The 72,089-nt window shown below is 43.9% G+C and overlaps 1 protein-coding gene across 1 annotated transcript; it reads right to left on the bottom strand.

Annotated features, from left to right (window-relative positions):
- Positions 1-18,690: 18,690 nt before the first annotated feature.
- On the bottom strand, positions 18,691-58,531 carry UQCC2 (ubiquinol-cytochrome c reductase complex assembly factor 2). The gene is made up of 4 exons (XM_069238856.1): positions 58,350-58,531; positions 24,691-24,765; positions 19,719-19,788; positions 18,691-18,925 (listed from the first exon to the last, which is right to left on the bottom strand). The coding sequence occupies exons 1-4, from the start codon at positions 58,506-58,508 to the stop codon at positions 18,828-18,830; spliced, it is 402 nt and encodes a 133-aa protein (XP_069094957.1). The 5' UTR covers positions 58,509-58,531; the 3' UTR covers positions 18,691-18,827.
- Positions 58,532-72,089: the final 13,558 nt, after the last annotated feature.

Below are 72,089 nucleotides of genomic sequence, written 5' to 3'. Positions count from 1 at the left end.
ATAAAGCTTTTACACCTTTCTGCAGTGAGAGAGAGGGCTTCCTTATACAGATGCCGGGAAATGGGAGACACCCTGTGGCCTACTTCTCTGCAACTCTTGACTCTGTGGCTGCAGGACTGCCTTGCTGTCTTAAGGCCATGGCAGCAGTAAATGTTAGCACCGAACGGTGTAAGAATGTTGTGACGGGACATCTCCTGCCTGTAGTTGTGCCACATTTCGTTAAGATATTGTTGGCACATACCCAAACATAGCACCTTACTAACATCCTCGACAAAATAGGAACAAATTATACTTGCAGCTGAAAACGCTGCCCTTAAGAGATGTGCTACTTTGAATCCTGCTACCCTCTTGCCTCTCCCAGAGAGGATGAAAATGATGATGGAATGGTTGAGCATGATTGCCTCAATGTTACTGAACTGCGCACCAAGCCGAGGCCAGATATACGAGATGAGCCACTGGATACTGTTTGTCTAGGGGTCTTGTCTAAGAGACAGTGAGGAAAACCTGAGAGCTGCATATGCAGTCTGTGCAGTCTAAGGAGTGGTCAAAGCTTCCTGGCTTTGAGTGGTGTTTTCTGCACAAGTGGCTGAACTGGTAGCTCTTATTGGACTTAATGCAGCTCTCTGTGTCTCTGACCAGTTGAGAGTGATTATATTCACAGATAGTCAGTACAGCTTTGGTGTTGTTCATGATTTTGGACAGTTATGGTCACAACAAGGGTTTATGGCACCCTCTGGCTCTCCCTTTCGTAATGGGGAGTATATTATGAGAGTATTGGAAACTTTACAGCTTCCTACACAAATTTCTGTTGTGAAGTGCTCTTCTCACCAGTGGTGATCATTCTGTGACCGTGGACAACTGATATGCTGATGAGATTGCTCAATACTGTATGTATGGGTCACAACCCTTCAATGATGAGTATGTGAATGAATCCAAATGTAAGACCAACTATAACCTTTTGTTGTCAAAAACTGATACATGGAAGTGGAGAGATTGCAGGAGGAAGTGTTAGAAGCAGAACAGCAGGGTTGGATCAGAGGGTTCTGTAAATAGCAGACCAGTGTTGCCTGACGTCATGCTATCTCCAATGGCAAGGCATTCCCATGGACCAGCTCATACTCAGAGGGATGCCTTAGTGAGGTTGTTTAGACAGCACTGTTTCAATTCACGATTCAGGTTGGTGACTGAAGAATTATGCCACAACTGTGTTGTGTGTCAACACATGAACGTAGGGAACTCCTGTGACACTCAGCCACATAGGAAGATCAGGAGGGCCATTTAACAGAATGCAGATGGACTTCATCAAAATGCCTGTGTGCAATGGTCTAAGATATGTCCTGGTAATTGTGTGCGTCTTCTCATGTTGGGGTGGAAACCTCCCTGACCAGAAGAAATGACAGTCTCACAGTAGTCAAATTGTTGTTGAGAGAGTTGATACATAGGTTTAGTTTCCTGACTTCGCTGGAGTCAGACCGTGGAATTAATAGGTCATGAGAATGTTGTGTGCAGCATTACAGTTGAGCAAACACTATATTGCAGTTATTGGCCAGAGGCTTCTGGCATTGTGGAGCAGGTGAACAGGACATTGAAAGCCAGATTGCCCAAAGTGTGTGCATCAACATCTCTGAAGTGGCCAGGTGCTTTGCCTCCTATGTTAATGAGCCTTTGCAGTGCCCCCGACAGAAAAACAGGATTGTCGCTTCATGAGATAATCATGTGGAGAGATAGCCTGCAGTGCCTGCAAATGCCCTTGTGAACATTGCGGATGACATGGTTCCTGACTATTGCAAAGGACAAGCTGATGTGGCCCATTCTGTGTCCTGCAAGGCTGAAGCTGTTACTGCCTGTCCACGTTTGGACACTGCCATGATCTCAGTCCTGGCAACTAGGTCCTGTGAAGAAGCATGTTCGAAAATAATGTCTGGAACCTAGATGGCATGGACAGTACTAGGTTATCCTTGCGACAAACACGGCTGCCAAGGGTGGGGCTCTTCCCAACTGGATTCATGCAACCCACACTGGGAGAGTTGTTTGTTCCCTTGATGATGTGACAGCATTTCTTCCAGAAGTGGAGCCCACAAGTGGGATACAGCCAGAAGGCGGTGCACAGAGTATTGAGACTCTGCAAGACTCTGTGACAGGACATTCTCAGCCTAAGGAGGGTCTTGATGAACTGACATTTGAGGAGTCTTGGCTTGAACTGCTACCAGAGCCAGACTCAGACCCTGACAAAGGGCCTAATGCTGTGCCACACCAAGTGGAAACTGAGGACAGATGGCTAAGGGAGCAGGAAAGAGAGATTCCGATTGCCTAGGAACAAGGACTGAGCACTGTCCCAGACGCTACTGATGAGTATGACCAGAGTGACAGCGAAAATAAACAACCAGCACTCAGGAGATCAAAAAGAGTTAGAGTGTCATGTGGGAGGTACTCATCCTCTAAATGGACATACTTTGCTCACAATGGTGATGGAGGGGAAACCTGTGATGTGAAAGACAAAAGTGAAGTTCCAGTTGAGCCTCGGTAAATGTGAACTGCAACCTGAACTCAGTTTAAAATTCCTGTCTCACTGAACAAACTGAGTTGAAAAATTGCTGATCATTTGAATTGAACTTTGATTTGTAAATAATAAAAATTATATTGTTTGAAAAAGAATTAAGAAGAGTCGCCAGGCCCAAGGCAGCAGAAGGAGAGTAACAATGTCATTTAGAAGGAGACGAAGTTGGGCCCAGGAACTCTCACAAAGATTTTGTTCATAATTTTTTTTTGTGACAATTGAACTTTGTTTTGCTGTTTGCACAAGTAGAAAAATACAGAGAAGACTCTTTGCTGCTAATTTCTACTCAACAGTCTGATTCTGGAGAAGTTCTGGAAACTAATAACACACATAAACATGGATATGTGTTAGGAGGAGTGTTGCTTGTCACAATTGCAGCCCTCACCCACATCTTGTGCAGCAACTCAGCTTAGGCATAGTGTTTGACCCTGAGTCTTTACAGACAATAGTTTGCATGTACGCAACTATAAGGCTTTAAACGTGGACACATCTAGAGGAGTTTTTCTTCAAATCTTTATTTTAAATTGATTTATGAGTACATTGACACTATGAATGCAAGGCATTGCTATGTATGTACGCAATAGCCTGCATCCGCTGCAGAAGGCGTCAAATACCATCCTATTCCGCTGACTTATGGTGTTGGTCTTTTAATGAGTATTTGAACAGGGTCATTTCAAGTATTATTTTTCAAATTATGATTTCGTTTTTTTTTTAGAAGTTCCCCTACTTGAGCATTAGAATCGTTGCCCTGGTGTTAAAGAGATAGGGATAAATGTGATGTTTTTTAAACCCACCATGACATTGCCTATGCTGACAAACAATTCACTTGCATTGCGACAGATGTTGAGAAGTTTCTCATTTTAGCTAAAGACAGGAGGAGAAAGGTGGAATATAAGTCAAAGACAGACAAGGACCTTAAGAATCAGCATAAGTGCGCCAGAGAAATATTTTTAAAATGTTTTTTCATTTAACAAAAAAGGGGTTCACACTGTTAGACTACAATGCATCACAAATGTCATTTGATAACACTTTTCTTCACAACATGCAGTTTGTCAACCAAAAACACAATAGGTGCTTGCTTTCCTTTGGATATGGGAAAGGGATTCATCCCAGCCCCCTATTTCCTAATCCTCCTGAATCTCCCCTTGATCTGCATTCCAACTCGACCTCCTGTAATTCGCCTTTGCTCGGTATACCTTCTCCCACCTCCCTTATATATCGCCTGCTCAGCACCTTGACACCAGCCCAGGTCGAACTGCCAGTCTATCACCCAGGGCAGGACTGGACGCCCCCAAGTTCTCACTACATTGCGTTTTGCTATCGCTGTGGCCAGCCTCAACCAGATCCCCTGATATCTGGGCCATGTGGTTTCCCCAGAGATCCCCAGCAGGAACCACCTAGAGTCTAGGGTATGTCCAATGCCGTGACCTGAGGCATCACCTGGGCTATTTTGGACCGATATTCTTTTATCAAGGGGAATGCCAAATGATGTTTATGAATGTTCTTACCTAGTCAGAACCTCTCAGGCACTTTGAGTTTGCCGCTATCTTATGTAATAGTATCCGGGAGAAATATGACCTATGGAATATTTTAAACTGAATTTATTGGAATCAGGCCCTGATGGCTATCTTCCTCGTTCCTCCGAGGGCTTCCACCCTTTCCTCATCCCCAAAGGCTCCCAGATCTTCCTCCCATGCTTGTCTCACTCTGCTCAGTAAATCTGGTGAATTATTTACCAATTTGTCATAGATTATCGAGATCCCTTTTTCATGAATAGGTCCGGTGAGTATTATGTCCTCCAATGGGGAGGTCTCAGGCAGTCGCTCCCCCTCCCTAATATGTCTCCTGACACATGTCACCGTTGCAGGTATTTATAATATTCAGTTTTGCTAGTTCATATTCCTCACGGAGGACCACAAAACTAATAATGGCCTGTCTTCTCCATATGTCTCCAAGACACTCAATCCCTATTAATTCCCACCTTTGAAACCCCTTCCTCCTCTCTCCTCTGTCAACAAGGCATTATACCAGAGTGGGGAGATTTCGGTAAGTTTCCCTCTCCAACCCAAATAACTGAGGCCTTCCAGTCCCTGACTGCTGCCCGAGTATGATGTGGTAAATTCTTTTCTCATCTTGGATCATTTCCTCTTCCCTTTTCGCTACTGTCAACTCAATAGGCCAGAGCCTGTTGGTCCATCAATTTCCATTCATTGACTATGAAGTGATGCGACGCCCATTAGTATTTTCTAATGTCAGGTATGGCTATGCCCCCTTCTTATGCACCTTTCTGCAACTTGGTTAAGGCTATTTTAGAAGTGTCTCTTTCCAAACCGCCTTTTCTATCGTTCTGAAAACCTTGTGTGGGACCTTGTAGGGGGTGTTCTGCAAAATGTAAAAAAATTGCAGTAAACTCAACATTTTATATAGGGTTGCTCTGCCCATTAGTGTCAATGGAAAATTACACCTGGGAGCGATATCTCCCTTAAAAGTCTCCAGTTGGGGAGCTGCCAGAGAAACAAAAATGAGCATCAAGTGGCTGGAAATCAAGCAGCAATGGCTTTGGATTGGAAACATAAAGGGAAATTGGGTATACTTACAGATTAATCTTCAGTTGACACTATATTCCTGGGAAAGAGTGAATGTGATCACACTTACGAGGTTAGAGGAAATTGGGAATTGATTTTGGAAGGAAAAGGTACTGTTATTCATGGAATTCACTATATCTGTGCAGAACATGCATATTTCAAGTTGCTCAGGGGATGGTATGGCATATGTTATTTAGGTGTAGCCGTCCCAAAAATATATCATTTGGAACATTTTAATGATCCTGTATGGGAAGCAAATTCCAGACCTAAACGAGCTGGAGAAGTAGTGGGAGACATCTTTGGTGCAATGATTTCATCTGTAGATGCGATTTTGAAAGGCATAAAGATTAGAAAGTCGTCTACCATAGTAGATAAACTGTCCGCCAGTACGGCATGAGCATTATTGGTTATAGATACTGAAATGGTGGCTATGAGATCCATGGTTTTGTAAAATAGAATTGCATTATTGTCTTTGCCAAAGATGGTGGAGTCAGTAGGATGTTAAAGGTCCAGGAATGCAGTACCTACATCCCTGACAAGGGCAAAGACTTGAAGGCATATAACAGGAATATTACGGGTGAAGGGAAATGGATTTATAAGCTATAAGTGCTTCTGAAGCAACTGGAGATGGATTTTCTAGGGTTGGCAGATGGTTTGGAAACCTAGGAAGTAGAATAGTGGGTTCTGTTTTGAGATCTCTTATTGGTATTGCCATTTGTGCAATATGTCTGTTCATCATCTTTAAGGGATATAAATATGTAAAGACAAGGAAGGAAAGAGGACTTATCAAAGAGATTGAAAAGAACAAGAAATGATATGGAAATGGAAGACAGTGAGTGCAGATTTACCTGAAACATCTGGAAAATATTAGGTGGAAGTTGTTGACAAACTACAAGATCTTGACTTCATCTTACCTGATATGGATTCAGATGTGTGATATTGTGATGGCTTACATCGCCATCAGAAGGGGAACTGGAGTAGCGCAATTTAGACTCTGTCCCTTACACATCATATTTACACAAATAATGCATTTACATTTGACATTATGTTTACTGTGTGCCTTAATAATATTAAAGTAGATGGATGTTAAACACATTAATGTAAAGTAGTCACTGAAAGATTGAAGGTTAGTAACATGCATATTAATGTACATATGAAATGCTTATATGTATTCATTATTCACATTTTGCATTTACCCTTTAAGCTGCATTTATTGAAATAAAATGTATTCCTCTCCTTTACATTTATGTTTATTCTGAAAAGCTGAAAATGTGTGCATGTATTACCATATATTTTAAATGCACATAAAATGTATAGTTAAAGTCAGGCTAACTTAACTGACGGAAGACCTTAATTCTAAATTGTGTTTGGCCTGGATAGTGTATTCCTTTCCTTTGCAGGTGAGTTTCAAGGCTTTGTTAGCTAGTGAAAAGGAGTATTGTCTGATGTATTAGTTGTGCTGATTGTAAGTTCTGAGAGAATAAATCTTGGCAAGAGACATGAAGATTTAGGGGGTCATTCTGACCCTGGCGGCCGGTGACCGCCAGGGTCACCGACCACGGGAGCACCGCCAACAGGCTGGCGGTGCTCCCAAGGGCATTCTGACCGCGGCGGTTCAGCTGCGGTCAGAAAGGGTAAACCGGCGGTCTCCCGCCGGTTTACCGCTGCCCCATTGAATCCTCCATGGCGGCGGAGCGCGCTCCACCGCCATGGGGATTCAGACACCCCCTACCGCCATCCTGTTCATGGCGGGAAACCCGCCATGAACAGGATGGCGGTAGGGGGTGCCGCAGGGGCCCCCGTAAGAGGGCCCCACAAAGTATTTCAGTGTCTGCTTTGCAGACACTGAAATACGCGACTGGTGCAACTGCACCCGTCGCAGCCCTGCAACTACGCCGGCTCAATTCTGAGCCGGCGTCCTCGTTGCAGGGGCATTTCCGCTGGGCCGGCGGGCGCTCTTGTGGAGAGCGCCCGCCGGCCCAGCGGAAATGTTTGAATGGCCGCCGCGGTGCGGTCATTTGCTGGCGGGACCTTGGCGGACGGCCTCCGCCGTCCGCCAAGGTCTGAATCAGGCCCTTAATGTGCAGCTGAAGCCTTCTATTCATCACGTACCAGGAATGTATGATGTCCAAGATCATAGTAACTGTCTGTCCAGGATCTGTGGAATGCGAAACTCAGGTTGGTTGCCAATGCAGACAATGGATCGAAAGCCGATTAGGCCTTCAAGGGGAGGAAACAGATAACTTTGATGGTGTAGATTCTGGCCGTCATTACAACCCTGGCGGGCAGCGTAATTTTGGAGAAAGGTACTGGCAACAGGCTGGCGGTACCTTCCCCATAAAATGACATTAGCGGTTTGGCTGAAGCCAAACCGCCAATGTACCACTCCGTCCGCCAGGGCGGTAACAGCCGCCTGGCTGAAGACTTCAGTCTTCAGACAGGCAGCCGTCACTGTCCTACCCGTGGGATTTTGACCCTGCCTACCGCCAGGGTTTTCCTGGCTTCCTTACCGCTAGGCACTATCAGTGCAAGGGAATTCTTTCCCTGACACTGAAAAGGGTCTCCCCCGCCCCCCCTCCCCCTTCTCCTCCCGCCCCCCTCCCCCTTCTCCTCCCGACCCTCCCACGACATCCACGCACATTCATGCACCAACATAGACATGCAGACACACACTCATACCCACATTCACCCACGCATGCATACATACATTCACACACACATCCACTCACACTGACATACATACAAGCACACACACATTCACACAACACAACATACACGCACACTCACACCCACTCATGAACACACGCATTCCTCACGCCGCATGCACGCACACAGAAACATACACCCACACACACAACACCCCCCACACCTCTCCCCTGTCGGAGCACCCGACTAACCTGCTTTCAGGGGGTCCACCGGCAGGAGATGGGACGTGGCGCTGCTGCCAGCAACAGCGTCCGCCAGCAGAACACCGCCAGGCTGTATCATGATACGGTCTGCGGCGGTCTACTGACGTGGTGCGGCTGCTGGCAGCAGCGCCACCTTACCGCCGTCCGCTGCAATGACCTTAGCCGGAATTCCGGCTACAGTAATAATAAAATGGCGGACGGTAGGTAGCCGCAGCAAGTGTGTTGGTGGCCGTTGCCGCGGCGGTCATTACCGCCATTTACATAATGAGGACCTCTGTTTGTTTTAATTAGTACTGCTGTTAGAAGTTGACAGACTTCCCTTGGACTTTGAAGGTTACAGACCTCTCTACTTCCCTTCTCCTTGCAAGTGTGAAGCTTTACGCTAAACACGTATTCCTTTTTCTAGAGGACTTCTACTACAACCTTCACTATGCTGACACCTTCTCACATTTCTGAATTTCCCTAAGCTTCATTCCAACCATCTGTATTCCTGATTTAGAATTCTGACTAAATTATTTTAGAATGATTTCATGTGTAGAAGAGAGAGAGCAGAGGTTTCTTTATAGAACACCTATTTCTAATACTCAGGTTTTGCATTGCTGTGGTTGTTATTGCCCTGTATCTTGATTTGATGAGATTGAACCAATTGCGATATTTCAGCTTGTTAACTGTCATTATGTACCTTTTCAATATTTTTATGACCTGCATATACATTGGACTGATTATTGACTGGAAATAAATCATTTAACTTAAATTTCCGATTCATGGTCCTAATTGTGTGGCCAAATGGGCGTCACAGAAATCAAAATTGTTCAATATTGTCGATTCTCTGGTTGTCTTGTCAATGTAAAAAGATCCGTCCAGTGAGAGATTGTAAAGAAGCTTCATGCACGCTCACAAAGCCTGTGATCACTTACCTTTCTTCCGTTCCCCAGTTATTGGCTGATGAGGAGCAGCCTAGCACCAGTGGGGACTGGCAGGGCAGGATTGGGAACCCAAAGCAGTCATGGCAAATTTTGTCAGACCAGCCCCCAAAGGTTGCATAGTGAGCAAGCCTGCCCACTACAGTGGGGTTTGGCGGCTTGCCAACCCACCAAGATAATTTGGGAAAAATGTGCATTCTACAACACATTTGTCTTTATATATTCAATTGTATCAGGTTTTGCAGTGCATTAGGATACGGAAATCTTTATTGGGGCTCTTCAGTGATTCCCTAACCATCACCCTCTAACAGTGCCTATCATCTCGCTATAGTCCCTTTTTCACAAGTATTTAATCTCTTACTAGCGTAGGGTGTGGGAGCACTTTGCATCACACACCGACAGACAACAAATCTTATGTGTGTAAATCAGTGGATAGAAAATGTTGATAAAGTAGACTACAAGATGTGTGATTCATGTCATCCATAATGGTAGGCATTGTTTAAGAGCACTTGGTCTGCCGAAGCATCAACTCAGGATTCAGAACGTAACTGTGGGTAGGGTTAACTTTACTAATAATTCATTTCAACCCAAACAAACCCTTTTTAGCAAAATTGGGATAATCAATGACTGGAAAAAACATAACTTTCTAAACTGTACCCTGCAGTTTGCATGCAGCTCTTTGATGGCAGGTCATAGCTCACTGTGCTACATTATGATTGTAACTTATGAACTGCACAGTAACAAAAGGAGCTCTGTCACAAAAGTAGTCTCCCGCTGAGTCATGCACATAAAATACTGTTCTGTCATCTGCATAGTACATGTTTATTTCAGCAGGCATATGAAACCTCTGTGCTACCTTAGATGAGTCAACACTGCCAGTAGACAAAACCGCAGATCTCTCTCCAGCAGGTACACTAATCATTAGAGTTATCTTGGCACTTTTATTGTTGCCTGAAAACCATTAGATAAACCAAGGAACTCTGCAGTGATTTTTAAAGTGCTGCACTGCTTCAAAACCCGCCCCAGTAACAAAAGCAGTCCCCTCCCTTCCAGCCTCACAGGGAAATGTCTGATACAGGCTTTCTAAAAAACAAAACAATTAGTGGAAGGTTCCAGATAGTGCTTTATTCCCAAGGTTCATGTGTAGACTGTATCCTTTTACTAAGGGGGATCTGGAACCACTTCAATTCCTGATTATATGCCCTTTTATCAGCTCCTTGGGCCTGCCCTCTCACTCGACAAAGAACTCTACCTCCGGTCCAGTAGATAAAAAAGCGCAGAGGAGGAACTGAACGGAGCATATGCTGGTCTGTAATTTATCCAGGAGATCGGAAATCTATGCTTCTTACGCATCTCAATCCACGGTCAAGGATTTTCAATCTGTTTCCACTTGTATTCAGGATGTTCAAGACTGTTCTCAACTGCTGGGGTGCATGGAAGTGTAAGCCAAATTTCTCTTGAATATGGTTCTCAGCCATAGCTTCAGGAGGAGTAGTGGCTACCAGATGTCATACACACCTCAGATATTGGCAAGAAGAGGCTTCTGTGAAAAGCAGTTTACTACAAATGCTGTCTGATAATAATGTGTTTGGTGAGGAGGTGGAGGAAGTGTTGCATAAATCTTTTAAGAACCAGAAGTATACACAACCTTTCCGCTATAGAGGGAAAAACCGTGAAAAGAATAAAATAAATTTTGAAAGGGGAAATCAAAGAAGATATGATTTCATTTTCAGATATAAGAGGCTCATGGAAAATAATCTTTCTGCCTGTTGCCTGGGTAAGAGAAATCAAAACAGCACCCCTTACAATGTTGAGATTATGGAAAATTCAAACTCCATGGGGGTTGAATGGCATTGTTGGTAGATAAGTGGAAGTCTGCAATAGCAGACAAATGGGTCTTGGAGGTGATGACCCAGGAATACAAAACAGACCATTTATTCCATGTTCTCAATTTGTATAAGAACATTGGCTCAGAAATCAATCCTGGAGACAGGCCATGCAAGACAGTATTGCTTCTCTAATTAGAAAAAGAATCAACCGTTCGAGATTTCATCGGGAAGTAGGGTCAGGTTAGTTACGCAATTGTTTTTCTAGTCCAAAAATACTCAAGCGAATGCAGAATGATTATACACCGGAAATACCTCAACATCATCCTCTTACCTGTCCATTTCAAATTGTAAACTCTTTAAAAAAAAAAAAGTGATTCCTCTCATTTCAAGGTGCTTACAGTCACATCCCGATTGCAGAGTCCCAGCAACAGGACCTCAGATTGTCTGTGTAAAGAAAACTGGCAGTTTTGAGTCATTCTCTTTGGGCTAAAGACCGAGCCCATAATTTTTACAAAGATTCTGGCTCCAGTGATGGCTTTGCTTCACAATTAAGGAATAAAAATGCATCCCTATCTTAACGATCTTCCAATTCTTTCACTCATTTGCACAGGTTGTGTAAAATACCCATACTATGTTCAAAAATATAGATAATTGGGTTCTTGCTCAACCGTGCAGTGCCACCTGTTTCCACTGCAGAGTATAGGGTATGTCAGTGCGTATCTCCAGGCAGATCTGGGGAAGGTATAACTCAAATCAACAAGGAGTCTAAAGTTAGAAAGCCACCTGAATCTACTCATGTCAAGGAAAAAAAGCTCCAAATGAGGGAGTGGCTTCGGGTGCAGGGAGATATGGTAATTGCAGAGGAAATGGATGATGGCATCCTTGGAATAGAAAGGGTTTTGCCTGAACCTTCCTCTTCTTTGCCTTTTCTCTATATGTGGCACCATTTTTGTAATATCCCTCGGGCTCAGAGTAAACAAAAAAATGGGTCAGGTTGTTCTGCACATTAAGCAACAATGGTCTCCGGTTTAGAAAACTATGAAGCCTTCACCCCAGTGACAAACACCATTCTGGAGCACTTGCTAAGGAGGCTGTTCCCGCAACTCTGGTGTAGAGAACTCTGGTCTCTGCTCCAGGTTCAATGATTCTGACAACTGATGCTAGAATCTGACCCTGGAGGGAGGCAGGGGGAGTTCTGTTGGGAACCTTGAGCCTCCTAGACATTAGTCACAACAATACGGTCCTTCGTTCCAGCTCCCCTCCTGCTTCTACCTTGCTTGTTTCTTCTGTGAACATTGTTATTTTGCATTTTGCCTTATATCCTGCTAAGCTGTACTTTTTCCCTACTGTACTGTTTTGCCCACTGTTGTAGCCCTTTGTTGTCTTTTCATTTTACTGCTGTTGTTTATTTGCCACTAATTACTACTGTTTAGTCCACTGTTGGTCTCCTTTTTCCCCTGATGGTTTTATTTTTGATACAACTGGGTATTGCCTTTGTTTGCTGAGCCCCCGCAGCCCGCTCATTTTTCCCACCGTTTTACTGCTGTTTTTTTCCCTCCTGCTTCCTGCCTAACGATAGACCCGCCGACCGACAGTCAGCACCTCTCCCAGGACCTACTTAATGGAGGCCCCGTCACTAGTGTGCCAAAGGCACATGTAGACCACGCCCAGCGCCGGGCACCCTGGCTCTCCCAAAATTCAGATACATAGCCACCGAACTCTGAGCTCTGGACTGCGGACGCCACAACAACTGCTGCTGCACCTTGCCTCGACCTATGGCGGACCCTTTACCTGCCGGCACTGCCTCTTCTCCTGCAACACTAAAGCACCCGCACACACGACAACCACCATCATGACGACCACAGGTGCTTCAGAACAGCTTCACTGCTCAATGCAAGATTGCACTGCAGGCACGCCACCGAGATCTGAACGGGTGGGAAAACCACCATCAGAGGCACTCTCGCCTACAGACCTCCAAGACTATGCCCCAGTTTCGGCAACACCATACCCAAATTAATCGCACTGCGCGCCTTTGACTCCAAACACTTCATCTTCCTCAGAGACCTCAACACTACTAATCTCCTCGAAAGCATGAACAACATCTGCTTCACCCAACTAGTCACAGACCCTACACACAGCAGAGGACCCACGCTCAACCCAATCTTCACGGTCGGTGACAGAGTCAAGTACAGCCATGGCACTGAGCTCACCTACACAGTCCATGCCATTATCCACTTCACCATCACAGGATCCACCAACTCTGCCACCAAGCCTCCCTACTGGTACAGTTGTGTACTCACATCGCAACTGGAACAAAGTATCAGAGAGCCAGTGTGCAGACTTCCTCAACACCTCCCACGTGACACTGCAACCAACCTAGAACAGGCTGTCAATAACTTCTCGGCCAGGCTCATTGATTGCACTGACAGAGTCGTCCCCATTAAGCTCTCCAAACCCAAGAGATCCACCAAGAAGGCCTGTTGGTACACCATAGAACTGAGAAACACGGAGTGCGACTGCAAGCAAATAGAAAGGAAATGGGGCACCAGCCCGGAGCCCACAGACCAAGCCATTTTCAAAAGACACTCAACCAATACCCCCCAGCTACTGGAAGAGATGAAAAGGAGCACCTTAGCCTACCACATCAAAGTCAGTGCTAATCACTTGAAAGAACTCATCAACATTGTCAGAGAGTTCTCCAGCCCGCAACCACAGATAACATCACTAGCCCTTCCCAGGAGCTCTGCAACAAACTGGTGAACTTCATCCACAAGATCTCCACCATCGAGAAAACCTAGAACTCCAACCCACCGCTGCTGACATCCTCAGCCACCTTGCACCCACAGATTTGAACCCTGACCAGTTGTTCTCCATCTGGGACCAGTCACCACACAAAACACCACAGTCATCCTGAAATCCGTCCACTCAGGAGCTCCCATGAACCTCTGTCTCCACCACATATCCAACCTCGGGAGCAAGATGATCAGCAATGAGCTCACCACCATTTTCAATGCAACCATTACCTCTAACACCTTCCCCGAAGAATGGAAACACCCAGAAGTCAAACCCCTTCTTAAGAAACCGTCTGCCGACCCCAGCGAACTCAAGAACTACCGCCCCATCTCTCTGGTCCCCCTTCCCTCCAAAGTCCTCGAGAAGGCCATCAACTGCCAACTCATGGAACACATGAATGACAGTTACACAGGAGGTGGTGCAAGATCTCTTCCATGAATGGAGATAATCTTGCCTCAAGCTGTTCACCACCACCAAGAACGTTCAATGTAAGTGGTTCTGCACGTTGGAGTTTCAAAGGTGTCTCTCACTCAGACATGTAATCGAACTCAAACAGAACTCGAGACTCATGTGTGTCTTTTTGCTAATACCACTCCTGCCCTGAGTTCTCAAGATCAGAACAGACTGGGCCCAAGTCTTTTTAGTGGCTCAGGACTGGTCACAGAAAGTATGGTATCCAGAGCTCCTGGGTTTTAGTTTGTCATGCCACAATGGGACCTTGATCTGGTGCTGAACTATCTGATGTGCACTTAGTTTGAACCACTTCACACCTGTCCTTTATGGCTCCTTATCATTAAGACTGTATTCCTCATTGCCATCAGCATGGCATGCGAGTGAGCTTCAGGCCCTTTGTGTCAATCCACCATACACTTCCTTCTTCTCAAACTGGTTCTGCGTACATGGGCATTCTTCCAGCCCAAAGTTAGGACGATGTTCCACGGCAGTCTAAGCATCACCCTGCCGGTGTTCAATGCTCCACCTCACCCCTCTAAGGAGGACAAGAGACTTCATCTCTTGGACCCCAAGAGCGCTGAGCTTCTACATCGATGGTACAATGAACACCCAAGTGGACAATTAGCTCTGTGTAGGGTTCTCGGGAGTGAAAAAAAGCAGGGCAGTGCAGAAGAAATTAATTTCCTGCTACAGCATGCTCTGCATTAAGATTTGCTATAAACTGGGCAAAAAGCAGACTCTGGAACGATTGTATGGTCATTCTACCAGGGCCAAGCTATTACCACTGCATTGGCATGCAGCATGTCTGTCCTAGACATTTGTAAGGTGGCTAAGTGGGTGTCCCTCCATAAGTGAATCAAGCATTATTGCCTGGACAGTCAGATTTGCTGGGAGAGGCACTTCATCCGCTCGTCCCTGCAGGACTTTCTAGTCCACAGACTCACCTCCAAATAGGTATTACTTTGGCTTTTATTTAAAAGGTTAGGAATCTGAGGCTAGAAGTCTCTATCAGAAGAACAAGTTACTTACCTTTGGTAACGTTCTTTCTGGTAGAGAGTATCTATCCTCAGATTCTCATCAACCCTTCCATCCTCCATGTTCTGTGATGAAACTCTATCCAATAATAAAATCCCAAGTCTACGTCACACTGTCTACCAATTTGCTTTTGGAGCTCCGTGCATGGGGGTGTGCACAGTCTTGACAACTGACAGGCCCAATATAGGCACCACTCCCACGTGGTGACATTTATGGAGTGGAACGGTGTCAGTGCTGAGCCTCAAGGTGCCATCTTCTGCTATGTAGAAGTACTGCTGAAAAGTTTCTGGACGGAGTCTGATGCTTGGGGATTATTCAAACGAAGAGGAATAGAATGCAGCTAGATAGAATCCCAACCAGAAAGGATGTTACCAAAGAAAAGGAACTTGTTCTGCTAGCTGTCGGGATGCTGGTGACATGTAAAATGTTAGAGGCTGGCAGTGCTAATTACATACCTAAATGACTTCATATACCTTCAGCAGTGATCTCCATGTACTCTACAAGTCACTGGTTCTATTCCTAAAGATTGTACTATTCCAACAGGAGACTGATGAGTATGCTTGATATGAAGTAGGATCTTGTGTTTACTAGGGCAAATGTACAAAACATAAAGGTCCACAGTGACTAAGGCTTTGCAAAAGTGCAAAGCAATGTAAAGTGGTGCATGCTATTACTATCCAGCTTAAAGAACGTTTGGCACTGAAAAAGTGCCCTTTTCTCTGCACAAATATCTATTTGTGCTGCATTTATCAAGGAAGCATTACTGGGAGGGATCAGCACAAATACCCATAGGTCTTGATGCAAAGCCCAATCTACTAAGGTAGCTAGACTGGAACTTGCATCAAAGACTACTGCCTAATTGAAGCATGTGTAAACAGGGGGAAATTCATTAATTTATCAAAAAAAGCATTGCATGTGTGCAGCAGTGCACACAAGCAATGCATGGAAAACTGCTGAGTTTGTCTATGCCTAGTTAAACGAACTAGAGGGGCTCCCTTCCAGTACAAATCCTATGCTAGTTAGTGCTCACTCACTTCTATACCATTGATCAAGGCTAGGGGGTCACCCAAGTCAGCCTTATTTGAGCAACACCGCAGAGGATGACAGGTGCAGCAGGCCAATCATAGACATAGTTCTGTGATGTCTTCCCACTTGTGCAATGCAGTACAGCAAATTTGAAATCTGTGTTGCATGGAAAATTGGTTAATCTAGGCCACAATGTGTATGGTTTTCACCTAAGATCATAGCATATTCACATCCAAGCCTGGGACGAATACAGAACAATGACTAAGGGGCAGCACAAGGTCATCAACAAGCAACTAGACCGCTCCATTCAGTCCGGCCTCAGAATACTGGTACTACTGACATAAATACATGAATCACAAGTACATCCAAGCACTCCTTGACAAACCTAGGTTTTTGGAGTCACAAATAAGCTGTTGCAGTGATGCTGTATATTCCATGATGGTTGGCAGGAACATAGCCTAGTCAGTCAGATTCAGGGGGTGTGAATCTCAAATTTCCCAACTAAAAAAATGCAGTGGGCCACAGGGTGGAGGGTGAGATGACCAAAGTTTGGAATAGGTTGCTGCCATGAGAACAGGGTCAGTATTGATTTGCATCAGGTGGACCTCTGTTTAAAGTAGCAGAGTGGGCAAAAAACAATAGACTGGAATGCTTCCCTGAGCAATTGCCAGTGAGGCATTGGTCCAATCAACTTTTGCGTGTCTGATTGCCAATAATTTGCCTGGAAATCTAAGTCACGTGCAGCTTTCCAAGCCTACTACTGCCAATGTTTGTGAATTCCAAAAAGTAGTAAATTTGCACCCATTCAAGAAGTATTTCTATGTGTGCAGATTTACTACTTTTTTGATAAACTATAAATATCTAAGTTCCAGATAAAAAAATGTACACGTTAAAACCTCCTAGGTAAACAAGGATGAGAAAACCAACAAAGACACAGCATACCCAACTCAGGGCCTCCGGACCCAATTATGACACCAATAATGCATTGATTTGGGGGGTGTCAAGCCACAAACACCCCTTGCCTCCTTGAGGCTATGCACCTGTTGGTTGACCTACACTTGCAAACTGGTAAATAGTGCCCTTATAGGGATGTGGGTTTTACTGGTCAACTCATGTTTTTGATCGGAGTCCTTTTTGTTGCTGTGCTGCTTCTTCAACTTCTAAAATAATTGTGCAGACGAATCTGGAAAATTCCCTATGTTATCATGTGGAGGCGTTTTATCAGTATATGTACAAATGGTTATCTCTTTTACTTTCCAAATATATAAAGAACTCTCTCAGACAAGAAGCTATAAGTTAAAGTCCTACCATGGCCATGCCAAGTGTTTTCCCCCAGTCTAAATGTGCTCCGCTGCACAGCCTTCTTTGCCTGATGTACTCTGGCTAGGCTCACCACAGTGGTTTCTTTGCAGCTACCTATTTGTATTTTCGGTTTCTGACATGTTTAAAACCAGGTATTTCCTAATGGTAAAATGTTCTTTTGAGGAGCAGAGGGCTGCTGATCAGTAGAATTTGCTTTTCTTCCACGCGTTTTAAAGAGTAAAGCACTCAGATCTATGTAAAAATTGTTTTGTTTAAGTCAGTTTAATTTGTTTTAAGTTACACCTTTGAAAGCCTGGTGATAATAAAAGCAATTATTAACATTGCAAGCATAAATGCTTTTCTCTCCCAGTTCCAAGTATTTTAGTACTTTATAATATGGTCTTATACAAATTAAATCGAGTTATAAGTATGCACATATATATATATATATATATATAAGGAAATTTGTTCTATATTTATGGTATGCCTTTAGAGAGAGAGTTTACGGATTTTCCAAAATAAACCTCAAAGTACTACAGTCTAATTTTCCTCCTCTCTGGCTTTGTAACGTCCTTCTGAAGGAGGACTCTCTGCTGCTGGTGTGTTTTTCTGCTAGTAGCATCCACACCTCCAGTTTTGTGGGGGATTCAGGTAGTAGATGTTTGTTATTTGGCTCGCTATATAAAAGGGGATATCTCTTATGTATCTCTATCACGTTTGGTGTGATAGCTTAGTCAGTCAAAACGGCTCCTGAAAACTCAAAAAAACAAAAACAAAACACATTTAAAACAAAAATAAAAAAGGAAAAATACCTTTCTCATGGCCTATTCAAAAAGGCCAACTACTGCTGGTTGCATAATTTCTCAGAGACTGCAGTGTCTTCCCTAAAACCATTCTTTACTGTGCCTAAGTTATGACACATTGTCAGCTGTTCTAAGACAAATCCGGAGTACAGGAAATCAAAATATTGCACTGTTAATAAATCAACCGTTATCGAAGGCATTGTCTGAATCTGCAAACAGCAAAGTGGAAACCTCCGCCCCACTTTACAGAGGAAGAAGAGGCACTTCTACCTACCTTACTCTGTGGCGAAAACATCTGAAAATTAGGAGCAAATGCATCACATGAAAAGTTTCAGCAGAGGAGGAGGAACATCTCTAACCAACAAACTTAGCAACAAATTTATTAATTCAGGCGCACAGGAAGACCAAGGGTTGCATCTCGGGGAAGAAGGTGTATGTATGGCTTTACCCATCACCAAATAGAGCACAAACAATATGAAAATGGGGATTAATTTAATATGAAGGATTTGCAGCAATTTACAGAGCATCATAAATATATACACTTCATTTAGGCTATGATGCAATAGACTTGTGTTCCTCGAATGGGCTAGGTTTCTGACGTGTTGAGGACAGCTATACTTTGGAAGCTTCGTCCTGGCCTTTCAAGCTAAACTTTTCCATCAGCTTCTTCCAAATGCCCTTCTTGGCATCTTCCATCTGATCCAAGCTGTCTGTAGCAGAGAAAGAAATCCAGGTCATAGTCTGACTGGAGGTTTATCATTTGCCTCAATTAAGACTACGGGTTAAATACCTTACAATCGAAAGAGTGAAAGACATAGGGGGTTATTACAACTTTGGAGGAGGTGTTAATCCGTCCCAAAAGTGACGGTAAAGTGACGGATATACCACCAGCCGTATTACGAGTTCCATAGGATATAATGGACTCGTAATACGGCTGGTGGTATATCCGTCACTTTACCGTCACTTTTGGGACGGATTAACACCTCCTCCAAAGTTGTAATAACCCCCATAATCTGTAATTTTCTGCTTAAAAACAATAAAAATCTTTTGGGTAATACTATTTCTAAATTAGTCCAGCAAAAGTATGAGCCGTTCATTAGATAAACATGCCAACTGGCCCTTCAACGAACCAGTAATGTTAGATTCAATGGTGTTATCACCTCCCTCCTCAACTAGTGATCACAATTAGAGAAAAAGAAATAAGCTTTCCAGCAGTGCACTGACATTGCCGATCGCTGGATAAAGACAAGAGCCAATATGTCTTACAGTAAAACCAAGGATTGCCAAGGAAGGACAGGATACAAATCATCAAGATGAGAGCATGAGCTGCATGAAAGCAAATGGAGTAGGTCTCTTTTCCTCTCCATAGAGATATCCCCTCCTCCAGGTGCTCCAAGCTCTTGGAAGGCCACAGAAAGACACACAAGAATGTTTGCCTACTTCTTTTGGGATCAGTCTTAGGGCACCTGGAAGGCTAATCAAAGCACTGCACAGCACCATTACCTGTTGCTAGCACCATTCGGCACTCCTCTGCTGTCACTCCGGTAAAGCTTGTGTCCTTCATTCGGGGATACTAAAAGACAGAGGGAGAATTTGTTGAGCTTTATGGAAACGCCTTCCTGAGCAGCCTAAAGCAGACTAGACCTGAACAATACCCTGGTTTAACAATCCTGAAAAAGTGATCTGTTTTATAAGCAAACTAAAACGGACAAAAAAGGACAGAAGATTTTGCTTGATACTGAACTCTTGCCTCAAGTCACACTGTAGGTGTTAAAATAAGTCCGAAGCGCTTTGTAGTTCTTCAGTATGTTTACTAATACACCATCAGCTTTGCAGTCAACAACCACTCTCACATTCAAATCTAAACAGAATTTATATGTGTATTAAGCTGACAGGAACATTCCATTAGAATGGGTAGGGGAAAAGAAAATGGATGAGGGAAAGTAGTAAGATACAATACACACTGGTTCCGACCCATATGTCAAGTAATTACAACAGTAGGTCTAAACAATCCATCCATGCACGAGAGCAGGAACAGGGGCAACAGCAGTGTAAAAGTCACGTACATTAACAAAGGCTCAACTACGGCAGCAAGAGTGCAAGTGCAACAATACGCTTTAGCGCCACTTTCTAAAAAAACTATGCAATATTAGGACTCAGCAAACACCAGGTGTCAATAGCAGCAGCGTGAACTTTGTTGTAGTACTGGCCCAGACTCAGATCATTCCTATGCTTCGTGCGAGTGGAATTTTTCTGAAGAAAGTGAAGTCATGAAACAAAGTGTGTCCTGTTGCTGTATTATGTACTGACAAACCTGGCTGTGGAGCTGCCTTAAGGTGCTGTACATCAATGATAGTGCTGGGAGATGATAAAAGACAGATTACATCAAGTTGAGAACAGGAAACTCAGGCAGAAAGGGCATAACAGGAGGGTGCATTCTTTGTACTCACTCGAGCCTTCACTACCCAGCATCCTTTGTCCCATATGCTCCTGCCAAAGGTGATGTAACATGCTAGCTTTGATGAGGTGCATTGAAGATTAAACAAGATTTGTTCTTCCACACAGTACACATGGAGTACCGAGACTACCAATTCCCATATTTGTGCAGTGGCATAATGACCTTGCACAGTGTATTATTATACTATCCACAATAATGGGCCATTATTTTTTGGGGCAGCAACGTTCTGAAGAATTATTTTGCTACCAAAGTGAGGAACACATTCTGGTAAAATTTCAGCTTGTCTGTGATTATGAAGTAAGCAACTATATGAAAATCAGTGTAACCGGACTAGGGTTTCCTTCAGTAAAAGTCTCACTGCGTGTCAATGGCATTTACAGTGCTGCTGAATCACCATTAAATAGTATCCAAAGCAAAGAGTAGGCCAAGAATCCGGCCCTCAAAGTAGCAGTCTGGTGTAACTGCATTAGCATACAAGAAACCCCCAAAGTACTTCTGTCTTATTGGGCTTGGTCAGCAAGTGTAGCTGGAGTATGCAGGCATATCACACGGACTCATCCATTTAAAAAGACAAGAACTTCTGTGGTAATTGTCTCCTTGAACAGTACGCTGGGCATTTGACTCTGCACGGTATATCTGAGCATACGTCATCAAGCACAATACAATGGGCGTAAATCTCTTAAACGCATTGACGTTAGTGAGGCATAGGAGCTGCTACTGCAACATCCCCACTGGATTTCTCTGGTTTGCAAAGGCAGCAAAAGGAACTGAAAATGATTGGGCTCGAAAACACCTATATATTTTATACAAATTCAATGTTGCGCCTCCTATAGCCCCTCAGATGCAAAGAGGGGCAGTTGACGGTATAGGAGTGGGACAACAATTAAACGCTGTTATGTTACTCAATGCTTAAGGGTGCATGGTAACATTTTCACCATCCCTAGCATTTTGGTGATTCGAACATTCAACCTGGCATAGTATATGCAATAATAAACCAAATCTCGTTCCACACATCTGCATACAAATCCTGCATTAAACCCTTGTTTTACCTTTGCTATCAGCCTGCACTAATATGCAACCAGCTCTAAATGTCCTCATAATTATTACATGTTTGCAATTCTTAATGAAAATAGGCTCTCAGACATCCCCCCGTAGGAGGCTGGCACTCTATGTAGTGTGCAAAACTAGGTACATTGCGCGGAGGGTCCAGGCAACCACACGCTGGTTTACAGAGGTAAAAACTAGACCACCTAATGCTCTCATTTTTATAGTACCTTGCTCGAGCAGTTATGCGAATCTGGGAGAAGTACAAAGTATTTATTGTACCTACAGTATCAAAAAAGCAAGACACACACTCAAAAGAATAATTAGAGACCAATTTACAAAAATACTTTGAATTTCTATAAACTTTTTAAGACCAAGATCATCAAAATCGAGTAAGCACTTTTTAAGTTATGTATTTTTGAAATGTATTAAAGATAGTCTTTCTTTGTGTAATTACGCACCATAGTAATCAATGGAGAAATACTTTGAAAATGCATGTAAAGTCAAACAATGCATTTACCAATGTCTCCTTTTGCAGTTATATCTAGGTCATAGGCGGGCACGTTGGACCAACTGGAGAAGTTCGGGTGGATTCCGGTTTCTGCGGGAACAACTGCAGAAAGTTGTTGAAGCTGGTGCAAGGTCACTGAGGGAGATCACTTGGAAAAGCACTGCACAGGTGGACTTATAGGTAAGTCTGGGGGATACGCTTGGTGTGTCGAGGTTGGAATGGGTGGGGGACACTTAGGGGCACAGCTGGATCTTCGGTACAGGTGACAGGGTGGCCAGGTGCAAAGTGAATTGGTGAGCCAGGAGATGTGTGCAAAGGTGCCATTGGAAGCAGGAGGTAGGTCGCGTTGAGGGTCGCTTGCAGCTCAGCAGGGGTACTCTGGCGGGAGGTCCTAGTGTTTTCTGAAGTCCCTCGACTTAGGCTTCCACATGGTCCTTTTTCAGTCCGGAGTGGACTGTCCTTCTGGGTGTCTTATGTTAGGTGACCAGTACCTAGGGATATTGCACGGTTTGATCACTGGGGGGCGCCGTGTCACCAAACATAGCACACTTGCAGTGTTTGTCCTCACGGTCAGTCGGGGGGAGTTTGGTCCACCTGCAGTGTCCGGTTCCTTGATCAGCAGCCGGTCAGTGAAGTGGCCTTCACTGGGTGTTTGGTCTTGGGTTGCAGGAGAGTGATGCCTTCACTCTGGAAGGAGATCTTTGGTGATTTTCGAAGTGTGGAGATCCTCTGGGGGTTTCTAGAGTCCGTTCAGTGTCCAAGCAATCCCTTAGCATCGACTGTCGAGTCCTGGGTGGAGCAGGCAGGGTTAGGCGCCTTTTCCTGGTGCAGCGGGACTTTAGTTCTCAAGCTTTGGGTCTTATTTGTTGCTGGTCTTCCTTTGTCCTTGGAATCTGATTTCTTGGTCTAGAGATGCCCACTAAATACCACATTTAGTAGTGACCAATGGGTCATCTACCTGAGGGTGGCTACACCCACAATGTGACCACATCCTGTGGGCAGAGGTCCCTTCCCCACACCCAATTGGCTATTTTCCTTCCATGCAAGATGGAGGAAAAAAGAAATGGAGGGGTCACCTCGCATGCAACACCTTAGGGGTGGTGCAAGCTGGGGCTACCACTCCTCCCGACCTTTGTGTGGTTTTCTTGCCGTTGATCCCACCAGAACTGGAGGTTTGCAATGGTGGCAGCCATCTGCTGCAAGCAGCAGGCTTGAGGGGCAAGTTTCAAAGGTATTAAGCCCTTTGAAGTCTCGCTAGCATGGCAGTGCATATTCCTGAGAGAAGGGGTGTTCGCACCTCCACCCAGGAAGGGCTTTATTCTGGGACCCTGTGAGCAGGATCTCTCACCCCAGGGTTCCAGAATCTTGTCTGGCGGTGGCAGGCTGGTTGTGACTTCCTAGCAACCATGCCAGGATAGTAAGCTTTTGCAGAGGGCACCTCTAAGGTGACCCCCCCGGGTACATTTTGAGATACGTCCAAATCTGGTAACCAGCTTGGATTTATCATTCTGAGTTGTTTGATAACAAACAACCCAGGGCTCAGATTAGCCATCATGTAGCTGTAAATCTTGTACTGACCAGTGTTCAGCACATGTATTAAAATGACTGCTCTGTTCACTTACTATGTCCCAGGTTTGGCAGGGATAAAGTAGGGGCGTATTACTCATGAATCTATGCCAACCCATACAGTATAGTGCACCCTGCTTTAGGGCTGGAAGGCTTTCCAGAGGGGTGACTTACCTACATTGCATGCAGTGCTTAGTAGACAGGGCACACAGCATCTGTGCCATCTCGAGTTTGTGTGTTAGGATTTCATCAGAGCACTCAGCCTGCAATGGCAGTGCTGGGTATATCTGGATGCATGGCCCTTGAGGATGGTACAATCTGTGCTGCTGCCCTCAGGGGCCTACCCTTGGTACCTCATGCCCTGGGTACCGAAGTAAAATTTACTAGGGATTTATAGTTGCAGCTGAAGGTGTTGCCAATTGTGCCAATGCATCACAACAGTTTTAGGGAAAAAGATCTGGCCCAGGCAACCTGGTATAATTTACCAGGCAAACGTGGGGGTTAACCATGACAAAAGAGGTCTTTTCTCACACGCCCGCTAACTTGCAGCACAATCCATTTCAAATTATACTTGCCCTAAATGTTACTGTATTTTTTGCCAAGTTACCTCCCTGAAACACTAGTGCTAAAATAAGGTATGTTTTACATGCTCATGTGTCTTGGACACTTCTGAAACTTGCGGCTGAATTCAGAGTTATCTTTGGTAAAAATGAAAAGTATCTTGTGGATATCAGTAGACGGTTATTAGGCAAAAGTGTCTTTGCAAGAACCCCACAATCATTTTGACTTCACTATGCCATTAGATATCACTGCATTTTGGGTTGAACTGCACAAGTTCAAAAACACACACCACAACACTCAAACAATAAATAACCAATGAATCAATCAGTCATCACCTTTCCTCTGTAGAAATTGCTGTTGATGCGGGCCAAGCTCTCATACATCAAGTCACAGGTATCAGGGTTGGCAATCTGTACAGAAGGAGGATAAAGAAAAACGTGTTATTTATTGCATAACACTACTGCCCACGAATATTCAGTATTCCAAACAGAGTTGAGGGGAGAAACAGTTGCATTCTACTTCCAGCACCTATTTTTGACCTGGAATTGGTTTCCTGTGATTTGCCCCATCTGTATACTAACATTGTGCTACATTGATTGACTGGGAGTGGCGTAATCCCTATGCGGATTTTGGTGCTCCTCTTTGACCCCGTGTCTCAATTAGAACACTCCAAATGACAATTTCTTTTCAGCATTTAGAATCCATTTGGTCCTACAGAAATGACAGGGAATTCTTAACCATTAAAGATTTTATTTTCCAAATGTACTAGTACATAAATCGTTTGAAAATATGAAAATCACATAATCAATAAATCAGCATGTGCAGCTCAGTTAAAGTGCAGAAATCAGTCAAAGAACTCCGTAAAGGTCAGGTCAGCAAAACAAAAAGTATATTTAAAATGAAAGAGCTATCTGACATGGATTTACCTCCTCGGGCTGGTGGGGAAAGACTCCTCCTCACATCGAAGAGGAGCACTCTTTCACAGGGCTCTGAAGGGAGCATTTCATACAGTTATGCATGTTTCTCATAGTCTAAACCCAATCAGAACTAATTAGAACGAAACAATTGCTGATGAATACATTGAGGAAATCTCTCATAATTCTACAACACGGAGCTTCTCATCAACAACCCCTGTGCTAAAACAAATTTTATTGCATTATGTGCAATTCTGCCAAGATAGATAGATGCAACCTTCAATTTGTACAAATGTTATTAAGGACAATGTGTGAAAGACACCGTTCTTGCTCATGAAGCATGTTTAACATTATTATACTGAAACATAACAATTGTGAGTTTATCCACGCCGTTCAATGAAACGTCAACACAAGATGGAGTCTGAGGTCTACAATCTCTTTGTTAGCCTGAGTTCGGATTTTCAATTGTGCAAAGCATTACATTTCAGAAAAACAGCTAAAGCAACAAAGGATCAGAGGAGACTGGTGCTTACAACAGTCACGCACAGAGGAACTTGTAGACTGTCAATGAGTGCTTTGCAATATGGCACACCTGCTGAAAAGGGTAAGGGCTATTTTTTTTCCTTTTCAATGCAGCCCGACTGCAAATGCCTCCTTTCATGGACAATAGCAATTATTTTTGTCCCGGTTGTGTTGTGGCTGGAGCCAGAAGGCCAAGCTCAAGCAGGGTGCAACTAGCTATTCCCACCTTGCACCCACTCAGCAACCTATCAGGGGAAAACAAAGATCAGTCCAGTGAGCTACTTCATAAGTTTCAACACATAAACTGAGATCTGAAAGAGTAACCTATATTTAAGATATGTAGGTCTAAGCACTCAATGTAGGAGTGTAAGGTACATTGGTCAGTTTGTAATTACAGTGTCAACTGCTGCTGTTAAACACTAAGGGCCTGATTACAACTTTGGAGGAGGTGTTAATCCGTCCCAAATGTGACGGATATACCACCAGCCGTATTACGAGTTCCATAGGATATAATGGACTCGTAATACGGCTGGTGGTATATCCGTCACTTTACCGTCACTTTTGGGATGGATTAACACCTCCTCCAAAGTTGTAATCAGGCCCTAAATCAGTGGTTGCCAACCTTCTGACTTCTGCGGACCCTAACATTATCATCATTACTGGAACCCGGGGACTCCAACTGAATCATTACTGAAATCCAGGGCCTCCCACTGAGTCATAACTGGAAACCAGGGACCCAGGCCTAACCATGGTCGATGATTTGACCCACAAAGAAATACACACAAAAACAGAAACAAGCATTCCATCAAACACATACACAAAGGATAACACACTGTATTTAATTTACAAACAAATAAAATAAAAAATAAAATAGGAAGGTTGTAGCTTTTTTAAATTCAATTGAAGTCACACATTGTCCATATTATATTCTGTTTGGTGCACCTACACTGTTCCCACAAATCAATCTGTGGATACTAATTTAATTTTTAGACTCCAATTCCAAACTGGAACAGCGACAGAATGAGGCAACTAATCTGCTTACGTATGTGAGCAGCAGAGGATGAAGGCTTGTGCACACAGTTTCCAATAGGGCAAAATGCAGTACATGTTACATTTACATCCTACTGTAGCCATGCAAAGGATGGGCAACCACCTTTGTTTGTTGAAGGGTCCGCACCACAGAGCAAACAGCATTTGCCATTTTCTGAGTGCTTATGAAAGCGCCAGGGCCATTTGGGCTCTCTTCCTAAAACAGTGGGCGGGTTAAAAGAAAAGCTCAGATGATAGGAGAAGGCCTGGTTGGTGGTGGTGGTGGTGGTGGGGGGGGGGACACGGTCTTCCTGAAAATCTGGCGCAGATCTCCATCTCCTAGATCGAGGTTGGACACCCATGGTTTAAAGAGCTAGAGCTACAAACGTGCTGGTCCATCTATCACAGTTCAGGGGAGTTGTACAAAGTTTTCATCATAGGTGTTTTAATAAAACTCTTTTTAATGCGCCACTGTAGCATCTGCAGCTCTTCTGCCTACTTTGGGTGAGGAGTGAAGGCTATATCCCCCACCCTGTAGCACCCTGCATTTCTTTCGGCCCCCCACCTGAGCTTCTGCATCCGTGTGAGGGCAGACGTGTATGGGGCTCCGGGAGGAGTTTAAGGGCCGCACTGAAGTCTCACTGCTTTTGATCTCCACGTGCCACACTCCCTCCCACATCGCTGTGAACGTCTCGCAGTCTGGGCGGGAAACACTTGTGTCTGCGGGGCGGCTTGTTAGCACAGCTGATTGCTAATTAAGTGTCCTTTCTCACCTTGGTTAATTCGGTAGAGATGACGTTGTCAGGAGGGAGGTGGGGGAGTGCTGGGGTGGCTGGGGTCTGGGACATGGCTATTACTTTGCAGAATTTGTCCGAATTTTGGAATCTACAGGCTTCGGTCACAAAAAAAGAGGTTTTACTTAACAGGAAAGCAGGAGTAGGGGGTATTTCTCTCACAAGTAGACTCATGAGGAGTCAAGCTAAGTTGTCTCGAGCAGTGCAGCATAATGTCTCGAGCACCTTCAGGATGTACATCACACAGACCACTACACTGTGAAAGTAAACATAAAAGTACCTTTGGAGGCATATGTCAATGGAAGGACACTGACCATTTGCCAATACCAGAGACTGGGAGGAGTACTTGGTCCCGAGGCAGCAGGACGGCAAAGCAGCAAGCAGCAGAGAGCAGGAAGTAAAAGCAGAAGATGTACTTGGCCAACCAGAAGCACGTAAATCAGAGCGATGTTGAAATAAGCCAATGGTAAATTCAGGTAAGTAAGGGGCTGGTTCTAAGCCTCTTTTAAATTTTTTATTTATTCACAACAGATTTCACAAGCACAGTGTGCAAACGCATACGTGCTGACCAAAACTAAAAAGTAGACTAAGTCAGAAGGTAAAAAAGAATTGGCAGGGCTGACGCGCTTGGGGTACAGGATGACCATTACATCACGGTCGGCCTGATATTTCACCTAGTCCCGGTCACAAACGGTAAATTTTGACTGCTGCTTTTTGACCTAAACTAAAAAAGAAAAAAAAAATACACATATCCGGTTTACTGACTAGATTTTAAGATTTTGTGTGCATTTTTCTTATTTTTTTCTTGATTTTTAGAAACTTTTGGGGGGATTTTATTGTACAGCATATTGATCTTTTAATTGTTTTGACACTGCTAAAGATTTTACACACTTTTTCTGAGTTCTATTCTGTGCTATCTGTCTATCAGCTTTGGTTGTGACTGAGAACTGAACAGTGCTATAATGCTGACTGATGTAATTTCCTGACTCATTACACAAGTCAGAATTTAATCTTTCACAACATTAACAAAAAATCCACCAAAATAAAGGAAGATGTACTGTTGATTATAGAGAGTTGATAACTAAGGAGTTTCCCCTGCAGTGAAACATAAGGACATGAATCATACCTTTATACTACAAAACTGATGCAACAATAAGTTGGATTACTGTAATGCAATTTAGGATTTTGAGTTTTGGCTTTGACAAAAATATAAGTGAGCTGTGGTTATATTTGTGATTCACATAGACATATGCAGGGGCCTACTTAAAGATATATGAACTGTTCTAATGAAATAAATGAGCATAATTGTCTTCATGTTTTCAGATATAACAAAACGAATGAGCTCTTCGATTAAATCTTTTTGTAGGTCAGCCTTTGACCCGAGCCCACCTCTTTTACAAAATCACTTCAATTCAAACTGTATTCCAGTGTTACGCAGCAAAGATAAAAGTACATTGTATAAACACAGACATCTACAAAGCAAATGTTTTAAATAAGCAACAAGAAATTTCATACAAGATTTAAAAAGCCATTAGGATTTGTTAAAAAGTCACCAATAAAAATAATAAATAAATTATGTCCTTCAGAACAATACACTCTTGTGATGCAGAAGGGCAGATTTAAATAAAAAAACAATGCTAAAACACACGTCAGTAATCGAAAGCAGTTGTCAAAACATTAATGCTGGTCTGCATTTGATACAGCTCCGTTCCTTTAAAGTCAGGATTAACAACGTGAAAATACACTATAAAATGTGCAAAAAAACAAAGTGAAGAGTGTCTGGTGAGGTTTTCCTCCAGGGTGCCATATTGACCCAAGAGTTGCCATCATATGCATCCACATTTAAACCTAGTGAGGAGTGAGCATTTCCAAGAATGTAAAACTAAGACTTGACATTGTTCTGAATCTGGGCAGGCTTGAGTCATAAAATATTCCTTATTAGATGGCTTTCTGAGTTCCTCCTCATTTCTTCCTTGGCTCCTTAATTTCAGGAAAGACTCTTTAAACCATGTTTTGTCTCTCAACATCATTTCAGATGGATCAGTAAATACAGAAGGTCTACCACTTTCTCAGTACCAGACTTAATGTATGCAATCCATGGAAGCTTCAGGCTGTGATCACATGCCAAACAATCTTGTGTTATGGCTTTATTTAAAGATACAATTAGATGCACCATATTGAACTCCATTAAAGTAAAAAGGTAGTAATTTAATTTGATCCTTGAAATAACCTGGGGCCAGATGTAGCAAAGGGTTTTACCCATTCTGTGTCTATGGGAAAATGTGTTCGTACATATGGCCCCTAGTTCCAGCTCATCATGTGCTACATGCTGTGGGGCACTAAAGAGTACTCCCAAAAGCTCCAATACAAAGTATTTTCTTTATTCTGGAGGTTACTCACATCCTTGTAAATCCAAAGCCCTGCACCATATGTCAAAGCATGTAAACATTTTTTTATTAGAATGTTTCTTACGCTGTGCAACTGTTTTGTTTCTAATGTTAGCTGCCAGGTAAAATAAAAATTCAAAGGATTGTGCAAAACTTTGTTTCCTTATGGCTAAGGAAGCGGCCCAGGAGCCGCAGAGTCAAAAGTCGCCCTTAAGTAGGGAAATTGATAGACACTCTCAATAGACTTTACTTTAATTTAGAATGTTTGTGTCCTTAAGCTTTCAGGGCCACAAGCCAAGGTGAATATTTTTAAGGTTGGTTCCTAAATTCAGTTTTTCCATAAAGAAAACAAAGGCATCAATAAGTCTTAGTAGACCATCAGCAGTCTGGGATGAAAGTACAATGTTGTCAGAAATAGCATAACCAGAATTTAGTAAAACTTGTTTTTAACAAGGGGCGTATCCTGATCTTTCTCAAAAAGCTTTAACATCAAAAACATTAATATAAAGCAGAAAATCGGTGCCATCTATTTGATGAGCCACAAAATCACTTATTAACCTTGACTGTTTCAAGATTGTTGTTAATACCAATGGCTAGGACACATCGTTCTCACGTTTCATAAAATACTACACATGCAGGAAAGAGAAATGCATTCACAGTTTATCATCTAGCTCTTGCATCATGCTGCACTTGCAAAAGATTAGTGTTTGAGAATAGTTTTTGAGGATAGATGAGTTGTTAACTGTATGCCTATGGAAGGCTCAGCAAGCATTTGAGGTCTGTAAATGAAGTGGTGCCTTTGGTAGCTGAATATTTTGGAAGACATGACTGTAGAAGGGCAATGTAGTGAACAACTAAAAGCGATGACAGTTGCCTGGAGGTGGCAGGTACTTGGAAACGTAGCCTGAGTTCCATTCTTTGTGATTCTACAGTCTTTATGGTTTAAAGGTAAACAATAGCGGAGTAGTGGGTTGGAAACCACTCTGTCTTGGAGAAGAGGTTGCTGACTTTCTTATGATAATTACTGAGAACACAAGCACAAAGCAGTAAGCAGAAATGCCCTTCTGGGTGCTCTGAAACCTATAACTAGAACACAATTCAACAAAGAATACGTGGTACCTCCAGGATGGTCTTTTCCATTTTAAGCTTACATAATAGGATTACCTACTGAGTCTTCTCTGTTAGATAGAGGGAGAGGGGGTTTCTTTTTATTACAGAAACAAAACCCACCTGGATGTGAAAGGTGGAATGGTCCAAAAACAACAAACTTCCTAGGTAGCAGGCAGGCCACAGCTTCAGTGGCTGGATGGAAGGACTAAGAATGCACCTGGGAAAAAGCCATCACAGTCCCTGTGAGCACAAGACCTCGGTAGTCTCCTCCAGGCTTATTAGCAAAAGCATAACCATTTCCCTCTGGAAAGAGTTCTCACAGTATATTCAAGCTCCTCAGTGAAGAAGTCAGTATACTCTCTCATCACCCTGGATGATTTCCAAGTCATGACAGTCAATCATCAAGGACAGAGAAACATTTAGTCCAAAGGGAAGCAACCTCGCTCATGGAGATTCTTTCCTCAGAGTGGAATCCACTTCTAATGGCCAAAAGGTTCACCGAATGCTGGAAACAAGTAAGAGACCTGTAAACTGCACCACTTTTATGTCCTTGATTCTTGAAATGAGGTCTAGACTGGTCTGGACTTGATCAGTACCAGGGCCTTAAATAGTGAAGCTAGTACTTTACTTTGACATCAGAGGCCCCTCCCCAGCATGTCTTGAGCTCTGAAGGACGTGCTTGGTGTGGGCTTCCTGTAGAGCATATGGACTGGGTAGGAGCACAGAGGCTGCAACATGGACACATCCTTTCAAGATCTTACCTTATGGTCTCTTTAATCATCTTCTAAAAAGCACTTTCTACAGACTGAAAAGGAATTGATGCATTGGACCATGCAGCACAAAATAGAGGTTAACACAGAGTTCTGAAGTTTACGGAAACCGCCTTAGTCAACATAAGAGAAAAGAAATCTCTTGTTGGATGAAAACAAGAAAAGAACCCCCAAACCTTTCGACTTGGAAGCACTAAACCTTAGGTGGGAATATATGGGCCAACTCTATAAAGGGTTTAATAATTTTTCAATAACTGTAAACAAAAAGGTAGGAGGGGATCTGCCAAGTCATTCATATGTCAGTGTCTTGTGGTGGTGGTCTCAAGCATTGTCTCACTGTTGTCTACATGCCTCAAGGATTAATCACAACCCATGTCAGGGTGAACGTTCAAAGTCACTAAATCAATCTGCGCTCAATCCTCTGGTAGCTATGGTACAGGCTTGACTTAGAGGCAATGTGCAAAGTATTTATAATGTAGCAAAACAGTATTAAAGTTCAAATGCAAAACAATAAAAATCCCAAACCTAATTAGAAAAATTGAGTAACAGAGTAATATTTAACAAACATATTGACAAACCTTCAACAAGGGAACCGGAAATATAATGTTTTAAAGTTTAAAGTAGGAATAACACCAGGAAGCATAAAGTGCCAATGGTAGGCAATGCTCGCTGTAGACTCAGCCCTGTTGGATATTGACTGACGCTCAATCCCGTTAACATCCAGAGATTCTGGGGCTGTGACCAAGACATTAGAGACCGCCACCAATGTTAGTGACCCCTGTCCTGCTCCTGGTGAGTGGCTTTTAGTGGCTAACTTTGATACAAATAGTTTAGGAAATACTCAGGGTCTGCAGCTTTTATCCTAGAATGTGGCAAGGGTAAGAGATAAACTCCTTAATGAGGACTGATTGAAATATGTTGCCAATTATGATATTATTTGGTGTCAGGAAACATGGGCTCCTATTCCTGTATAATTAAATGGGTATATGTCTTATTGCATACCCACCACCCCTTCGCTGTCTGGAAGAGGGAAGGGGGAGTATAGCAAATTTGATTTCCTGTGCCTTAGACAATCTAACGGTTACTGTGGTGGCATCCATTCCTAATTTTAAAATCTTGCATTTGCAAAAAGCTAACGCATCAAACTTGATCCTAATCAACTTTATTATAACCAATTTTCATCCCAAACCGCAGAGATTGTTGAGGATTTAGAGAAGAAGCTTGCAGTTTTCTGGAGTAGACAAAATCATATGTCCATTTCGATAATTTGGGCAGGTGATTTTAATATTGTGAAATGTCAATTTAGTGGGGAGCACATTTGTGGATTTTCTAATCTACAAGAGAACATTAGTGGTCATTTTCTACATTTTGCATATGGTGAAGCTATAAATAAATTGATCTGGTCTTATAGCCTGGTTGACACCTCATATGTGTTGGATAAAAATGATGTTAGGCCCCCTACATTTACAGGGAGAGGTAGAAGCAGTACTATTGATTTTGCACTGATATCTTCTAATTTAGTGCACAATCTAAGGTGTTTCAATGTACATCGCCTACCATTTAGTGATCATAACCCAATCCATATTTGTTTGACTGGCAATCTTTTGTAGCACCAGCAAGGTCTATTTGTCTCCCTAGTACCCACACAAAAAATAAAGGGGCCAGTTTAAAGTAGAATAAAGTTAACCCAGATAATTTTTTTAATAATTCAATTATAAACCTGGAGACTGATTTTTTTTCTGTTGTCTGTCACTTGATAGGCCCCTGGAAGATATCCTCAAGAGTTTCAGTAATATTAGTGGCGCGGTAGCAAGCCAATTAATCTTTTAAAAAAACACAACAACAAAAAACAGTTAACCAAGCGCCCAATGAAACCCTGGTTTAACAAGTGCACCACAGCGCTCAAAGTGCTTAAAAAGGCTACTGCTTACACACCATGTAACCAAGAGGTCATACCCATCTCCAGATGGGCCTATAAACAGGCCTTATTAAAAAGGAAGCGTGAGCCGAGGATTACGGCATGGGAGGATCTAGAAAAAGCAGCTAAGCTAAAAGATTGTAAACTCTTTTAGGAGATTGTTAATCATCCATTCTTTACTAATGATTTCTCCTCCGGAATAGACTGTCACATCAGCAGTCAGGACTGGACTGACCAGTTCTGATATTTTTAATTCCAGGGAGGTTTTTCCTACTCAACAGGAAGTTTCAGTCTTCCCGTCCACTCTAGCTGGGGAGGAATTGCTAGCTGATCCTATTAATCTAGCCCCTGTAATTAATGCAATCTAGAGTGCAGTTAATGGTAAGGATCCAGGTCCAGATGGGATCCCAATTGACTTGTACAAACATAATATTGATTCCTGGGCCCCCCTATTGACTAATGTCCTAAAGGCAGCAGTCAAAGGTAATTTGAAAGACTCATAGAAAGAGGCCATCATTGCCCCAATTTTTAAAAGAGGAGATCGGAGCTCGCCTACGTGTTATCGCCAAATCTCCCTACTAGATTCCACAGCAAAGATTCTTAGTTGGATAATTCTAGATAAACTAGAAACCTGGGCAGAGGCCACCGCCTTTTTCTCCCTGGTACAATATGGCTTCAGAACCAGTCTAGGGACAGTAGAGCAGGTTTTAAATGTAACTCTCATTTGGGGTAAGTATGTCAAAGCCAGGAGAGGTGCCCTCTATATGGCTTTTATGGACCTCTCCTTTGCCTTTGACGTAGTGGACCAGGCGATTTCATGGGATCTAATGGACCAGGCTTGTATTGACCACACATTTGTGGATTTGGTGCAAAGACTACATACAGATACAACCACAAAGGTGCGTTACACACTCTCTAGGGAATAAACAAAACAAACCAGGGTGTCCAGAGGTGTGATACAAGGCTGTATTCTTGCTCTCTTTTTTATTCTTATTGTACATCAATTCCTTAGATACTTATCTAGAACGATACAGTTTGGACATCCCAAGTCTTGGTCCACAAGCAGACCTGGTCCTCCTCTATGCAGATGATGCAGTTCTCCTGGAACTAACTGCTAATGGCCTACAAAATGTGTTGAATGGATTCTATGATTTCATGTCTAAACTAAAGTTTAAGGTACATTTTCAAAAATGATTTATATTGACCTGTGGTCCCAAAACTACAAAAACAAATTATTTTCAGATATGGGGAACCCAGCTGATGAAAGTACCTTTCTTCAGCTATTTGGGTATCCTGTTTGATGCACGTGGGTCCAGGGAAAGGCTGATTGCCCAAAGAGCACTTAAATTGGGGGCAGAATCTGATGCGCTATTTAGATTTGCTAGTCAGTTTGGTTGCAAACCCATTTGGGAATTGATTCAGCTGTATAGAAGCAAATGCATCTCTCTTGGGGTCTACGGTGCTGGAGAGGGGGGCTGTTCTCCTCCAGGGTGAAAAATTGTAGAGAACAAATTCCTTTCCCGCTTGCTAGCATTACCTCAAAGCACAGCAAGTCTGATTCTCCATCTTGAATCAGGAGTAGATTATATAGAGGACCTCGTGAGTTTGGTCCCTTTGTTATTATGGATTAAAATTTGGGGCACACCAAAGGCTGCATTTTCTCTTTTAGTTTTAGCAGATTGCCTAAAGTTGGACAACTGGCAAGCTATACCATGGCTGGCCTATGTTAAAAGCAATTTCTATGACCTAGGTCTAAATACTCTTTTCGATCTTCCTGGTGAGATTTGCCTCCAAACCAAAGAATGTGTTAAAAAAAAAACTGTATTTGTGTCATAGGGAGGAAGGGCACTTTGAAATGGCCCTTAACATGGTTTCTGTGATGAATTTTATGCAGCTCGATAACATTTCAGGGGTCAATATGCACATGTTATTGCTAACCAATCCTCAGCATAGGTTTTATATAATAAGGTTGAGGCTCAATCTAATTCATCATTTGGTTGGTTGGGACCTAAATAACCATTTGGTCTCGTTTCCCATGTGATAATATCTCAATCTAATCTAGGTTGCAGTTTGTGTTTTTTTGTAAATTATATTCTATAGGTCGGGCTTGTTTTCTTTGCCCCATTCTTAAACATATGCATTTTTTATCACACAAAAAAGATCTGAGATATTTGCAATCTGCCGCCTCACCGGAAATCTGTTATGCTGTTGTGAGTTTTATTAGATCGGCCATAAAGCTGCAGAAGGCTTATGATACTTGTACCTGAATTTTAAAATTGTTTTATTTTTATGTTTGTGTCATCACCTAATTAAAACGCATAATGCAATTTATGCGGATGAAATTGAAACGTATTTTACTGTGAGCTGACTTTGTCAAAATTATGTTTTTAAGAATGTTTAATCTTGTACATATTGGCTCAGAGGCAACAAATTTGGAGGGCCTTTGCCATTTTGCACAACTAGACTGAGGGAATGGCTGAAATAGTTTACATTATTTGCTATTAAGCACATTCTGTGTGCATTGTTTTTTAGCTTCTTAGAATCGATTTACATTTTATAATTATGGCTCTACTTCATTTTTAATGATTGCTGATTGTAATGTTTTTGGCTATACTTTTATGGTCTAAATTTAGACCGAATAAAGATATTTTGACTGGGTGACTGACTCAGACCTTGGTGCAATTCGACGCCATGGAGCACAGGATGATACATCAACCAGGTTTGTTCTGACCAAAGATTTTACCTTCTGACATTAGGCTTTTAAATCCCAATCCACCATGGAAGTACTCTTCTAAAGCCACCTGGGGCCCCAGGGAAGGCATTTAGAGACTCACAGGGCAGCTGTCCACGAGACATACGATTACCAATTTCTTAACATGTTTTAAAATATACTTAAAGTGGGCTTTTAGCTCCACCCAGAGAATTATTACTCTCACCTCATCCTAATAGCCTATCCCAACATGCACTAACAGTATGACTCTATCAACAGAGATCCACAGTAAAAACAAACAAAAACATACAAAATTGATCCCAAAAAGGCACTCAATAACACTTCAAACGCCAACCACACCAAATGGTCCCTCAGTTCATCTTCTATACAGTGTCCTCTGTCTTGCATTTACTATTAACACACAGTTTGGTACTGTGGAGCTGTGAACGAGTTGTTGGTGTTTGGAGGTAGCATGAGAGAAATGAGCCACAAGCGATGAACATCGAGTGTTCCGCTTCTGCCCATCCATTGTTTACAGGCAGTTGCAGGCTGCCAATAGGTTGCTGGTCTGCTGTTGCTGGAACTCGGGAGGGGGATGAACTAACATCAGCCCCAGTCTCGTCCCCCTAGTTCGGCTACTGCAAGAAACCTGGCCCATCCGTGAGGAGAGGAGCGATGAAGTGCAGAGAGGCTGTGGGGTTGCTGGGGGCTACGGTTATCCATCTTCCCACCACCTAATCGCTCAAGCAGGCAGTCCGTCTAAAAAAAAAAGTCTCTCAAAAAGCGATGTGGACCGCTAACCCGATTGTGGGTGGGTGGCAGCTTATTGCCTTGGAAACTGCTGCAAAACTTCCTTGAAGAAGCCAAAGGTAAGCAGGATCCATGAGAGTGGCACCTTCCTCTGGGTCAGGTGTGACAAGGTGTGCCAAGAGCAGTTGGTTGTGCTCGTGCCCTCCCATGCTGCCCATAGCCTTGCCAGGCATTGTTGGTGGTCATGAGGGAAGTGTGGGGGGGAAATCGTTGTCCCAGGATCTGGTTCTGGGGGCAAGGCAGGGAGAAGGGGGGTGTAGGTATGGCTAGCAGCTTGCCAAGCAAAGCATAAAGAAGTTCCAGAAAGCCACTGTCCCCCACCGGATCATATTCTGCTCTAGAGACTCTAGCTGGACAATAGTTAGTAGGGTGTGGTTGCTGCATTAGTTGTCGAAGCCAGAGGGTTGAGCTGGGGAGGTGTGGATGTGGCCAGGCTTGGACCCCTGGTGGCTCCTCTGCCCAGTCTACCCTCGACCGAAGCCTAAAGAGGCAGCTGCTTTCCCGGTTTGTGGTATATCACTCAGTTTAAATGAGATCAGGAAAGATCAGGCAACCACCAGCCCAGAAACAACCAGAAAATCTGTCAAGTTGGTAAATCAATTAAATCGTCCATACCGATTGTATCTCACGGAAGCAGCCCCCTGACATCACCAATGGCAAAATTATTTGACAAAGTGAATTTAAATCAAAATGTTACGCTTTAAAGGCCTAATTTTGGCAAAATATTTAATATCAGAGGACTTACTAGGCCTGCCACATCCACTAACCCCTCAAAAAACAGAGTCCATGAAGGAATTGGGCTCACTGAGCATCAGTATCAAAAGGACGCCTTCACCTGCAGACGTGCGTCTATGCCAGTTACAAATCCCAAATTCATCTTTGGAGAAGCACATGTTCATGCACCTAATCAATACCACTCCACCTTTGATCTGTCTGTCAAATCACTTGAGATCAGGAAAGTAAACATAAAACTCATCATATTAATACAGACTGCAACGAGGAGGACAGTTCTTGGTTGTGGGAATCTCAATTTCCCACAACATGGATTTTGCACAGACAATGGAAGTGAAGACGATAACTGGCCAATAACACTGATAATCCAGAGTGCAGCGAAACCAACATAACAAGTACTGCAATTCGAATGATCCGCCAAGAAATGTAAAAAAAATAAAAATGAAGAGTTGCTTTAAATCTCAGTAGACCCATACACTTAACTTTCGGAAGGTAAGGCAAAAACACCTTCAACAGAAGTGAAGAACTTGTTCCAAGAGAACCTAAACCCACAAGTCGATATTGTCTCTGGGAATTGTATAAATAACTCTTAAGCCTCAATCGATTCTCTCAACCCGCAAGTTGGACGTCCAGATCGACCTCATGAACTTAATATCTTTGTACATTTCCGGCATAAATACAAAGCTAGAAAATGTAACTAGTTTAATAACGAGGGTTCAGGTTATCGTTTGCAATCCCCAGCCAACTGCTCCTGCGGCCCAAAAATCAATAAATTAAGTAGTCTCCCAGTAATTCTGGAAAATCTTTTGGAAATTAAACAATTATCTCTGGTAAACAAGCCTTCCACCAGTACACAAAAAAGGGAGTTAAACAAACAGGAGCAAGAGATAATAGCTGAACCACTTGAACAAGCACAGTCAAACATTCTACACAACAAAGTTACAAAAGTAACTTGTAAACAGGAGACTATGAAAGCTCAGCTTCAGAACTTGCAAGTGTCACAATCAAGTGCTCCAAGTGCGCAAAGTGCAGCTGCCCCCAAACAAACAAAAAGACAAAGAAAACGTGCCAGGAATAAAATCCATCTGATCAGATTGCTGAGCAAATGGGAGTCTATCCAATACCTGATCTAAAACAAAACAGCGGTGATGGTAATATTACAAACTGTTCAATAGACTCTCCCACAAATGAGGCATCAGCTATGGACTTTACAGCCTATGACACAGTGGATATGACACCATTTTCTTCTAAAGAACCTACAGCCAATCCCACAAGTAGAGAGCAAGAAAGACAACAGTTGGACACTACCAGAGTCAATAAAAGGATGCCAAGTAAAAAAGATGAGTACACCATACCATTCCGGCAATCTGTATAGGCAAAACATCATGATACCCACACAAACAGAACGAAATGAGCAGTGTCAATAGACCTAAGCAAGGTCCACCTACCCAAAAAACAGTTATTGTGTTGGAACACTCCTCTTTAGCTTCACAACCAATAAATAGGCATATGAGAACAGGGCCACTGGAAATCAAAGAAATAGCAACAATCAGAACCGGGAGGTCAAAACAGTCCCACTGAACAGGTAGAGAAATCACCAACAGCCCCACAAGCGAGCAATCAGATAGAACTCCTCTCTGACCAAGTGAAATCACAAAAAATAACAGTCAAGATAAAAGACATGGTGGCATATCATAATCCCTAGGTGCGGAATGCACACTGAATCCATCAATTGCCCCCCACTAAAGTAGCCCCCAAAGCTATCCCATAACAGGAGCACTCCCCAACTCCAGGAGAGAGGGCACCACCAACTTCTTCTAAAGCCAGATTAGCTATGTAATGCCTACAAGACATCCTCAACAGAGGCAACATCTTGAGGCTTCTTACTGAGATCACGGAATTGAAATACATAACCTCATCAGACCTAGTAGGCAAGGAATTCCTCACAAATGAAGACCCTAAAAACCTGAACTAACCTCAACAACATGGGGCACAGAGGAAATCGCAACTTCGATCTTACGTTTTGCAGTATCTTCGAAATGTGGGGATTAACGCTCACAAAATATACTCTGCCTCGATAGCCCCTTCCCCTGCTGGGAACACAAGAAGCCTAATCATGCCAGAAAAAAGCTCCCATTTATTCAGTCCTGCAGAGTTACCATGGATAGTTGCCCTGTGGACCTGTAGGGTCAACAGAAATAAAGTTGGCTAACAACTCAAGCCAGCATTAGCGGGACTGAGTACATCTGTGTTAAATGCCCCTAGCAAAACATGAACACAAACAACAGGTATGGCGGAGGAGGCTCTGCAGAGGTAAAGAATATTGCAGATGCAAAAACCCTGCTGTACGATGGCATTCCTCCAAAGGACTGGAAAACGTTAAAATCTTCACTCTGCAACAGACATGGTAAATGGCAGCTTTGGCAGTGGAAGGCTATATGAATCAAAAAAGTTGCAGCCATAAAAACACATTGTACAGGAGACCCAAAGAAAGGCATGCAGTCTTCATATCGCTTAATTTGGACATTGTCTCTGAACAATTGTCCTCTACGAATTCAGATCTTCAAATAATCAAATTCAGCAATGGGGCAAACATGACAGACTGTCAGTTCTGTTGTTAGATGTTTATGCTCATCTCAACGTTTTTTAAAAGCTGGCGCTTCAGGAAAATGTCATCTCTAGAGTAACTGACTTTAAGCAAACTAATCCATCATGGGAGGTAATTCTGACAGAGGACTTCAATGCAAATTTAATTTTTACTCCTGAAGAAGATGATATGTTGGTAGATGAGAATTTATACTGTAACGTGCCACCACAATCAACTCCGGCAGTAAAATGCTGTGACATAAACGGAGAAAAGTTTGTGATGCATTGGAATTTCTGGGCATGAAGGTATTAAATGGAAGGCCACCAGGTGATAGTCCACCTAAATTAACCTATCATGGCCCAAACCTGTGTTCCGTCATCGACTATACAATCATTTCACTGCCACAAAATCCACTCACTAGGATGAAGTCCTCCAACTCATGCTCTGGCACCAGCAAACATCTGTATAATAAACTCAACCAATTTAAAGCATCTGAGATAGACCAGTAACACTTGGGCCCTTGGCCAGATTATTCCTGATTGCCAGTACTAACATTAAGCACTCAAACTGTTGCATGGATGGAATTTAGTACCAATCTGCTAACTCATGTCGCCCAGCCAATAAAGGACCACCACTTGTACAAATAGGGCTCACAAGACTCACTTCTAAATGCAACGTTTAAAAATAGGAATTAAAGAAAGACTATCAGACTTTTGAGGAAGACAGCAATGCAATTATTTCCCTGGGAAAGATGAAACAGATTCAGAAAGCAGTACAAAAGAACAACTTAGGTAAGACAGGAGATCCAGTTAAAAAGGCTTGATGGACAAAATTGATATACAATGCCAAGTGGCCAAACTCCAGGAAGTTCTGGGAGACAATCAATAGGTTTGATAAATCAGTAAACGTAATAAATAACAAACATCCCAGAGGCAGTATGGGAAGCTCATCTTGCTCATACATTCTCAACCAATGTGTCTCTCAGAAGTTACAAGCGCAAAACACAACCAAAGCGTTTACAAATCCATACATGAGGAAATTGTCAGCCTAAATGATACCATGTCTTATTCAGATCCAATACAAGGGACGACAAGCAATTACATCTGTCCATGGACGAGCAAGGCCCATACTCACCACCTGAAGTTAAAAAAAATCATAACTACTGGACACCTGATGGTGCACCAGGGCTGAATGGTATTTCGCAGGCCAATTTATAGAAGATCCCCAGTTCTGGACAAATATGCTATTGACACTATACAAACAGGTCCACCTAACAGGTTCTATTCCAAACAGCTAGTGTGGCTTAATCATTAATCCAGTTTTTAAAGTACGGGATAGGTCCATTCCGGCTAACTACAAGCTCATAGCCCTCCTGGATTCGGAGGCAAAACACTATGCCTCTCTAGTATTGGCTGACCTCATTGGCTGGTTGAACATGAATATTGTGGCACCTGTAAATTAGTTAGGCTTTAGGAGAGGGCTCGACACCACAACAAACATCTTCCTTTATAGATGGCAGATGTAAAAGAACAAGGAAAAGCGGTATCACTGATTTATAGATTTCTAAGCAGCATTCCACTGCATGGATCATGAAATACTCTGGAATAAATTAAGAAAACGGAGAATCCCTCAAAAGCTGTGATGAGCCATTGAATACCTATACTTGAAAACTTGAAACAAAGTCAAAATCGACAACAGCACAAGAATCTCAAGGAGGTTTCCAATTCATCAAGGGCTCAAGCATGGTGGTGTGTGCTGGCGCCCCACCTCTTTAATCTATTCATGGCAGACTTGCCGTCAGAGATAGACCACATAAACTCTCAACCACCACGTCTGACGCCACTCCCATCTGCCTTCTGTGGATAAGATCTTACTGTTCAGTATGAAAAAGTAAGGCTTCAAAGGTTAGTTAATGCATTGAAATCCTATGCCAAATCCAAAAATCGCTAGATCAATACAACAAGAACAAAAACCGTGGATCAAGATCTTCCTAGATGATACAACATTGGATGAGGTTAGTAGCTACGAACACCTTGGGATACCCCTGGACAACAGAGGTAATTTTTATCACCAAAACCAGTTCATGGTGAAGAAAGGAAATGCTCGAATACATGCCTTCAGCATTCTTGTAAAGATTTTGGATGGCCCCCTCCTTTCAGCCTTTCCTGGCTGTAACTTCCGACTGTGGCGTATGCCAGCGTGGCCATGAGAGGCCAGGATGCAGACTTTCTGGACAGGCTGAAGGTTAATTCCTTCAGGCGGGTATTCTCCCTCCTCCAAAAGTTCTCCCCAGCACCAGTTTGATTGGAATTTGGGATCATATAGCAAACGTTAGGTGGAATGTCTGCCTGAATAAAATGCAAGTACAAAATATCAGTGGGTGTTTTGCTTTCACTTATCCTATGACCGAGCTGACAAAACTTCTCTGGAATACACTTCTTAGTTTAAAGAAGACATTTATTATTACTTCACCACGAGGTTCCTGAGAGATGAGATCAGTAGGTTGGAAGCACACGTTTAAAAGTAGTCACAGCAATGAAAGGAAAATATACTAAAGTACTTCTCAATTGCAATGTACACAGCAAATATATGTGATTATATTAAAGCATAACTTCAAAGCAAAGAATAAAAGTCAAAATTCCTCACCGTAGGGCCTATCACTACGTGTCATCTTTCTCATGTCTGCAAGTTGATGACTCCTGTTCAACTGCGAGAAAGAGATTTTCCACCCAAACGGGGGGTCAGGCAGCTGACGTCCGCTCCTGACTGAAGTCTTGGAAAATTCCCCCTTGCTGCTGCCCAGGGACACAGTGTATTGCTACATGCACTACGTGCAAGGTGAACAGTGGTGCAGGCTAAGGACAATGAAATATGGTATGGACCATTGGCCTCTGCTTCCATTTTACATTGGTTCACAACTCCATTTTGTCGAGTCTGGTTCTGTGCGTAAAGCACTGTTCTGTGTTTTTCCACAAGCTTCTGCAAGCTGCAGGGTGGGGTGTTTTTCTGCTCAACTTCGCTCCATTTGCCTGATACGAAGGGCGCTATTTACATTGAATGAGCTATCAGTTAGGACAACAGGGGGATGCGCCTGTACTCAAGGAGGAATGCAAGCTTCACCTTGGAGCCCTCTTCTGGGAACCTGGACTGTTCCGAGGAGACGTCTCGAAGGGTGAACAAGGTACCGCTGATTGCACAATTTGTAAAGGAGGGGGTCTTTTTCTAGAAAGGACTCCTGGGCGTTAGTAAATACTATAAAGGTCGGGAGCCCTGATGAACTGGTTTAGGAACTCTCTCCTGGGTTGGACGCAACGCCAGGAGGACTGATTGTCCCGAAGGAGACTCCCTGCGCCAGTCGATTTGGGTTCCCTGGCTTTGTGTGCGGCGGAGGGATGCAGAATCTCTTTTCGGTGAAGCCTTTCAACTTTTAAGCATTTGAGCATATTGTGTGCGTGTGTGTGTGTAATATGTACTTATTCTTGCAGTTATTCTCATGTTATTTTTCATGATATCACAGAGTTTTTGTATTCTTGCAGTTATTCTCATGTTATTTTTCATGATATATTAGTGTGGTCAGTTTTGCTATATGAGAACTTGCCCCATAAATATATTTGATTATTCTACTTACTAAGGTGTGTGAGAATGATTGTTTCACATTGTGCCCTAAACTATCCTGAAGTGCATAGTTCTGTTATTCTGAAGAGTGAAGCAACACAATTTGGTGTAGTCGTTTGAAGGATTCGAACAAAAAGAAAATGTTTAACAAGATCAAAGCGAGCTCAAAAGCAAGTTCTCATGTATCAAATCCGGACATAGAAATACCGGGGTGGGAAACTGCCGCGTATAAACTTTTAGCTCAGGAATGGTCACGTTGTGCTGGTTTGTGTGAAAATTGGAATGCGTGTATGTTAAATGCAGAACCTGAAAATGTTTTAACATGTTTACAAAAAGTGTCAATGGACAAGGGAAAAGAGATTTGTACGTTAGGGAGGCGAGGCTGGATTTTGCCCTCTGCGTACAGAAAGTTGCATGAAAAATGTTTTCAGTTACAGAAAGACCACGAGCAACTGGAGAAGGACTTGGTAGAAGCCCGAAATTCCTCTACCATGTTAGCTTGTCAAAATAAATTGTTAAGTGATAAGCTTGAAATGTACCAGGTGGTTGCAGAGAGGACGGCAGTTAGCGTCGCTCAATATAAACACAAAAAACGAAGAGGGAAAGTTAATAAAAAGAAGGTACATTTAGCTATCTCTCAGGCAGGGTTAGCCTTTGACCCTGAATTTTGGGATGGAAACATCTGGGTTATGTCTGATTTTTCAGATGAGTCCGGGGGTGATAATTGTCAGGATGTTAGTCAGGAAAAGACAGAGCGCAGGAATGTTGTCCGTGCGCAGCCAATATATCGGTGAAAGTTACAGCATAGCCCAGCTACCCCTGGAGGGGTGATGCTGGATGCTCTGGAGGATTACACACAGCAAGAACTAAGTGATGTGATAGACAGATTTCGACAGAGGTCTGGGGAAACAGTACTTACGTGGATGGTGCGAGTGCATGATATGGGGGGTCAGGTGGCCCAATTAGATCACGGTGACGCCCCGAGGCTTTTGTATCTTAAGTACGGACCCAGTTATCCAAAATGAGTTTAGAACTTATCCAGGGAATGGTCCCATGACCAATCTGTTGGAATTAGCGGCACAGGGGTGTGCTCAGAAGTATCCGACAGAGTCAGACTGGCCGCCTAATGATAAATTTTGGTATACTTTGAGAGATGCAGTACAGAGATTGAAGGAGGAAGGGATGAAAACAGCTATCTTTCTGGGTAATGCTCATAAATTGATGAATTGAATTTTAAATGTGTCTGTGCGAAACGGGCTGATTAGGTCCGCTCCTCCTGCATACAAGCATGTCATCATGACTTTTTTAATTAATCAGACTGGTAACTCACTGTCTCAGGTGGTAGAAGCCGTGCGTGAGTTAAGTGATTTAGGAGAGGGGACTAAGCCAGAGAGGAATTCAGGGTCTGAGAATCGTACTATAACAACAGGGTGTCAAGGCGGGACATGTTTCTGGCCTTGCTGAAAGATGGGGTAGCCAGGGATGACATTGATGGGATAACCACCAAGGACATGTGGGAGATGTACCGCAAACGCGGTTTGGATAAGAAGGAGGGAAGCAGGAAAGGGAACAAGAAAGATAACAAACTGGTGAACCAGAGAAAGGCAGGATGGGAGGAGCACGAGGATGAAGAGGGAGAGAGCCCCGCAGCAGAGAGAGATCCCCAGATGATGGAGATTGGGAGCAAGAGCGCCGAGGCTCAGAGGGAACCCGGAACACAGAGAGAGACCGGGAACTGACAGGTCCCGAGAGAACTCGAGGCAGAGAGTGGGAGAGGGAGCTAGTAAGCTGAGAGAGGTTGCGAGGCAGAGACAGGGAGGAGGAGTTTCCTGAGAATTACCGCAGACTCCGATGTGCGCAGAGTGAAAATAGACTAGGAAATAGGTCAAACTCCGGTGCAGGGATGGGCTCGCAAAGATAACAGACCACATGTTAAAGTAGAATTTTTTGGGAAACGCAGAAATGTTCAGAAAGTTCAAGCCCTTATTGACACCAGAGCGGAGGCCTCTTTAATGAATGGAAACCCAAGAAAATTCAAGGGACAGTACTTCACCATTACAGGATTGGGCGGAAAAGAAACCCCAGCAGTGCAGATAGTGGTTACCATGAAAACAGGGGCACTTCCAAAGAGAGAATACACTGTCTTGATCGTTCTCATTCCCGAGTACATTATTGGGATTGACATTTTGAAAGGGATGACCCTACATTTGGAAGATGGATGTTATCAATTTGGTTCCAAGAGATTTATATCAATAGCCACCGCAAGGGTGGGGCTGTTGAAGATTCCTCCAGTAACCCTTCCCCAGGCCACTAAGGTGATTCAAATTAAACAGTACAGAATACCGGGAGGACACACAGAGATTAGCCAGACTATACATGACATACTGGAGGCCGGGGTAATAATTCCCATACCACTGCGTGGAATAATGCATTCTGGCCTGTTCGCAAAAGTGATAACAGCTGGAGGATTTGCATTGATTATCGCCAGTTGAATAAATATACCCCTCCTCTGACTGCGGCGGTCCCAGACACCATTACCTTGATTGAAAACATACAGAAACACAGTGGGACCTGGTATGCCACAATTGACATTGCCAATGAGTTCTTCACGATACCAATAACTACTGAGAGACAGCCCCAGCTGGCATTCCAGTGGGTGGGGCGCCAGTACACCTTCTGTAGATTGCCCATGGGGTATTTACATAGCCCCACTATCTGTCACCGGCTGGTGGCAGAGCATTTGGATGAAGTACCAGTGGTTCCCGTAGTGCAAATTTTCCACTACATAGATGACATGATGATGCAGGGAGAGACACAAGAACAGGTGCAGATTCGGCTAGGCAGAGGTAAATTGCCAGGACAGATATGGCAGATTGATTACATTGGACCAATGTCAGAGAGCAGAGGGTGTTAGTATACCTGCACAGTGGTGGATACTTACTCTGGTCATCTCATAGCCTTTCCCAGCAAGTGCGCAACTCAGCAGAGCACCCTGAAAACATCAGATCTGTTGATTCTGTACTATGGAGTGCCGCTCCAAATTCAAAGTGATAACGCCAGCCACTTCAAGGGCAGACTAGTGCAGGACTATTGTGCACAACACAACATTGAGTGGATTTTTCACATACCTTACTACCCACAAGCAGCTGGACTGATTGAGCGAATGAATGGGTTGTTGAAAGAACAATTGCGCAAACTGTCTGATGGGACACTGAAGGGGTGGAGGGATAATTTGTACGATGCTTTGCAAATTTTGAACAACCGACCCCTTACAAGTGCCGAGACACCTCTCATGAGAATGCTCATGCCTGCTTTACAGATCAATCCATTTACAGCAAGCAATACAATTGTGTATTGGGAAACAGCTCCAGGAGCTTTAGCCCATATCGAGCTACACCAGAATCTGCAGGACTTGACCTGCATGCTTTACAAATGCATCGATTGAAGCCTAGAGATATCACTCTGATTGAAACAGGGGTTGGAATTCAGATTCCCCCTGAGCATTATGGTCTAATCGCCCCTCGATCTGGGCTTGCCCTGGGAGGCATCCAAATTTGAGGAGGCGCGATAGATGCAGACTACCAGGGCGAGTTGAAAGTCATTCTCTTGAACAGTGGTGACACAGACCTAGTGGTGCAACCCAGGGATCGCGTTGCCCAGATTGCCATCATGCCGGTTTATGGAGGTGTTGTCAAGAAGGGGAGTGCCCCAGCCCTTCTCACTGTAAGAGGCAAAGGAGGGTTCAGATCTACTGACAAGAACCCAGGGGCCAAAGTGTGGATTGAATCCCCAAATAATCCTCCTCAACCCGCTGATGTCATTGCCACTGGACCAGACAATGTCCTGGTAGTTATGCGACCTGGTCAAGACAAATGGGAACATGTTCCCGCTGACAAATGCTATTTGCGAGAATGATAATACGCGTTTTGTCTTTTGTTCTTTTCAGATCATTCTGTGGGGTGCCTGTGCGATGAGTGTAGTGTATAGAGCCCTTTCGGGAGTCTCCACCGGGGAGCGGGAGGGGCTCATAGCCCAAAGATTCAATCGTCAGCCACAGATGCCGACACTATTACATCAACCAAACAATATTTGGATTCATCTGGCGCAGGAAGTGCTGAATGTATCTCACTTCTGTATGAGTAACATGCGAAGCGTTCAAGATCTGATTACTACTTGTCTAGTGGCGGTGCCCACTCCTGCTGCGGTATTATTGCACATCTTTAACGATACAAACCAGGATGGAATGACGTTCGCTCCCATCTTTCACTCTATGAGTACTGCCATCATTGCCCAGAGGTAGGCAGGCGGTTGTAGAGGAACATGACATCCATACTCACGTTTAACATCTCAAATGGGGATGTGTGCTATTCATGGACCTGTGATCCTATAAAAATAGGCAAATGTGCTCAGCTTAAACTGGAGAAAAGAGACAAAAACTTAACTGCTGCACCACAGACATTGTGCCACTCACAAAATGACCTGACCTGTTTGAATGTATCAATGTTCTGCCAGAATGTGGTGCCTGCTGCCAGCCACATTCGAAACGTTAAGTTGCCTAAAGGTTGGCTCTTTTCGTGTGGTAACATCTCTTTTACATATATCCCAGCCAATCTAACCGGAGGGCCTTGTGCCTGGACACGCTTAGGTTTTCTCATGTTTCCTATGGATACTGCTCTACACCCTCGCTATGTCAGAGACACTATTCAATTGCCTGCAGACTGTGATTCTGAAATATCATTGCTTTCCAAAACAGAATATGTCAGTTTAGCTGGTTCTATTGTAGGGTTACCAGGACTCGCAGTGTATAATACCAGAGTTATTAATAAACTCGCATGTTTAGTATTTAAGAATATTAATTATACATCAGCTGCTTTAGTTGAGCTGTTATTAGATGTACAGGGAACTAGAAAAGCTGCCTTGCAGAATTGTGCAGCTATTGATTTTTTACTGCTCAAGCACAACCATGGCTGCAGCGATTTTGAAGGGTTGTGTTGTTTTAATTTATCCGACCACTCCATATCAATCAACTCCCACATAGAGGCCCTACATAAGTTAGTGAAGGAGGTGCAACAAGATGTTGACAAGGGGTGGTGGGACTGGGTTTTTGGATGGCTGCCTGATTTAGGCCAACTGCGTTATATCCTTGGTGTAATCATTATCATAATAGTTATTTTAATTTTGTTATGTTGTTGTATTCAGTGTGTGCCTAACCTTCTATCTCAGTGTCGCCCAAGAGCATTGCCATTTCAGCTTATAGGATATACTTAGTTGTAAGTTGGCCAAATGGTCCAAGGGTGGATTGTATTGCTACATGCACTACGTGCAAGGTGAACAGTGGTGCACGGTAAGGACAATGAAATGTACTATGGACCATTGGCCTCTGCTTCCATTTTACATTGGTGGGAAGGACAATGAAATATACTATGGACCATTGGCCTCTGCTTACATTTTACATTGGTTCACGACTCCATTTTGTCGAGTCTGGTTCTGTGCATAAAGCACTGTTCTGTGTTTTTCCATAAGCTTCTGCAAGCTGCAGGGTGGGGTGTTTTTCTGCTCAACTTCGCTCCATCTGCCTGATACGAAGGGCGCTATTTACATTCCACGAGCTATCAGTTAGGACAACAGGGGGATGCGCCTGTACTCAAGGAGGAATGCAAGCTTCACCTTGGAGCCCTCTTCTGGGAACCTGGCCCGTTCCGAGGAGACGTCTCGAAGGGTGAACAAGGTACCTCCGATTTCACAATTTGTAAAGGAGGGGGGTCTTTTTCTAGAAAGGACTCCTGGGCTTTAGTAAATACTATAAAGGTCGGGAGCCCTGATGGACTGGTTTAGGAACTCTCTTCTGGGTTGGACGCAACGCCAGGAGAACTGATTGTCCCGAAGGAGACTCCCTGCGCCAGTCGATTTGGGTTCCCCGGCTTTGTGTGCGGCGGAGGGATGCAGAATCTCTTTTCGGTGAAGCCTTTCAATTTATAAGCATTTGAGCATATTGTGTGTGTGTGTGTGTGTAATATGTACTTATTCTTGCAGTTATTCTCATGTTATTTTTCATGATATCACAGAGTGTTTGTATTCTTGCAGTTATTCTCATGTTATTTTTCATGATATATTAGTGTGATCAGGTTTGCTATTTGAGAACTTGCCCCATAAATAAACTTGATTATTCTACTTACTAAGGTGTGTGAGAGTGATTGTTTCACATTGTGCCCTAAACTATCCTGAAGTGCATAGTTCTGTTATTCTGAAGAGTGAAGCAACACACACCGTTTTATAATGAAAAATCCTGCTAACAGGCCCTTTCCTCTAATAGTCAAAACATGCAGAGTTGGGCAGAAAACAAGCCATTGGAGATTGGCCAGATCTCCTAAACCTCGCTCCTTCCCAAGGGTGAGTAGAGAGGAAAACACAAAATATACGCTCTCTTATCACGCTAGGGTTCGTGTGAACACAATACGAAAAACACAGCTTGGTCTACCATGTGGAAAAACACAGCTCATCTGCAATGTCTCAACTGCAATGTCTAACTCCACGATAAAGCCAATAGGCAGCTAACCTAAATACAAAATGTAATGTCTAATGCCACGTTAAAGCCAATAGGCAGCTAAACTGAATACAACATGTAATGTGCTACTGGTGAACATTGAACAACTAATATGCGCAGTGGTGAAACACAAAGTCAGTGGTCAAACACAATTAATGGCATAACAATGGGTCAGGAAAGCCCATTAAACAGGACATTATGCACCACCTTAGAAAAGGTGATCCAACGTCAGCCTTTTACAAATATCTGTACAGTTCCTTGAAGTGAATGCACTGAACAGAACTCGGGGACAAGAAGTTCCTCTTTCTGGCCTTTAGGAGAGTAGTGAACAAGTAGGTAAAGATGCAGTCATACCTGGAAGTTAAAAACAAATTTAGTTCCCGATCTCATGCCTGGATGGTGGTCAAACACGATGACGGCTTGCTACCTTCTCCATATCTAAAAACTTCCTTCCCAGCACACATCAAGTGACTGATGACCTTACGGTATGGCCAATTACCAGCACAGGCCACCCAACCGCACTGGAAATGCAGCAGACCAACTATGAGCAGGCTTTGTGGTGCTGAAAAGGAGGACCTTATGCATCTGGTCTGTACATGTCCTCATCTGTACAAATCTCAAAACACTCTGCTAAAAAAAAAAAAAAATTCAATGCCAGAGGCATTTGCATGTACAAAGAAGCAAAAGTAGTGTTTCAATCCAGAAGATTCACAGCTGAATTGTAAAGCAGTGAAATTCTTGAGCTCAGTGGGTCGGATAAACTAACATCAACAGAGAATGCAAACGGCTATCTAGTTAGTAGGTCTGGGACTATTCACCCTTTATAAGGAGATCACATATGGACAGATGAAGCTTTAACAAATTGATATGTACTGTTGTGTTTTTTAGGTATTCTTTCCAACAGAGATGTTTTAGTTTCTACAAAGACAGATGGTTTAATGGTCGAAGCTGATCTTTCGCTATGTGATATTACAAGGACAGACAGTGTCATAATGGTACCAAGCACAGATGCACTTCATCTAGGCTTCCCTCTAGCAGATTTGCGTTGTTTATTTGCAACATTGTTATGGTTTTAATTAACTAAAATAATACATTGTTTTACTTACGTATTAACACAGTCACTATGCCCTGCTGTGTTGTAGTCTGTAAAATAAAAAAGCCCTGCCATGGAGAACAAGCCTGTCTGTGTGATCACAGAGGGCCATTCCACTCCGAGACTTTCATCTGAAATACTTGTGAGTTCTGAAGGTTAATGCTTCTGTTGAGCTACCATAATTGATACAACTGTCAATGATTTGTAATAGAAAATGTTTGGGCTACAAATATAATGTGTTGAAGATATCCATCAATGTTAAAGTACCAGATAGCTTCATTCCATGAATCCAAGCATTACACTAATCACTTTTTTGGTTTTCTATGTAGACCCCCTAAGGGCAGCAAGTTACCCAGACATGGGCCCAATGCTCACCGTGTTACAGAACTTAAGCAGCACCTTACTGATGAGACCATACAAGACCAATCCTGGTCTGGGGTTTCGTTTGTTTCCAGCTATGGGTCCTGGCTTTTGCAGCTCAGGCTGGACTTTTCTTTTTTGTAGCATGCTGAAAACTAATTTGTACAAAGCAAAATCCTAAAAGAGCTAGGCAACTGTGGTTCCAATGTTCAACATTCCCAAATCTGAAATGTTGTTGTATAAGATCAAATACCTGTGCTCACACAATACTGGACTTCTATTGCCACAATGTCCCCAAACAACTGGGTAACATAAAACCACAGCTATAGCCATTAAACATATAAATATTGGAGCACTCTTGCATATACTGCACTATGTAGTCTTAATATTTAAATGTGTTTCTTGACACAAGTCCTCCAAACTAGTCTTTTGTTTCCTCTTCTTCAACTCAGTACTCCACGTAACCAGGGGAAGTGGTGATTCACTTATTTAATCATTCCTACACCACCATACTGCAATTGGATGATTCAGCCATATAGATGAAAGATGACTCACTTGTGCTTCGTCTAGCACTGGACTTTCTCAAGGTTGACTGAATGTCACATTACATGAAGAAGAAAGAAACAATTCATATGCCAGTATGATGGCATCTCTAAATGACTTTTTCACCTAGTGCACCCTCTCACTATTGTGCGTACCTCTGTACAATAAAAAACACAATGTGGGAAAACCATTTCCACGTATATTTTAATTTTTATTATTAAAACCACTTAAAACTGATGGACTCAGTAAAAATAGACCATACACTCCAAATGACAAACTGCCAACCACCACAATACATAAAAACTAAAAATAAATAATATGAATATTAATGCAGAGAATGTGTTCATGCCACGCCCACCACCGACACTTCCACCACCTCCAAACGTGCCAACAGTAATCAAAAAGATCATGAAATGCAGAGAATGATACATAGTCTCAAGACTCCATAGAAGAGGAACATCCAACCATCAAAAGTTAAGATATAAAACTTTTATGCAGAGGCCTTAATAGTAACACTTTTGTTTAGATCAGCATTGTACATGAAACATACAGATATGACTTTAGACATGATGGAGTTTGTGTTGGAAAATAACGCCTTTACCCATAAAGGACAATGGTTCAAACAGGCCATGAGTTTGCGTTTTTTACCTTACTATGCAAACCTGTACATGAGTTTCTTTGAATCTAAACATCTGCGGCTCAATGGCCCCAATCACTTGAAGGAACACATTTAGTTTTAGGGTAGGTGTATCAATGATATCCTATTGATTTGGACTGGTACGGGACACCATTTGCAAGAATTTTGTACCAGCCTCAACAACAATGAATACAATATACAATTGACATATGAATATAGTAGACAATCTGTTTCATGGACACTGACATTTATATTTAAATAAGGTGCAGACTAAAAGATACCGTAAACCAACTGCAAGCAATGCATTACTGCATGCTTCTAGTTCACACCCCAGAGCGCAATCGTCAGTAATAACACTTGGTGAAAGGACGAGGACCAAAAGAAACGGTAGCGAGACAGCTTTTTTTCAAGACCGAGTTGGGGAGGCTGGTGAATAGATTTACCCACAGGGGCTACTCTAAAAGGGTGATTTCACGGGCCATGATTCAGATCTTTAAAAAAAACAACAACAAAAAACATGCAATACCCTACTGAAGAAGAATCAAATGAAAACAGGTAGCACAATGGTCCCCTTCTCAAAACCGTACAGTTGTTTCAGCAACACTTTGTATAAGATCCTATTTAAACATTGCCACATTTTATGAACTGACAGGACTTTGTCACAATGTATACCACCCAGACTTGGAATTGTGCAAAGAAGGGGGACACACAATGAGAGATGTGACTTGTAGGAGCTAGTTACCATCACAATATGAAACTATCAACACATGGCTACCTCACAAACCTAAAGGTTTTTTCAGGTGCAGCTCTTGTAACATGCAATCTAGCTATGCAGGTAACACAGAGTTTTTGCTTTAACAACAGCAAGATGATTAAAATTGAAGATTTCATCAATTGCAACACGAAATAAGTGGTTTACGTATTACTGTGCATTTATTGAATGATATATGTGGGAAGTACTCTACAAACCCTGAAGGAACACATACAGGTATGTGACATATTCCCTGGTTAGACACTTTCAGGAAACACATGCTGCATCGGAGGCACCGAACATCAGGTTTTGGGGAATTAGTGTGACAAATGCAAACACTAGGGGTGGTGGCCGTGTGGGTCAACTAAGAAGGAATAAGGCAAGATGGGCAAGATTATGGGCAACAGAACTGGGGATAAATCGGGATAATGAAGGTACATTTTTTTTTTAATACAGTTTATGTACTGTATTGGTATGGTATACTGACAATATGATGTAGGGTTATGGACATGTAGGTTTAAGAACAGGTTTACTAGAATGACTATTGGGTGAGCAACTCCCCTTCGGATTGTATCAGTATAAATGGAATAAGTATTCATCAAGTTTTCATGTTACGGTGGAATTGGGATATGTTTGCAAAATGTTTACATCTGTATTATTTGTGTAGAAGAAACAACGTGCTCATGTCACATCAGAGGCAACACATGGACGAACATGTGTACTCCCCATGTATGGGACAGTAGGGCTGTTTCACTTATTGTCTATCTTTTCTGTTTGGGAATAGGATCTTCACTTTCATTCCACTTTTAACCGTTGTTATGACTTGTTCGATTTACTCTCTCTTTTTTCTCTACAGCACATGCATACATCTCGGTCTGTGCATTCTTAAATTAGGGTAGGACTTGACAAGAGTAAATGGTCCATGACTTATTTGAAGAAAAGTAAAATAATGGTGGTATTGATGAGAGATTGCTTATTAAGAACTACGATCCTTAAGACACTGGTATGGAAATAGAGTGGAGTTAGCGTAGTTGATTTGGGAGACTTTGCGATGTGCAGAAAATGAAAGCATATGTGGAAAGCACAAGTAGAACTGGTGTAGACAAAATACGGTTTGTTTGAAATCTTTATAGAGTATTACCACTCTAAAGGGCGACGTGATATTGAATTTGTGAGGTGAAGTAAAATCACAAAACGGGACGGCTATCTACTTTCTTTGCACATAAGGAATAGGATACGTGGTGGGTATAATAGATATCTGTTTTTTTTATTTTTAACAGACAATCACAACTTGAAGGCATGGTGGAATAGGTGTAGTTGAAATAGTGTCATGTAATTTATTGAGTAGTGGCCAACATATCTTCCAAGATGGTGATATAAAAATGAGGTTGAATGTCTGGTTAGACAGACAGTCTGCTTTCGATGCATGTGATCGATCAGGTGCGCTGCAGTTATAAATGGCCCTACTACGGTATGGCTCAAATGCTAGAAGGGTCCGGACAGGTGCAGCACTTGGATTGCTCGAACGGTAAGAAAAGGTATTTAGTTAAATATGCACCAATAGAACCATGTTATATGGGCCTTAAAAGTCGTATCAATTAGTTTTTAAAAATGGTCCAAAAGGGCTATGGACATAATTCACAATGTTTGCTCTGTGTTTTCATTTACAGATATGTGACGTGACTTATCAAGGTCTAAGGTAATGATAAGTTAATTTTACACACTTGGGTGATAGTTTTCAGGCACTTTATTTCTGACTTTGGAATGTTACAGATGAAAGCCTACCTCAACATGGTTTGCTATACTATTAAGGACCATTATTGCTTATAATATGAATGAATGTTGCATTGAGCGTTCTCATTGTGTTTAGAGCGGGGGTCAATTTTGGTTTAGAGTTAAGAAATATTATTTTGTACTGCTTAAATGCTCGTACACTGAAGGAAGGGAGCCTCCCTAATATGGGCTACCTATGTTTCCAGAGTAGTAGGGTTTCTGTACACAATTTTTGTGCCAGGATCAGTGTAGTAAGATACATGATTGGAGGCTGGGCATACTGTTAGTTTGTTGCATTGTTTCAAATTTGTGGAAGGAACACATATCAGAAACAGGGAGAATTGGTGCTATTGACCTTTTGCTCTTGTTTTCTCTACTTGTAGACACCAATTACTTTTCAGGGTCTTGGGCAATATTTTTGATTTGTAGCATATGGAGAAGGCTTTGTGAAATACAACTGGATAATGATGGTATGTGGATACATAAGACATAGGGGGAGAGACTGGTTACATATATTACATTCTATTAGATATGATTTCAATAAATGCTTGCTCAAACAGAGTTACTTGCTGTAAGAATACTTTTTCCTGTATGGTAGTGATGGTAGGAAGTACAAAAGTTAGGACGTAAGGGAGATTGCGGCTGTCTCCATCCATACATAAGTGGATTACTGTGCAACAATAGACTATTGGTAGTTTCCATTTATTCTAAGGAGGTTTATTTCTCTCTATGTAGACATTTGATCTCAGATTGACGGATAGATTGGGTCTGTCCTTATACAATTTTTGTGTCTTAACTTTGGACAGTTGGATGCTCCTCTTTTATGGAGACTTGGGACTATGTAACATTCTCTCCTATTCATGACCTTTTCGATTACTGTTTGCACGCTTGGGGGTGGTGAAAGTGTTGGTGGTGGGCATGGCACATACACATGCTCTGTACTGATAGTCGTACTATTTATTTTCAGTTTTAATGTATTATGGTGGCGGCTTGAACTTTTTCTTTTGGGGGTGTATGGTCTATTTTCACCGAGTCCATCAGTTTTAAGTGGTTTTAATAATTAAAAAATTAAAGTATATGTGGAAATGGTTTACCCAACTTATGTGTTTTTAATGGTAAAGAGGTACACACAATGGTGAGAAGGTGCACTAGGTTAACAAGCCATTTAGGGATACCATCATATTGATATATGAATCATGTTTCTTTCTTTTTTATGTGATTGATGTGACATTCAATCAGTCTTGTGAAAGTCCAGTGTTGGACGAAACATGTTTCAGCTGAATTATCTTTCATGTATATGGCCGAATCATCCAATTGCTGTATGATGGCGAAAGAAGGATTAAAGAAGTTAATCACTACTTCTCATGGTTATGCAGATTACTGAATTGAAGAAGAGGAAACAAAAGACTATTTTGAGGGCTTGTGGCAAGAAACACATTTAAATATTAAGGGCCTACATAGTGATAAATATGCAAGAGTGCTACAATATTTATATGTTAAAACTAATTTGAACATACCTGGTCTCCATCTGGTGTCATACAGTGGTCAAACCATGATAGATAGGAGTGAGGCCTAGGGTACCAGTGACTGAGATTAATTCAAGCATTTTACCCATCACATTTTTGTAATCTTAATTGAGACACTGAAAATGTGAATAGTATGTCTCGATGTGGGTCGCTTGCTCGAAAACACAAGCAGCCACTTACCAATGAGGCCCTAAGGTCAAAACCTGTCTGGGGTTGTGTTATCTAGACTGGGCTCTAGCATTTGGGGATTGACTCCTACCAGGGTATACCAAAGACAGGTATGATGCCAGATGATCCCGACACCACAGGGATATTTCCTGCTACTACTGTAAAAGGGCAAAACTGTTTTGTCTATTGTTGGTCTCTGTTATAGCATAAAACACATATACTGGAATGATGCGCAAGTATACATCAGTGGCCGCAGCTGGCTAAACACATTTCTATAAGGAAATGGAAATCATATTTCATTCCGTCACTTTGTTCCTTCTATAAACTATTACTGTTTTACAGATTAATCCCAACTGGTGTGCAACAGGACTACAAAACCGAGAATCCGTAGAGTTGTTAAATGAAAGCCTAGCACTGAAAATGCGACTATAATAACGTAGGGTTAGCATCAGCTGTCCGTGGCAACGGATAGGTGAACAGACTGGCATCTACACCTGAGACTGCCACCCAGTTAAAATACCAAGACCCTGAATGGCACCCAAGTGAGCGAATTATATTCTATTTTTAAAAGCAGTGAGAAGAAACAAAGGCTGATTGGTCCAGCTGTTTTGCTACTACTGCGCGCGCACGTACGCACGCGCACTAAAGGGTTACACTGGGCTCTGGTGATTATAATTAAGTGAGTCTTCCAGTGAATTTACCTGAGTATTCTCACCCTCGCGGAAGGCTTGAGCCACGCGCTGTCTCAGAAAAGCCCCCAAGTCCCGGCCACGCTTGGTTTCGTCCACTGGCCACTCTTCGCAGAGTTTCAGGAAGCGACGGTACCTGGTGGCCGCCATTTTTTGTGACGCTATTTTCATCACTCGATCTAGTGACAGGAGGAGGAGCGCTCCATTCCGCCTCCCGCCCACTTCTTTGATGCCATTCATTCACTGTGCACGTTTACATCGAAGGGCGTGGTTAGGTGCACTTCGACCTAGTCCTAGGGGGAAGGAATACCAGAGTTTTTAGGTGGTGCTTAGGCAGCTCAGAATCGCTGTCAGCTCGACGCGCTGTAAATCTGTGAGCTTTCAACCAGAGCCATTACTTTCAACCCTTGCTTGATCTGCCCGGTGATCTAACCGTGTGTGTCTGCCTATCCGTGCGAGTCCCCCCTGACGTCAGGGGGAGACATAGACATACAGCTGCTGCCTGCACGTGTGTGTCTCCCCAGTCTGCCTGTGTCTCCCTCTCCTCCCCCACTCCCCGAAAAACCGGTGTTATGCAATGCGAGGAGAGTTACAATCATAGACTTTCAAGCAGTATGTCTAAATGCATTTGAATGTACTGTAATGTTAGATTAAGCATTCCTGTGTTTGTTTGAGTAACTGTTTCCTTCCCACAGTGGAAGGAAAGATTGTATTATTGAATAATATAATAATTCCCTTAAAAACACAGGTATATGGACATTATAGTTAGATGCGATTTTTCACAGTGAAAGAAAATTGTTGATTATCATGAAACCATGTGTGTAAAGTATTATTTGTATTTGTTCATAATAACTATATGATATAATAGGATTTTAAATCACATATAATATGGCACATTTATATGTAACATATTAATGTGATGCATATAATAATTCATAATGATATAATAACATGTAATGATTAGGAAAAATAAAATGTATGTAATGGAGACAAATAACCCCAAGGTGTCAGACTGTATCCGAAAAGTTTTCCTCAGCAAGTAACTGTTCGTTTAGAGAATGTTGTGCAACTCCGTAGTTATGATGTTGACTCAGTCAATATAGTTCCTTCCCTTGATGCGCTGAAATCAGCATCTTTTCTGCGCAGCTACATGCATCCGGAGAAGGAGTTCCTCTGGCCATTTTTGGCCTTCACTTTTTTCACAGTATTTTTTCGTGACATTGGAACAGTGTACATGCCTACTGGCTTTAAGCCCTGTGTGCCATGTGCTCGGCAGATGTCATCACGGACCCTCACTCTGCATGAGCTGCTTTGACACCCACAACGCTGATGACTGGAATACCTGTCGACAACTGAAGCCTAAGACGTTGTGAGAGCGGTGGATGAAGCTCCTGGTGAAACTTATTCTGTCCTGTAGTGTATGAATGTGATGGGTCCTTGTCTGGTGGCAGTAAATTGTTGTGAGTGCAGTAATTTGTTGGTTTTCTGTGTGGGAAAGTCCAGGAATCTGCAGGCAGCCACAATTTTCCTACCACATACCGTTCCTTTAAGGCTCCTTTAAGGCTCCAGAGAAGAACGTTTCCTCACCTGTTTAGGTGTACAAGTGACCATGGCAGGGGAGGGCCCAAAATGTAATGATGAGAGATCAAAATTACCTATCACAAAACCAGCTGGTTTTGTAAGATGTTTACCTGTGTCTTTGGTCCTGGGCTCCGTCGCCATATAGGGGAATCTACCAAACCCAGAAACTCCCAAAAAATAGACACCCGGCCAGTCCACGGAGATGTGGCGTCTGTGGATCCCACAAACGTAGCTTACCCACAATACCCTGCAAACACTATTTTTACTTTCTTCTCCTTTTTGCAAACTACAAGAATGTGCAGGGATCCACAAAAACCCTACCACCCTTTCTTTCTCTACTTGTCCTGATAAAAACACAACCCCTCTTTTTTGCCTGTGTCTAGTCTCTGCATTACGAATGGCCCACTCCAGGTTCAACAGCAGCCCTCATGCAAGGACTACCAGACCCTTGTGTGAGCCATTCCTGTCACGGGCAGTAAGCCCAGGCACGCCTATGGGATACCGTTTTTATCGGTGCAATTTAGGGAACGCGAGGCGGTAAGATGTTTATGGATCTGTGTATATTTCTGTAGTTTAATTCACAGTAATTGCAAGGAATAAGTGCTTTTATTCAATGTTATACCTTTGCATGGTATTCTGTGTTGAAATACTTTGTGGAAACCATGCAAGCCACACCTCCGTGCACTCCCCTGGGTATCTATTCTTTAGAACTGACTAGGTTTTGTAGGGTGTCCATAAATGGTTCCAGATCCCAGGCTTAATTAGTACCCTCACCTCAGTTATCCTTATCGCTACAGTACCTTTTGCTGCCTTCCCTGTTGCAGGCACTTGGCCTTCCGACATAAGCGAGGTACCATTGACTTCGGGGAATGTTGGGTGGAAGGAAGTTTGTGGCTCCCCTCAGATTTCAGAACTTTGCATCACTGAAATGTGATCAACATATGTTATTTCAGACAAATTTTGAGGTGTGCAAAGGATTCTTTACTTCAATATATTCCATTCTTCTATATTCCTCTCTCTTCTCCAATCTAACCTGCACTATGCTCCTGCCATATGACAGTCCATTTACATCACTTGATGCTTGTTGTTGGTTGTTTCTTGGCTTGTGTGTTTCTTTCTCACACTTCACCTTTTAGTCTGCAAATTGTTATTCTCTTGCTGCTACTGCATTGACTTAATAGTGTTGTATTCAAGTACTAACGTTTAGTCCTTTTGAGGTCGAACATAGTGTGCAAGCGCTGCTTTTCTGACGTGTTGTCATCTATTTGGGCTTCTAGTCATGCCCATCACTATTGCTCGTTCATAGTTCTTTGTTATCAATGGTAAATGCTTTACGATTGTCCCTCCTCGTGGCGGTTTGGTTACTGCCTTGGACATCGACCTTGTATTACTTTTCATTTCCAATTTATATGGCAAGAAAAGTATGGTTAGGAGTTTACAATGCTAATAGCTCTAACTCAAGCAAATGTGAGACCAATTGCATTGGAAATGTGTAGGAAGTTGGCTCTGTATATACTATCTCAAAGTGAGAGATAGTGTGCACAGAGTCCAAGGGTTCCCCTTAGAGGTTGATAGTGGCAGTAATAGATAATGCTAATGCTCTATTTGAGGTAGTGTGGTTGAGCAGTAGGTTTATCAGAGGGTAGTGTTAAGCATTTGTTGTACACACACAGGCAATAAATGAGAACAAACACTCAAAGACTTAACTCGAGGCCAATAGGTTTTTATATAGAAAAAATATTCATTTTAGAACCACAAGAGTCAGAATTCAAGTAAATACATAAATTGTAAGGTACTTGGCATAGGTAAGTATGGAACTTTGAAGTAAAACAGTAATGTACACAGTTTTGGCAAAAATGGCAATACGCTATTTTAAAAGTGGACACAGTGCAAAAATCAACAGTTCCTGGGGGAGGTAAGTACAAGTTAGTTTAGCAGGTAAGTGCAGCACTTACAAGTTCAGTCTTCGGGGTATAGGTAGCCCACCGTTGGGGGTTCAAGTCTACCCCAAACACCCAGCACCAGCAACACAGGACTGGTCAGGCGCAGAGGTCAAAGTAGGGCCCAAATAACATAGGTGCCTATGGAGACTAGGGGTGCTCTGATTCCAGTCTGCTAGCAGGTAAGTACCTGCGTCCTCAGGGAGCAGACCAGGGGGGTTTTGTAGAGCACTGGGAGAGGTCACAAACAGGCACACAAAATACACCCTCAGCGGCACAGAGGCAGGAAGTGCAGTGTGCAAAGTAAGTGTTGGGTTTGCGTTGAAAGCAATGGAGGGACCCAGGGTGCCAGGAATAAGGCTGTGCGCACTCCATGTCACTCCCGAAACTCCGCTGCGCGTATTTGCGGCGCTTCATGCGCACCACTTGTCATCCCCTCTTGTTCTAGAAGTGGTCATCAGTGTCGCCTGCCCTGCGGTAAAGCTCATGTAGCTGCAGGGTCAGGACATTGGTGGACAAGACGCACTTATCAGTGCTATTCTAAGAATGGACTATAATTCACAGGTTTCTAGAGGCAGCGGCTGTGAGAAAGTAGCCTCTTTCTAGCCTTGTTACCCCCACTTTTAACCTGTTTGTGAGTATATGTCAGGGTGTTTTCACTGTCTCACTGGGATCCTGCTAGCCAGGGCCCAGGGCTCATAGTGAAAACCCTATCTTTACAGTATGTTTGTTATGTATCACTGGGACCCTGCTAGCCAGGACCCCAGTGCTCATAAGTTTGTGACCTATATGTATGTGTTCCCTGTGTGATGCCTAACTGTCTCACTGAGGCTCTGCTAACCAGAACCTCAGTGGCTATGCTCTCTCTCTTTACAAATTGTCACTAACAGGCTAGTGACCAATTTCACCAATTCACATTGGCATATTTGAACACCCTTATAATTCCCTAGTATATGGTACTGAGGTACCCAGGGTATTGGGGTTCCAGGAGATCCCTATGGGCTGCAGCATTTCTTTTGCCACCCATAGGGAGCTCTGACAATTCTTACACTGGCCTGCCACTGCAGCCTGAGTGAAATAACGTCCACGTTATTTCACAGCCATTTACCACTGCACTTAAGTAACTTATAAGTAACCTATATGTCTAACTTTTACCTGGTAAAGGTTGGGTGCTAAGTTACTTAGGGGGTCATTCTGACCCTGGCGGTCATCGACCGCCATGGTCGACGACCACGGAAGCACCGCCAACAGGCTGGCGGTGCTTCCTTTGCCATTCCGACCGCGGCTGTAAAGCCGCGGTCGCCCAGCCGGGTCCGGCGGTTTCCCGCCGGATTTCCCCCGGCTGGGAGAATCCTCCATGGCGGCGCTGCTTGCAGCGCCGCCATGGGGATTCTGACCCCCTTCCCGTCAGCCTGTTTCTGGCGGTTTTCACCGCCAGAAACAGGATGGCGGGAACGGGTGTCGTGGGGCCCCTGGGGGCCCCTGCACTGCCCATGCCACTGGCATGGGCAGTGTAGGGGCCCCCTAACAGGGCCCCAGCAGGATTTTCACTGTCTGCTTTGCAGACAGTGAAAATCACGACGGGTGCAACTGCACCCGTCGCACCCCTGCAACACCGCTGGCTCCATTCGGAGCCGGCTTCAATGTTGCAGGGCTATTCCCGCTGGGCCGGCAGGCGCTCTTTTGGCGGTCGCCAGCTGGCCCAGTGGGAAAGTCGAAATGGCCCCCGCGGTCTTTTGACCGCGGAGCGGTCTTTCGACGGGGGAAGTTTGGCGGGCGGCAACCGCTGCCCATCAAACTCGGAATGACCCCCTTAGTGTGTGGGCACCCTGGCACTAGCAAAGGTGCCCCCACATCGTTCAGGGCAAATTCACCAGACTTTGTGAGTGCGGGGACACCATTTCACGCGTGTACTATACATAGGTCACTACCTATGTATAGCGTCACAATGGTAACTCCGAACATGGCCATTTAACATGTCTAAGATCATGGAATTGCCACCCCAATGCCATCCTGGCATTGGGGAGACAATTCCATGTTCCCCCGAGTCTCTAGCACAGACCCGGGTACTGCCAAACTGCCTTTCCCGGGGTTTCACTGTAGCTGCCACCCCTCAGACAGGTTTCTGCCCTCCTGGGGTCCAGCCAGGCTTGGCCCAGGAAGGCAGAACAAAGGACTTCCTCAGAGAGAGGGTGGTACACCCTCTCCCTTTGGAAAAAGGTGTCAGGGCTGGGGAGGAGTAGCCTCCCCCAGCCTCTGGAAATGCTTTGATGGGCACAGATGGTGCCCATCTCTGCATAAGCCAGTCTGCACCGGTTCAGGGATCCCCCAGCCCTGCTCTGGCGCGAAACTGGACAAAGGAAAGGGGAGTGACCACTCCCCTGACCTGCACCTCCCAGGGGAGGTGCCCAGAGCTCCTCCAGTGTGCTCCAGACCTCTGCCATCTTGGAAACAGAGGTGCTGCTGGCACACTGGACTGCTCTGAGTGCCCAGTGCCAGCAGGTGACGTCAGAGACTCCTTCTGATAGGCTGTTGCCTGTGTTGCTAGCCTATCCTCCTTCCTAGGTAGCCGAACCTCCTTTTCTGGCTATTTAGGGTCTCTGCTTTGGGGAATTCTTTAGATAACGAATGCAAGAGCTCATCAGAGTTCCTCTGCATCTCTCTCTTCACCTTCTGCCAAAGGATCGACCCCTGACTGCTCAGGACGCCTGCAAAACCGCAACAAAGTAGCAAAGACGACTACTGCAACCTTGTATCGCTGATCCTGCCGCTTTCTCGCCTGTTTCCTGGTGGTGCATGCTCTGGGGGTAGCCTGCCTCCTTCTTGCACCAGGAGCTCTGAAGAAATCTCCAGTGGGACGACGGAATCCTCCCCCTGCAACCGCAGGCAACAAAAGACTCCATCACCGGTCCTCTGGGTCCCCTCTCAGCACAACGAGCGTGGTCCCTGGAACTCAGCAACTCTGTCCAAGTGACTCCCACAGTCCAGTGACTCTTCAGTCCAAGTTTGGTGGAGGTAAGTCCTTGCCTCCCCACGCTAGACTGCATTGCTGGGTACCGCGTGATTTGCAGCTGCTCGGCTCCTGTGCACTCTTCCAGGATTTCCTTCGTGCACAGCCAAGCCTGGGTCCCCGACACTCTAACCTGCAGTGCACATCCTCCTAAGTTGTCCTCCGGCGTCGTGGGACTCCCTTTTGTGCCTTCGGGTGAGCTCCGGTTCACTCCTCTTCGTAGTGCCTGTTCTGGCACTTCTGCGGGTGCTGCCTGCTTCTGGGAGGGCTCCCTGACTTGCTGGGTGCCCCCTCTGTCTCCTCATCCAAGTGGCGACATCCTGGTCCCTCCTGGGCCACAGCAGCATCCAAAAACCCTAACCACGACCCTTGCAGCTAGCAAGGCTTGTTTGCGGTCTCTCTGCGTGGGAACACCTCTGCAAGCTTCTTCGCGACGTGGGACATCCATCCTCCAAAGGGGAAGTTCCTAGTCCTCTTCGTTCTTGCAGAACCCACAGCTTCTACCATCCGGTGGCAGCTTCTTTGCACCCTCAGCTGGCATTTCCTGGGCATCTGCCCAATCTCGACTTTGTCGCGACTCTTGGACTTGGTCCCCTTGTTCCACAGGTACTCTCGTCCGGAAATCCACTTTGGTTGCATTGCTGGTGTTGGTCTTCCTTGCAGAATTCCCCTATCACGACTTCTGTGCTCTCTGGGGAATATAGGTGCACTTTACACCTACTTTTTAGGGTCTTGGGGTGGACTACTTTTCTAACCCTCACTGTTTTCTTACAGTCCCAGCGACCCTCTACAAGCTCACATAGGTTTGGGGTCCATTAGTGGTTCGCATTCCACTTTTGGAGTATATGGTTTGTGTTGCCCCTACACCTATGTGCTCCTATTGCAATCTACTGTAATTCTACATTGCTTGCATTACTTCCTTTTGCTATTACTGCATATTTTTGGTATTGTGTACATATATCTTGTGTATATTTGGCATCCTCATACTGAGGGTACTCACTGAGATACTTCTGGCATATTGTCATAAAAATAAAGTACCTTTATTTTTAGTATATCTGTGTATTGTGTTTTCTTATGATATTGTGCATATGACACCAGTGGTATAGTAGGAGCTTTGCATGTCTCCTAGTTCAGCCTAAGCTGCTCTGCTATAGCTACCTTCTATCAGCCTAAGCTGCTAGAAACACCTCTTCTACACAAATAAGGGATAACTGGACCTGGTACAGAGTGTAAGTACCCCTTGGTACCCACTACAAGCCAGGCCAGCCTCCTACAGCGGCCATCTTAGGGTGTGGCAGGTATATAAAACCCAGCCACACCCAAGCACATTGCTCACTATTTTGAAGACTTCGATACAGTCAGACCTCGTGGGGGTTCCTCTGAAGAAGAGCAGATTTCCTGCATGGCAGATTGAAAGCAAATTGGAGTATCCTTGTTTCCATGGGGAATTCAGATACGAGTAGGTTGCACTCGTAGCGGTAAGGTCTTGATGAGCCCAATCTTGAAAGGAGTTGTTACTTCCAAAAGTAAAGCTCCCCTTAGCACAACGAGCAAAGCGCTTTCAGCCCAAAGAGTAAAGCGCCCCTGGCACGACGATAAAAGCGCTTCAGGCCAAACGAGTAAAGTGGCCTTGGCGCGACGATCAAAGCGCTTCGGACCACATGAGTAAAGCGCCCCTTAGCACAACAAGCAAAGCGCTTCAGGCCACACGTGTAAAGCGCCCTTGGCACGATAATCAAAGCGCTTCAGGTCACAAGAGTAAAGCGCCCTTGGCACGATAATCAAAGCGTTTCAGGCCACATGAGAAAAGCGGTCTGGGCACAAGGATCAAAACACTTCAGTCCACATGAGTAAAGAACCCCCTTAGCACAACGAGCAAAGCGCTACAAGTCACAAGAGTAAAGCGCCCTTGGCACGACAATCAAAGCGTTTCAGGCCACATGAGTAAAGCAGTCTTGGCACGAGGATCAAAACGCTTCAGGCCACATGAGTAAAGCGCCCCCTTAGCATAACAAGCGTAGCGCTTCAGACAAAGCAAGTAAAAGCGCTCTCTGGCATAATGAACAAAGCGCTTCATGAATGATGATCAAAGCGCTTCATGAACAACAAACAAGGCGCTTCTGCCTAACAAACAAAGCGCTTCAAGTTCAATGAGTAAAACTTTCAGGCCTTAGTAGTAAATGTGAAAACGTTTTTGGAGATAAGCAAATTATAGTTTCATTGTTTTTTGGGAAGCATAATATGTAAGATACATATTTAAGTCTTTGAAAATTTCTAGGCTGAGATCAAACGTTTATGTTATGAATGCATAGTTGTTCCATGATTGATATTCAGAGTATGACCATAGTCCAAATCTCTTGCCATCTCTAGGTTCAGAGGTTGCAGTTTGTTCTTGTTCCATGATTCAAAGAAGGGGCTATGCCCAATTCACAGAAGGGCTCAATCTGATATCACGGAGACGCCTTTATTCAAGAGTCTATTGGTGACTTTATACTGTTATCAATGAGTATATGCATACTTGTTCTAACCGTTTCTTTTCAGATCTCTCTCCTTGCAGTCCCCTACCCTAATTCCCTTCCCCCCGCCTGGCTTCATCATAACTCTGTGCTCTGATAGCTTTCTGAGTTGGTGACGCCGGGAGGTGGGCCTTTTGTTCAGCAGTGTGCAGATCCCGAGGAAAGGGCACTGTGACAGAATAGTGAGCCACAAGTTTATACTTTCCTCTTGGTCTGTACGTGAGCTGCGCAAGATGGCCACCTTAGACACCCTTATACAAGTAGTCACTCAAATGCAAAGGGATTTGACAGCCTCAAAAAATGTTACAGCCGATTTAGTTAACAAAGTAACCCAGTTATAGAGTAAGGTGGATGGTTCTGAATCTGAGTCTCGTCCTACGCTTTCCACACCTACTAACATAGCTGTGAACGTGCCGACGCAGATTTCCTCTAGCTGAACCAGAAAGGTTTTCTGGGGACCCCAATAAGGTTCAAATTTTTCTCACACAGGTGGAACTACATTTTACGTTTCATCCCAGTACCTTTCCAGATGCACAATCTAGAATTGCATTCCTTATATCCTATCTGAATGGTGATGCAGCTACTTGGGCAGTGCCACTAGTCTGATTAGACAGTCCCCTTTTGTATAATTGGCGTCGTTTTGTAGAAGAATTTGAAAAGGTATTTGACAGGCACGCAATAACTATGTCTGCAGACAAAGAGTTACTAGAATTACACCAAGGAAACAAAGACTTTATAACGTATTTGTCATACTTCAACCGGTTAGTAGTGGAAACCGCTTGGCCAGTGGAAAAAAGGTCAGCAGTATTTTATCAAGGGCTAAAAGACGAACTGAAAGACGTATTGGCCCAAGTTGAACCACAACCGGAAATTGTACTGATTTAATTAATCTAACCCTGCGGATAGATCATAGACTCTCAGAAAGAAAAGTAGTAAGGAAAAAATGGGAAAAACCCAACTGGCGAATAGAAAGGTCCAGACACCTTCAGTTGTTTTCAGATCCTATAATAGAACCGATGGATATCGGAACTGTTCGCCCATCATTGACCAAAGAGGAGAAAGACATGCGACGAAGAAATAGATAGTGTCTGTACTGTGGAAAAAAGGGTCATTTCGTAAAGGAATGTCAAAAGAAACCCAAAGGTAAAATTGATCCAACATTTGTGACAAATTAAAAGATAGTGATTGCTTTGGAAAATTCACAGGAAAACTAAAATGCCCAAGAAAAAACGAAGGGGACCTCTTGTGCAAATTGACAATCCCTTCAGTGTGTTCTTGCACAAATCGTTATGTCAAACATTTTTTAATTCTAGTACAACTGACTATACAGGGAAAAAGACATAGGGGGTCATTCTGACCTCGGCGGTAAAAGGCGCTTACCGCCGGTCAGAAGACCGCCATAACACCGCCGTGGCCGCGGTAAACCGCCACGGTCCTTCTGACCCGCAACTGGCAAACCGCCAAAAACCCGACATCCACAAAAGTCCGCCATACCAAAGGTCAGCGGAAAAATGGCGATGACCAAACCTCCACCGTCACGCCAACAGAAATACGCCCACACTATCACGACACACGAATCCACGCGGCGGTCTTTCAAACGCGGTATTCCATTGGCGGTACACACCGCCGCGCTCAAAATACACACACACATAGAAAACTCAGCCACATTGGTCATTTTGAAACACACACACCTGATACACATACTGACACCACTCCACCACACCCAACACAATATAAAACACACACCCACATCACCCACAAACCCCTACGACCTGAAATTATTGACGAAGGCTAGAGAGAGAGCACAGAATAGACAATCCCACAACACAGAGGCACACAACACCATCACCCACACAGAATCAACGCACAAAACACCACACACCACCACACGCACCACACTCATCACCACAAACGCCACCCCACACCTCATCCACATCACCCCATGGCACCCCAAAGACACCCCAGGTTCAGTGACGCAGAACTCAGGGTCATGGTGGAGGAAATAGTCCGTGTAGAGCCCCAGCTCTTCGGGGCACAGGTGCAGCATACCACAATTGCCAGGAAGATGGAGCTATGGCAAAGGATAGTGGACAGGGTCAACGCGGTGGGACAGCATCCACGCAATCGGGATGACATAAGGAAGCGCTGGAACGACCTACGGGGGAGGTGCGTTCCATGGTATCAAGGCACAACATTGCGGTGCAGAAGACTGGCGGCGGACCCCCACCTACTCCCCCAGAATTCACAGCATGGGAGGAGGAAGTCTTGCACATCCTGCATCCTGAGGGCCTCGCAGGAGTAGGCGGAGGAATGGACTCTGGTAAGTCAAATCTTCACTACTGCTTCCCACCCCCACCCCACCTGCATGCCAGCACATACCCCCACCCTCATCCCCATCCCCATCACACCAACTCCTTGCAAATGGCTCACCATCACAACCCACCCATCCCAACACCAAGCCCTGCATGCGCCCACAAAGCATGGACACCCATCACCAAAGCATGCCCACTGCACACACACATCACCCCCACAAGCCACCCTCACAAAAGCCCCCACAAGGGAATGCCTGCACTTGGGTACACGGACACCCACCCATCACACGAAATGCCACACACAGAAGCAATAACCATACCTTTATACCCCTGCAGGACCCGAACGCCACCACACCGCCACGGAGGGTACAGAGATGTCCATCCCACCCCCAGAAGAGGCCCCCAGCGATGACAGCAGCTCTGTCTCCCTGGACCTAGATGACCAGCCCGGCCCATCGGGGACCTCTGGACAGTCGGTTCCCCACAGACAGCCACAGGCAACACCAGACCCAACCCCCTCTGGGAACACCAGCACAGCTCCCACCCAGCGGGCCCATGCCTCTGTCTCCAGGACACGTCAATCAGCGGTGTGTCCACCACTACAGGGAACCCAGGTTGACCCACCACCCCAACAACAACAGGGACCTGGGGGCAGTGGTAGTGGGCACACCGTCCAGGGGACAGAGGCCCAGGAACACAGGGGAACTGGGAGGGCTGCTGTGCGACAGGGGGGGGACAGGCCCAGGGAACCCACTCTCCAAGGGGCCCTCTCCTCCATCATGGGAGCTTACCACCACTCCCAGGAGACGATGGCGACGGTACTGGCCAGGTTCCAGGAGATCCAGGCACTGCAGGAGGAACGGTACATGGGGTTCAGAGAGGAACTGAGGAACATCGGTTCCGCAATGGGGACCATCGTCGTGGCCCTTAACCAGATAGTCACCACATTGCGGGACCATGTGGCACCCCAAAGGGCCCCTGTCACTAGCCCAGGCCAGGAACAGCCTACCACCTCCGCCGGCGCTAGTGGACAGGAGGCCCCCACACAACAACAGGCCACCAGAACCCCACCTCCTGCAGAAGAAGAACCACCCCGCAAGCGGAACCTGAGATCTCACAAGAAGACAGAGTAGGATTGCAAGACCCCCGCCAGCATAAGATACCCCCTGATGTCATCCCACTGTCCCACATTGTCACCCTGTCCAACCTTTAACTGCCCCTGCTCCATCCTTCCACAGGCATATGGACAATGCACCTGTGCGTCTGAGAACTGGACTCTGCCATGGACATTACTCCACCCCCACCCATCACCGTTTTACAATCATGTACCTATATGTAGCACTTAAAATAAATCACTTATTGCACATAAAATAACAGGAGTCTGCTTGTATTCTTAACAAATGTATTACACATAACGGTGCAATAATGTCCAGTTACTTTGTCATGACAACATACCAATTTCAATAAGCTTTAGTCCATGGGCAAACAAAGCAGAAGTCACGCAGTGGGTCATACAGATCTGAAAAGGGAAGGGAAAGTCACAAATCAGTTAACAGGAACTGGAGGGAAACACAGACAGTAGAGACGCACAAGGCCTTAAGTAAATGTAATATGGCGTGGGTGATTCTTACCTGTGTGCTACTGAAAATATTGTTGTATGACTGTATCCCTGTTGTCCGTGTCGTCCCCGTCGTCTTCCTCCTCTTCACTCTCCACAGGCTCCACAGCTGCTACAACACCACCATCTGGACCATCCCCCTGCAGAAAAGGCACCTGGCGTCCCAAAGCAAGATTGTGAAGCACACAGCAGGCCACGATGATATGGCACACCTTCTTCGGTGAGTACATTAGGGATCCCCCTGTCATATGCAGGCACCTAAACCTGGCCTTCAGGACCCCGAAGGTCCTTTCTATGATCCTCCTAGTTTGCCCATGGGCCTCATTGTACCGTTCCTCTGCCCTGGTCCGGGGATTCCTCACTGGGGTCAGTAGCCACGGCAGGTTGGGGTAACCAGAGTCACCAATTAGCCACACACGGTATCTCTGTAGCTGTTCCATCACATAAGGGATGCTGCTATTTCGCATGACATACGCGTCATGCACTGACCCAGGGAACTTGGCATTTACATGGGAGATGTACTGGTCAGCCAAACAGACCACCTGGACATTCATCGAATGATAACTTTTTCTGTTTCTGTACACCTGCTCACTTTCTTTGGGGGGAACCAAAGCCACATGGGTCCCATCAATGGCACCAATGATGTTGGGGATATGTCCAAGGGCATAGAAATCACCCTTCACTGTAGCCAAATCACCCACCTCAGGGAAAATAATGTAGCTCCGCATGTATTTCTTCAGGGCAGACAAAACTCTGGACAAAACCTTGGAAAACA

The sequence above is a fragment of the Pleurodeles waltl genome, chromosome 6, assembly GCF_031143425.1.
Source record: "Pleurodeles waltl isolate 20211129_DDA chromosome 6, aPleWal1.hap1.20221129, whole genome shotgun sequence".
NCBI lineage: Eukaryota > Metazoa > Chordata > Amphibia > Caudata > Salamandridae > Pleurodeles > Pleurodeles waltl.
Note: the sequence above shows the minus strand (reverse complement) of the source record. Positions and strands in the feature narration are given on the sequence as shown.

Bases quoted from the DNA above. Each gene is read 5' to 3' on its own strand.
- UQCC2 (XM_069238856.1), bottom strand. From the start codon at position 58,508: ATGAAAATAGCGTCACAAAAAATGGCGGCCACCAGGTACCGTCGCTTC. The intron at 24,766-58,349 runs GTAAATTCACTG...CCTTCTGTACAG, and splicing joins GCGAGGGTGAGAATACTCAG to ATTGCCAACCCTGATACCTG. The intron at 18,926-19,718 runs GTAATGGTGCTG...TCTCTGCTACAG, and splicing joins CCGAATGGTGCTAGCAACAG to ACAGCTTGGATCAGATGGAA.